At 39.0% G+C, this 72089-nt stretch overlaps 2 protein-coding genes across 7 annotated transcripts in view; both read right to left on the bottom strand.

Moving 5' to 3' along the window:
- gria2b (glutamate receptor, ionotropic, AMPA 2b) overlaps positions 1-9351 on the bottom strand; it is a 78324-nt gene extending 68973 nt beyond the window's left edge. For all 6 annotated transcript variants that reach the window (XR_014770628.1, XM_084719722.1, XM_084719723.1 and 3 more), the window contains exons 1-2: positions 8962-9351; positions 8692-8832 (exon numbers count right to left, since the gene is read on the bottom strand). Coding sequence is in view for 5 of the 6 variants with exons in the window: in XM_084719722.1 (XP_084575848.1) it covers positions 8692-8832; positions 8962-9046 (226 nt within the window). In the remaining variant the exon portion in view is untranslated. The remainder of the gene's footprint in view (positions 1-8691; positions 8833-8961) is intronic.
- Positions 9352-26456: 17105 nt separating this feature from the next.
- On the bottom strand, positions 26457-67806 carry glrbb (glycine receptor, beta b). Its single transcript, XM_084719721.1, has 9 exons — positions 67668-67806; positions 63336-63442; positions 59739-59806; positions 49933-50159; positions 47669-47751; positions 45428-45568; positions 40572-40724; positions 33469-33761; positions 26457-27676 (listed from the first exon to the last, which is right to left on the bottom strand). The coding sequence occupies exons 1-9, from the start codon at positions 67787-67789 to the stop codon at positions 27380-27382; spliced, it is 1491 nt and encodes a 496-aa protein (XP_084575847.1). The 5' UTR covers positions 67790-67806; the 3' UTR covers positions 26457-27379.
- Positions 67807-72089: the final 4283 nt, after the last annotated feature.

Genomic DNA, 72089 nt, shown 5'->3' with positions numbered 1-72089 from the left:
TGACGGCCTTTAGCATTTTCCTCATACTAAATATCAGTCTTGCATCAAATGGTGAATTCCACTTTATGCAGAACTGTCTTTCACATCTCTCCGTCAGTGACTATTGAACTGTGAGTATTAGAGTACAAGAGAGCTGCAAGCCTGCAAAGGTAGAGTTATTTAAAACTTTGAATAGGTTGATTATGTTCTAGAAGTGTGGTTAGAACAGTTGCGCAGGGTTTTCTGTGGTGGTGTGGTCCAATGTGATTTCTCTTCATGAGGCCCAAGCTCCCTGGAAGTCAACAATTCTTCTGTCAATTAGAGAAAATGGCCATTTTAGCTTTGCCTTATGTATCATTTATTACATTTGTATGTCTAAATTCAATAGTGTCGGTGACACTTTTGGTGAGTTTGGTACATTTTTGCCCTAAAACATATTTTTAAAGTGATTCAGCAAACCCTGGAGACTCTCTTAAAACCTGGAGAAAAACAAACACAAGCCACCAGTCAGATTCTCTGAAGTTAAGCGTCGTCTCATCCGTCTCTCTACTAAATAAGTCATTATTTTAGGTCCTGCTCAGGCTTTACCGTGTAGTCTGTGTAGCTAGAGAATTCTGAGATCTACTACCCACTTACAAAAAAGTTTGCTCCTTGCTCCTAGCTTAGGGCAAAACTGCATTTGAGCCACCTGCCTTGGAGGCATAGAGAAAACTAAGTCACTGGATGTGAGACAGGAGCCGCCTTCCAGCGGAGAGCCTTTGAATCATGTTGTAACTGATGCTGCTATCTCAGTCTTGTGTTTTTTTGGGGACAGAGTGATAAGGGCTTGGTTGGGGGCTGTATTCAGGGCAAGCAAAGATCCGTAGAGGGTTCTTTAGCCTCATTTTCTGACCGGCCAGCTCCCAGGCCTATTTAATATTTCACAGCTCCCTCTGAAATGGAGGAGAATGCGCTTAATTAAGTGTGAACAATAAATTGGCTATAACCAATGCTCTGCTGCGCATATATGGTCGATTTAGGCTTTTGATCATTCAGCGAGGTCCCTGAATGCATACGTCCCTGAGATACTATGTGCATGTAGATGCATGAAATTACAGTATGACGTGATTCAACCATGACAAACTAGAACTTTGAAGTGTTAAATCGCCGGCCGGCTGTCAGTGACCTCAAACTGCTCTGTTGCTCTCAGAGGAGGAAGAGAGGTTTGCTTTGAATGAGGTGGGCGTCAGGAATAAATGCATGGGAGGCTGCTATAGCAGAATATAAAGTTTAATGTGGCAGACACACACACATGCACACAGGCAGGTGAACAATATAATAGAAAATATTTCACCAAAGGAAAAGTCCATCCCCACTGTCAATAGGCTCACTGCTTATCATTAAGGCAGACGCTATTTGTACACAAGTTGGAATGATCAATATGGCTATTTGCACCTGAGTGTACTGTATATAGCCTAGCATGGAAGAGACAAGCACCCAGGTCTCCACAGCCAACAATGCTATTTGCACTTTGCAAAGACAAACCATGATTTTTCCGTGAACCTGACCAAGTAGTTTTGTTTCATAAGCTAATCAAGTACTTTTGTTCTATAGCCTAAGTAGTTTTGCTGCCTACTGTAAACCTTTTTGGCCTAAATCTAAGTGGCTTTGTTTTATAAGCTAACCATGTAGTTTTGTTGTCTAAGCCTAACCAAGTAGTTATATTTTATAAGCTTGCCAAGCTGTTTTGTTTTATAAGCTAACCAAGTAGTTTTGGTCCATAACTTAAGTAGTTTCATTGCCTACTGTAAACCTAACCAAGTAGTTTTGTTGCCTAAAAACAGGTACAACTGTCATGCAATTTCACACTACTGTCAAATTTTCCCCCCACCCTCCAGAGGAAAGCCTTGCACATACCCATTCATCCACCACAGCCTCTTTTCAGCAGTGAATTTATCACTCTTTATAGATAAAATAAGGGGGTTGGGTGTGTATAGCCAAATGGCTGCCGTGTGCCAAATAGACACTCCAAATCATTAATAGGTGCAAATAAGATAATGATTTGCAGTGTTACCCAGAATGCCTTTCACTTATCTTGTGCTGTAGTGGTGTAGGTGGTTTGTCCAATTATAAAAAAGAGTGAGTTGAGAGAGGACCATGGGGGAGGAGTGTGTCATATTTCACGCTGCTGATGACGCTGCAGCCGCACTGCATTCTGGGGACTGATTATTGCACATTCATGCATAATTTAGGTTTTAGAGAGGTTCGAAGCCATTTAGGCTTTTGACACCTTAATGCAAAACAATGTCTGCTTGTGACCCCTCATCACAGGGTGCCTGGCTATGAGTTATGTGCAGTTCAGTGTGCAGTGATTTTCCATTTTCAGACTCATTTGAATAATTTGAATCATAGTGTGAGGCCAGTATTTCATCTGCAAGAAGCAACGATTCAAGACAAGTCTGAGGAACAAGCATCAGTTTGTGTAGCAGAATTTTTGCTTATTATCAGCGCTGGTAATTATCTCACAATCCATCTTGTGAGCCCCTGGACCCCCACTATGGGACTGAAACTAAATCCTAATGTTTTACGTTGATGAGCTGAAATATTTAATCCAATTAAAAATGTTCTGCAGCTATTTAGGGTAGCACTTCTGTGTAGCTGGGGAATTGCAAAGGACACATTTAAATAGTGAATAGTCGAAATCAAAGCAGCAGAGGCCAAAATATCCCAACTCCACCTGGTCGTGCCAGTGAAATACTTGATCCTATATTTCCCATAATGCAACTTTAGTTAATTCCAGCATCTTTCCAAATGATCTACTTTTACATCCACCATAGACACCATACAACTGTTTTCAAAGGAGGAATTTGACCTCTCATGACAGGAAAATTGGTGGAGATTCCCTTTAATCTTAAGTGTAGCTGTGCAGGAAATATAACATAATGTAATCATAACACTTTCTAAGCTAGTGTTTCCTCTAGGTTGATTGATTTGGGGTTGCAGGGGGTGTAACTGACTGATGCAGGCCCTTAGCTGCAGCTGCATTGCATAGTGGCAGCTGTCTTGGCTAATATTATCCTGTGTTTCCCTCTGCCTGCCTCACAGTTTTTATATGTGAATGTCATTCATTCGCAAGCCACACAGCTTTTCAGGTTATTGAACAAGAGACCTACAGAAACAGACATCAACGTTAATGCTAACTGCTATCATCAATTAAGCTAACTCACTAGCTGGCTAGCTTTGGCTCGACTGTTTTGGGGTTGACATCAGTCCAATTTAATGAACTTCTCTTGTTGGAAAGCTTTTATTTCACTTCTGCACAGTAAAATAAGTTACTGTCTACTCTTCCCTCTGCTTTACTTTGTGTGTGGAGCCCCATCTTCTGTGAAGCACACAGAGCAGAGGAGAAAAACTCGACTGACTGCAAATTACAGCAGAACACAGTTGGGCAAAGGCAATGCTAAGGGAAACACAGTAAGGAACAGTTTATCTGGTACATTATTAATACTAAGAAAACAATTTATTGCTGCATTATAGATTGTAACCTGGCAATCCAAATGTTTCTCTTATTAATAAATGATTGCTGACCTATAAAGTACTAAAAGCTATTAGATAGGATTTCACTTGAAAATTTAAAAATGTACCAAATAATAACATGGTCCCAAACACCCAACATACAATATAAATATCTGTTTTTTTTAAAGCAGCAAAGTGTTTCAGGGCACATTAGTCATTAAACTATGTGGGGTCTCCGAGGCAGATATTCTAGGAACTTCGAACAAGAACCTTTGAAATTTATTGCTCTGGGTGGACAGCACACCAATATAACTGCACGTACATGCACACACACTCACAATCACAGTCACTCCCCTGGTCTTGGCAGCAGATGCAGGCCTGTCCAGATGAACTGTTATTGATGGAGGAATGTATCATCCTCCCTCCCACTGTCTCTGACACACTGCATTGATGAAGTATGCTGTTGCACAGGCCAAGTACAACCAGACTGTAATCTGTCTGTTGAATCCAGATCCATATGATCCGAGTCTTACTTCATGTTATTTAATAATGTCTTTACTGTATCATTTACAAGGGAACAAACATTTAATACACTGCATTTGACTGATAAAGTATACAATTAATTAAATGCACAATATGTCGTTTCTGGCGCTGAGGTTCTCTCCCCGTAGATGTATTATATGCAGCACACAAATATGACTCCTATTTAGTCCAAAAAGAATTGCCTGCCGGGCACATAACCAAATAGTTTTGGAGTTACTTCCATGGTATGTGGCTCTGAATATGGGCAGTAGTGTTTTCCATGCTTTCTCCCAGTGAGTTCCCATCCAAAACAGCACATTTTGCTGTTTAGACCGCTTCTCACTGTGTGGGAGTGGCAGATCACATTTGATTGACAGCTCTCTCAGGAGTAACAGGACAGAAGCTAGACAATGTTCTGCTGTGGATAGGGGCGGCAGAAACACATAGTTATTCATCTAAAACAACAACAAGTGTTCGCTACATTTAGAACATTTTCAACACTTTGCCTTGCTGTCAGAAAGCCTTTCTCCAACAGGCAACTGAAGCTACCCTCCAGCTCTCTTCAATGCCAACAGCCTCCTTGGACAAAATTTTACACTGCAGAAAACAAGAGTTGGCGGACCACCACCGCTTCGATCTGTTAGCTTGTTTGTGTTCTTGTGTGGTGTTTTAACACGTCTGTTTGGATCCGAACTAACATTACTTGCTGCAGATTGAGGCAGCAGTAGACCAGCCACTCCCGTGTCCTGCGAGGTAAAATTGGTGTTTTTTTCAATGGAGTCTGGTGGCTGTGCAGGGAGCATAGACAGCAGCTTCAGTTTTACCGTGGGACAAGGCTGACTGATGGCAAAGTTCAGTGCTTAAACTGATGTTTATTTATGCGAGGTAAAATTATTGTTTGTGTCAAAGGACTCTGGCGTGACATAACATAATTTTTTTATGATCCGTTTGTGTAATCAACTGCATAACTTCATAATAAATGTCCAACACACACAATTCAAAGCCAACAGGAAAGTGACCACAAACTTGAATAAACTTCAAAAATTTGGATTTAAATTAGTTTCTAACACTTTTTAGATGCTTACTATTATGTAGATGAGACTCTAAATGACATGACTATAGGAGGTTATTGTTCATTTGAGTTTCCAGAGGCATTAAATGTTGTCTATACTTTGTGCTACAGACACAGTTCAGACTCAGAAATACTGAGTTTCAGTACTTAGCCTAGCAGGTAAAAATATCAGCTCTTCCCCTATTTTAGTAACTTCCTGTAGTCCACTTCAATAAAATTGTATTTCGTTTCACATTCCCCCTCATGTTTGCCTCCGCATTAAAGGCAAATGTGCTTTTGCTGGATCCAAAATGAAAGCTCCCAGCAGCAGCTCCTTGGTAATGGAGTGTGTGAGGAGCTCAACAGAAAGCTTACAAGAACCTGCAGTTATAATGTTTTAGCTTTCAATATGCCGTGTCAGCTTCAATACGTCTCCTTTTATTCTCCACTGCGTGCTGTCTCATAAAGTGCACTTTAACAAAAGGCAGAGTGCTGGTTTTAATTACACATGGAGGTGGATTGTGAGGCAGACTGCCATCTACTGGCTTAAATACCACCACCATCACCACCTCACCTCGACCCAGCCCCCCTCCTACTCCTAACTCCCACTCAAGTAGTCGATTAGAGGAGGCAGACAGAGTTCATGCACACACATTTCGAAAACACCAAAGGTTCACAGCCTGCGTGCCGTGTTCAGGGGCAAAAAAAAAAAAAACCTCAGTCTATTAGCAGCCTTTTCAATTTTCCATGTGACAGTCATTCACTCAGCTCGACATCACAAATCCGCATTCACTTGTTCATTTTCCATATCCATTCATCCCCCACTCAGGTTCACTGGTAACTGTGTGCAGGTTTGAGTAATTTGCTGTTTAAATGTCAGCCCAACAATAACCGAACTGAAGCTGGGTTGTTGAAATGGACGATGAACCAGCCTCCCTCCACCAGCCTGAGTGTCAACTGCTTCACATAAAGCATCTCTATTCACTTCATTACATGCACACAAAATGCTATGCTTGACCAGAATGAAAGCACAAAGCATTTTACGAGGATTGCAGTGCATTTCACCAAAACTTGATTGGTTTAGTAATCAATTTCATTTCTAGAGCCTGCAGGAGCCAGCAGTCATAATTAGCAGCTAATCATAATTTGCAGTGTGATTAGGCATGTAAAAGATATGCATGTTAACTGAAAGTTTATTTGTTATTTATTTATTTAATTGTTTATGTGTTTGTTAAATCTCTTTTAAGTGAGTTTTTTTTCATAAGCCTGTCATAGAATTCTACCTCACCTGTACATGTATTTTATTTTTATTGACTTCTTCTCTGACCTCTGCCTGACCTTTTCTTGTTTAAAATGTGAAAATATAACATATAAATTATTTTTATGTTTTTAATTTCAATGTATCTGTTGAATACTTAATTATATTATTATTATTATTATTATTATTATTATTATTATTATTATCATGGAGAACTAAAGAAACCATAAAATATTCGTATTTAAAAAGCTTGACTCAAAAAATTTTAAAAATTACTCAAACTGATAATGGATTAACAAAAAAGTTGCTGTTAAAATCAATGCTGACAAATAATCGGTTAATCATTCCAGCTTTAGAAAATATAACATATAGCATAATCCGTGCCATAAATTAAGAAAGGGATAAAAAACACTTTGCTTATGTTGATTTCTAGTTTCAGAACCACTTCATGATGTTGTTACTTTATGAATTTTTGACTGGTTAAGTCTGAGCATGTGCACAATCACAGCACTTTAAAACATTCTAACTTTCCATTGTGATGGCATATATTACTATTTTATTGTGTGTTATTTAAACTTTATTATCTTATACATTCTGATTGAGCTTGTTTTACTACTATTTTAGTATTTTTATATGCACTCTAATATATATTACACTTTTATCTGTTTTATATGCCCCTTTAAATGGCCTTTTATTGCCACTCTATCTGCCGGATATGAGATCATATCTTATACTTGAAATTTATCTGTTTATCCTGTATGTGCTTATCTCCTTTATGTAATTTTTACATGTTTTTTTATGAACTTAGATCTTTTATTCAAACTTGACTTGTTGATATATGAACTTATTTCATATGTAGTAGTCCAGTTTTGATCATAATTGATTAAGATAACCAAGTCAGGTGGTTACAAACAACTGTTTGCAAAGGTTTGGATGTGATCCAGTCATAGTCAAATTTATGTAATTACACACACACTTGGGATAAAAGGAAGCAAGTTTGGGAAAATACACACACTCATACACTACATATGTATTTTTGAGTTGCTTATGTGACATACATCAGAAAAAAAGTCAATCAAACAATGATAAAAACAGCTCCATATTGAATGTGGAGTGGATTAAATTGCTGTCAACAGTAAAAGAGGAAAACAAACCCTTAAGTCTCAGCAAACACACGTCTTATTTCAGTGAGCCATACAATGTGTTGTCACAGCAAACAGGGGACAGTGTGATGTTTGCATGTTGCACATCGACAGGACTCTCGCTGTGATCTGTCGGACGCAAAGAGCCTCTCCAAGCAGGAAGCTTTTATATGGTAATGAAATCGATTGGACCGATGCGCGCACCAATCAGAGGCGTTTGATTTATGTGTAAGGGACTGTTGAGAGGAATAGTCGCCTGGCAACCGCCTAATGAAATGTTCGAGCCGTGGCTATTAAAAACAGCGACCTCGGAACCTTATTTGTTGCCTCTTGTTGCGGCCGTTTCAAAGAAATCAGTGAGCATCTTGGCTCTTTTGATTAAAGGAAAAGGGAGATTAAAACTGAAAAGTGTCCGCTGTCTGATCGAAAAGCGGTGGAGTTTGACGTGAGCCGTCTTTTGATTGAAGAGTCGTGATTTAGGTTTGGTCAAAAGCTGCGATCACCTGATGGCCTCGGCTGTCAGTAAATCCTATTCATTTATATCAGTTTGTGTTTACGCGTCTCCCAGCCACTACATGAGACGCTGTAGGCTGTCTTATAGGAGCCAACAATGGATGAACACCGCTCCTTCTGAGCTCAGAAAAGACGTGACAGCGGTTCACACTGCAAAAAATGTCCATCTCAGCAAGTCATTTATCATTTCTTCCACTCTTGAAACATGAATAGTTTGTTTCAAGTGCAGGTTTTCTTGTTTTTTTTTCAAGGATAAGGAAGAAAAAAAGTCAGATCTCTACACTGGCAGCCCACAGATTTGATTCAAGAAACAGGTTGATTCTCGCTGGAATCAAGCAGAATTATCTCGCTTTCCACTTGAGAAAGAATCGGGATGGATGAAAAGGCGTACTGGGATCGATATTTTTGCAGTGTAGTCTTGTTTGATCTCTGAATCTGAAGGAATGAAAATGGGATGGATGTGACTGACTGTTACTGTGGAAACCAACTTTCCCCTGCTGCCTACACGATGCTGTTCATCTTCAACTCCCCATCTCACCGCCTCGATATGTTTGCTGACAGAATATAGATTAGACAGCTCAGATGATTCCCATCTCCACGATAATAGCCGATACATTTATCCAAACTCGTCTCACCATAAAAAAAAAACGCACAATAATGGGCATCAACATATGATGGGTGACATGAAAACTTGCAAGAAAGATGGGGTAAATATGATTTTTGACACTTACAGCAGTTGGTAACAGCAAAACTGTTCGCCACTTCCAGATTGTCAATGTGAGGCGTCAATCTGAATTCTGAGGTGCCAAACTGAACCATTCCTATCCGAAACGCGCTGTACTCTTGATCCGCGCCCCTTGGAAAAAGTCCCCCTGAAACCGACACAAAATAACAGTTACACTTGCACATTTTTTTGTGTTTTAAGACACATTTTCCCATCATTTTACGCACAGATTCGTCAGCCAGTTCATTGTTTCTCATTTAAACTAATGGGTACCTACCAATTTGAACACTGGGCGAGCCTCCCAGCACGCATCCCCATAAAACCAGCAGAACTGAAACGGATAAATTCACTATCTTTTCCATGTCCACAGTTTAGGTGTCCACATCCACCGGGGGAGTCAGATATTCCTCGTTCCTCTCCGGAGATGTTAGATCCGACACATATTGGACACCTTCAGCCTTGGGGAGAAAACAACAACAAACAATCTGCAGGGGGAAAAGGACCGTTTTCTTGTTTTTTTTGTTTTTTTCTGCAGGTGTCTCAGCAGTTAAAGGACACCAGCAGTGAAGGAATGGTCGCCTGCGATGTAGGTCTGCTGTCTCTTCTTCCGCTCCTCCTCGTCGCTCCCCTCCTGCCGGCAGCTGATACCTCCTCCTCTAAACGCACAGGGACACTGCGCGTCTCCGCTCGGCGCGCCGGAGATCCTTTCAGCATCACACCCACAAGTGAGGAATGATAATGAGACGACGGACAGAAACGAAAAGAGCCGAGCGGCAAGCACTTGATGACAAGGGTGCACACTATGGTTACACTTTATTTTATAAAGCAACAAGCTGTACTTTGTATCAAATTATATATATATATATATATATATATATATATATATATATATATATATATATATATATATATATATACACATACATACATACATATATACATATATGTGTGTAGAGAGAGAGAGAGAAATAATGTGTTCTTTATTAGACAGTATCAGACCCTCTAAGTGTTTCTTAGAGGGTAATTTGGGACACATAACAACAGAGCTGTACTATAAAGTAAAGTGCACTATTTCCCACTGTTAGACCATCATTTTACTTCCTTATAGAAGGTAAGTTGGGAAACATTTCAACAGAACTGCACTTTAAAATGTATTATTTCCCACTGTTAGATTCTTATTACACTGCGTAATGGGACACATTACAGAACTGTACTGTAAACTAAAGTGTATTTTTTCCCACTGTTAGACCCATAACAAACCATATTAGAGGGTAATTAGGGACACACTACAACAGAACTGTACTGTAAACTTGAGCACATTGTTTGACAGTCTTAGACCATTATTTGACTTTCTTATACAGAACAAAGGACATTACAACAGAACTGTACTGTAAACTAAAGTGCATTGTTTCCAATGTTAGACCCATAATAAACCATATTAGAGGGTAATTAGAGACACACAGACGCACTGTATTTCTGACCACCTTCAGGTTGTTGTTAAACTTTCTTAGACGGCTTCTTGTGACGCATTATTACAGAACTGTACTGTAAACTTAAGTGCATTGTTTGACACTTTTAGACAATTAGTTGACAGGACAATTAGGGACATTATAACAAAACTGAACTATAAACTAAAGTATGTTGCAATAAACTGTATTAGAGGTTAATTGAGGACACATTACAACAGGAACTGTACTGTAAACTAAAGTGAAATCACATATCTGCTACTTCCACATTTAAAAAACAGCACATGAACCAGATCTACCGAGTAAAGGCCAAAGTTACAGAGGTGGAGGAATATTTTGTCTATGATCGAAGAAGCAGGCATTGGTCTTGGCTGCTCTGCCTGTTGTACAGGACCAGTCAAAAAAGGTGTGTTTCAAGTTGCAGATATGTGATTTCACTTTAGTTTACGATACAGTGCTGTTGTAATGTGTTCCTAATTACCATCTAAAAAACATGTTATTTCTAGTTTCTGCTTAATTTAATACAAATTACAACTGGTTTCATCTTATTAGTGTACTTTATTAGATGCGATCCACTCTATACATCCAGCTACAAAATGAATTAAACTTCTTATTTGTTACTTTGTTTTATAAGTGACAGTCTTTCACTGGAAGCATTAAGATATGAAAATGTTGAACACTGGTGATTCATAACATCATAGGGTCACTATACTGTATGTGTGCAGTTAGTTTATGTATTGCATGGTTGCCTATATGAAGCACATCCAGAACATTTCAACCTACAGAGTCCCAGTTTTTGAAAAGGTCAATCTGCTTTTTTGTCAAAGCTTGGTTGTCATAAAGATTACCAGCCAAACACCAACATCCTCATGTGGACTGACTTATCTTGTCATCCCTCCTACAGGCTTGTCTTAACTGTTCCTTACTTCCTTACTAAACCATTAGAACACTTAAAGGGATAGTTTACCCCAAAATTAAAAATGCATATTTTCCTCTGGCCTGTAGTGTGATTTATTCATCTAGATAGTTTTGATGTTAGTCGCTCAGATTTGGAGATATCGGCCATACAGATGTCTGTCTTCTCTTGAATATAATGGAACTCGATTGCATTTGCCAAAAATACATTGAAGAACTCAACAGCAATATGTCTTCCCAGATAATCCAGAGACTGTCATGAGCAGTTTGATGAAGGAACTATTTTCTTTCTATTAAATGTTTACACTTCAGCTACACAATATATCTTCTACTGTGTGTATCAGTCAATACACAAATAATTCAAAGATTTTGTAAACAGTTGCATGAACTTGACAGATAATCATATACAGTTTATCAGGGCTGCAACTAACAACTATTCTAATTATGGATTAATATTTTCTAAATGAATCAGAATCAGGGTTCTTGCCAAATAGGTTTACACATACAAGGATCTGCATTGGTGATTTTGCCGCACAATAAACACAGTAAGATATGAAGAGAGATAAAGTACTAAAAGTTATAAAATTACACAAATATGTTATTCTTATAAAAGAGCTGTAGAATTTTGCGCAGGAATTTTCAAATTATTTACAAGGGAATGTGCAAAAGTTCACAGGAAACAGTATAAGAAAGTTTGAAATGTTCAAGATGTAATATAAGAAACATGAAGTGCAAAAAGAATTTGCATGAATGTAACATTAAAATCTCAGAAAGTACAGAAAAATGTCAATCATGACTTGAGCTCAAGATGCACTCAAACAGCTTGATACATACAGTGTATTAAACAGAATGATGAAAGCATTAAATGAAGAAACTGGAATGAGAGAAACTTCTGGCATGTTTGCTTGAAAAAAAAAACACAGAAACAGTTGAGGGATAATCAAACTGTATTTTCTGTCGATCAACAAATCAATTAATGGTTTCAGCTCTGAAGTTCATAATGAGTGAGCAGGCAGATAAAGGTCGCTTGAGATCACTTCAAGAGGTCAAATGGATTGTGAACCTAATATGGCTCCTGCAGAGATCAGACTCATGACCTTAACACGGGGTGAAAGTGTCCTTTAACTAAGCTATATCAGGCACATGAAAAGATGCCTCAGACATATTTGGCCAAAAGTATCATTTCCACAACTACACTGAAGATTTACTTATACAGTTTATTCCAGAACAGTGATTTTAAAGGCATAATATGAAACATTTACACTTTAAAATGTCTAAAAAACCACTAGACATATGATGTTTTGTTGAGTTGTGTACTTGCGTTACTTCAAACCGAAAGAAATACCAATTTTATTTAACCTAATAGTACATTCAATTTGGTCGCCTGTCAACGGTGTTATATCCCCTTTACTCCATCTAGTTGCTACAACTTCTGGAAAAAACAGGAAACACCTGGGCCATGTTCCACGCCAACAAAATGTAGCAAAACATTTATCATTTCTATCATTTTAATATGGCGGTGTCGCTGCTGATCAGGTAACACGTCTAACGCGCACTCCAAATGAGAGAAAATGTACCTCAAAGCTCGTTGCACACAGTTGCACACTGTTTTAAGTCCGGAAACCGAAGAAAAATGGTACACACCTCTTTCAGACTGAATGTGCCCCAGATGACATGTAAGAGAGTCAGGAGGGAAGTCGGCGAACATGACTAATAAAAAATGTATGCATTGCTCTTCCATGAACAAGATTTCTGCCTGAGTCATGTCAGATAAGGTTCACTGGCATTGGCGCTTGTTTAACAATGAAGACAACAACTCCCACGCTCCTTCAGATGTCATCAGCGTTCATCTTTTGTTATTGTTTTAATTGATAGACCCCTAGCGGCAGAAAATACATACAGTGTCTTTAACCATTTAGAAGACATAATCCTTTCCCCCCCGAGAGTCTCTGAATGCACAATAGAATCTGCAACCATAAGAACTGTTGTTGACAAAATATCAAAGAGGCAATTTTGTGAAAATTTATACTGAATGGCCGATTTGAATTGAGACCTCCACATGTTTTTCAGCCACTTGAAAAACAAGTCTCCTCTAAACCATGTTAAAGGCCAACGTTTCATACTGTGAAAACTCATCAAGTGCATCAGCTGGAGGCCATCACTCATGCCCTCCAGGAATAACCATCAAATGAATCTCCTCTTTAACTTTGATCTAGCGCTTATTTCCACTCTCTGCATACAAATCCAAATGCAAATCTACGGCTGGCTGTAACTGCCATCTTGAGCAGGGTTAAATGGAGGAGAGCTGCCTCGCAAGCAACGGGAAATAAATGGCATGCCTGTCCCCTGGTTTTATGATAGGCATATCTCAGCCTGCACAGACAGATGTATATTAATCATTGGACAGTGTGAGATAGCAGTCTGGGAGCAAACTAATGAGGCTCAGAGTGTGTGGGAGCTGAGGGTGGAGGCGTTTAGAAGCAACAGTGTGTGTCAGATTTCAGCACCATGGACAGCACATCACGTGTAACACTGGGCTTCTTTACAAAGAGTTCCTCAGCTGCATGAGTAGAGGGGTGGATACTTTTTTTTTTTTTACAATTTGGGTCCTATTTTCTTGCTTTTGTCCATCACTTCTGTTGGATGTAAGACTGCAGTCACCATAGTAACTGCAGAGATCAGAAAACACGGCGACAATGTTGTGTGACAGCAAGAAACACAAGCATTCAGGTGGTCAGACAGGCTGCAAAAACAAGCCAGCAGATTCATCAGATTCCGCTTTATTTGGATACAATACTTGAAAAAGCGAGAACAACCTTCTGGGAAGTCGTCCGTAGAAACAGTTTGTAAAAGGGCAGGCACTTTCAAAAAAACTGCTGGCAGGCGATTGGATGAAACGGTGTGTTGTGTCTAACATGAGATAACTGCAACCAGTCAGATCAACGAACTGAAGCTGAAGCCAGCCGAAAGAAAAGCAAGAACATCTTTTCCATTAATAAAATCCTTAAGTTTTGTTCTTTGCTTGCCGTTTCCATGGACATTTCTCACTGTCGGTGCACGTAAAACCACGCCCATAGCTGCCAGTAGTACCTCCAAGAACCCTGATTGGCTCACACCACCTCTGATGTGGACAACAAACAGATAGCTTGGAGCCTGGCAACGTGGATTCTCGTGTGATCTTGTGATCTCGTAAATCCACCTGCCTCGCAAGGTAATAGGAACCATCCAAAAATCCAAAACACAAGACCCTATCTGTTGCACTCCAGAGTTTACTGACGCCATTCTCATTGGGCATGCTACTGGGCAGAGCAAACTGCATGTTCAGCTGTTTGTGTTTCACCCACTCACATATGTTGATCTGTCTGACCTTGTCTGGAGCTTCTGCCATGCATGGATTCACTCAGCTGGAGCTGGAATGAAATGTAATTTCAGTTTGATTATCTTACAGCGCATTCCGCAACGTACTGAATTTGCAGGCTGCGAGATAATTTAACTGTCACAACGCTGAAAAGCATTCTGATGAGTTTTCAGGAGTGAAATGAGAATAACTCATAATCAAATCATGAACCCGCTGCCTGCGTGAGTATGTTTACCTTTCAGCCAATTTACACAAATAAACCACACGAGTGAGACGGAAATTACGCATGCTAATGAAAACAACTGGTCTTCCCGAAGAATCTGACACTTTGCAGCAGGTAAAACCAAGTCAATGACCTTTCAGGTTTGTATGTCCCAAGAATTCTTGTGCGACCGCTTCCTAGGAAGCATTTACATTTCTGGCATTTAGTTGGTTCTCTTATCTACAGGGATTTACAACGAGTAGCACTTCAGCGTCTCAGTCAACGCTTCTGCAACAAGACGCTTAGCTTGTGATGGACAAACACTGGCTGTGGTTGTGGGGATCTGACACATGACCTTTTGATAACAGAATGCATATTTTAATGATTCCCTTGCTGTTGCTGTCATTAGCTGCAGGACACAGAGGCAACGGATAAATGTTTCTGCAAGTATTCTGTGGAAGTCCTTTAGGAGTCTAAAAGACAACCTGTTTTCTTAATTACTTTATTCTCATCTTTTATCAAATTCTATTTAAAGCATTTTTTACATTCAATTTGCTTTATATTACAAATTAAAAGTAATATTTTTATTTGATACAGCTTAAAATAATCAGTTTGTTCCAGCTTTCAAAAATGGTTTGTATGGAGTTAAAAAGAAAATCTGATTAAAGTGAATGGACTGTTTACATTAAGTCAATAAAGGCAAATCTTTTGATTTGAAACAACTTGAAATAATTTGTTTGCGCCACTTTCAGAAACTTGTTTGCATGGAGTTAAAAACAACACAGGTTAAATTCAATAAAACTGAGTGATATGTGTGATTGATTACTTATTTTTCAGGCTGATTTATTTATTTATTTCAGTGCAGTGTATGTTGTTCTGTTACACATCTTGGAATTATCCTCCATGATAAGACTAACCCTCAAAAATGGGTTTGATTTTCTGTCCTACATTTTTAAAAAAAAAAAATAAGCTGAAATGAGGTGGATGCTCAGTCGACTTCATGCAAGAAAACAGAAGCCCAAGAGATACAGCAGGTTCCATCTCAGATGTTGGTCAGACATTATTTGCAGGGGTGGAAGTTACAAATTACAATGACTCATGTTACTGTAGTTAAGTCATTAAGAGAATTCACTTCACTACTTTTAAGTAGGGCTAAGCTTGAATTAATATTGAAACTTTTGATCCAGTCAATAAAGCTATGTGATCACAAACTGGCCAGTGAAAGCCATGGCATACAGGTGTAAAAAAAAAAAAAAACAATGCTGCAGCTGGCACAGGTGTGGCGAGGTGAGGGTCGGGAGTAACGTAGACTGAAGACCTGGAAAACCAGAGACCACCTGACTTTGAGTTGACTGAATTTGAAAAGACAAGTTGAGGAAATTTTGCAATGATTCAAAAGAAATGAATATCAAACATGATATTAATTAATTAAACTAACAACTCTTCAGTCAATCGCCAAACTTAAAGTTAGAACAACGCATACAAGTTCTGAACTGCTCTTAAAATAAATGATAGAAATTTTGAGTTTAATTAACTTGAATAGATAAAACTTGTGTATGATGAGTTTTAACAGTGTGATATTTCAGTGATGTAACTTGTGCTTTAGTGCAGATTTTCTGTACTCCCTCCACCACTGATTATTTGAAAGACAGTGTAGCTGCATCATTAATTTTCTTTACTGTCTCCGTTCTTTTCAGGAAGTTCCACAAGGCTGGAGCTTGTCCTGGGATGCACTGAGCAGGCAGCGGGGAGGATAGTGTATTTCAGACACGCCTGCTCTTAAACACTATGCTAACACTCACACATACACACACGCACACACACAGGCACTCACATTCATAAATACATTTACCAACCAGCTGAGCGGTGTCTCCATCATGAGATGACCGTGTTAGCCACCAAACCACTGTGCAGCCCTCCAGGCTCTCACAAGTCAATGGAAACAATATTTTTGATCATCATGTCGCATTAAAAATTCAACAGTCACCAGACGACATAACTGAACAAAAGAATGAAAGATATGAATTATACCCCAGGAAATAATGGAAAGAATGTGATTAATACATTTGCATACTACTGTAATGCACATTTTCATCTTTTACATAATTGCACAATTACATTCTTATTTCCTCGGGCAAAAAACGGATGCCAAGTCCACCATGTTATTAAGCAGCTGAACATAAGAACACCCCCAAACAAAATACATTTAGAGGAGCATATTATGTCTCCTACAGCCACAACCAACTCCTGCTACACAGATCAACCACATGAGGATAAGAAGCATCAGTAAAGCATGGCTAATCATGGACATTAGCCATGTTCACAGGGATTTTTTTTTTTTTCTTTTTGAATAAAGAAGGATTTAGTGATAGTCACGCATTAGTAGCTAATTCTTGGAACTGCAGATGGAAGTTCTGAACAAAGAATAAAGTTTTAGGGAAACAAACACAGCACGGACAGCAAAAGAGCATTTAAACTAATCATTACACTCTACTTTGACAATGCTTTAGCGATAGAGTTGCCGTTGATAAGGGAAATTGAAAGGCGTGCGAGCTGTGACTTACAGCCGCTGCTGACGTGACAGTGTCTCAGAAGCTGTTTGAGCATACAGTAAAGATGTGATGTGAATACATAACGAGGCCTTTGGACACACAGAAGTTGCTAAGCCAAGCATATACCGCCATTAGAACAGTTCTGGGGAGTTAAACCTGCAGGGATCCGTCCCAAGGTCAGAGAAGAGTGCTGAGACTGGACACTTTGCCTACGTCAATAGCATTCAATCTGTACCGATGTTGCACTGAGCTCCTTTTACACTCGTCCTCGGAAAAACTCTTTCAGCCTCTTTCAGTTCTCTGCCTGCACAATGTCATGTTACGTAGGCTTATATTCACGAGCTGCACATGTTTTTACTTCCTGTAAATACTTACTTCTTAACTTTTCACAGTTAGCTTAGTACATATTGTTCATAGTATACACATTTCCATTTGTATGTTGTGTTTTATTTACATATCATCAGTACAGGTTTTATTTGGTTGCTTATATTTATGTTTTTATGTTTGTTCCAGTATATTGTGCATGTATTTTTATATATTTTAGTATTTAACTATTTGACCTGCTACTTGTGTGCTACTTGGTTACTCAGGTTGCTCACTGCCTGATTTTAAAGAGCCTTTTCCCTTCTTCCCTTTTAAAAATCCTACTTCCCTTTCCCCCTCCTCCACTCTTTCTCCCTGCGCTGTCGGCAGGATAGTGTTCAGTGAGCTCCTGTATTCACTGAGCAGGTTAGCGAACCATAATGATTCTTTGATATTTTGGTGGCTAAGGTTTAAAAGACCAGGTTTACACTTCTTTTGTGTACTTCCTATGGACCTAAAGCTGCAGGGACTGGCAACATAAAGAATGTTTGGGGGGTGTTTTTGCTCTTGTATATTGTTATCATTATATTACACGATTTTATATATTTTAGTATTTTGCCATTTTACCTCCTACAGGTCTTGTCTGTTACTCGGTTGTTCACAGCATCGTCATCTTCATTCAGATTTGACAGAGACAAAACAAAACTCACCAAAAATGTCCACTCTTTTCTCATATTAGAAAATGGCACTGTCAGCAGGGTTTGGTTCTGTGACCTCCTGTATTATCCAAAGAGGTTAGCTAACCATCATAATTTGTGGCCAAGATTTAAAAGACCAGGTTCACATTTTGTTTTTCTTTGCATTTTGATACCTTTTACGGAGCTCAAGCCAAACCACCAGTACATATGCTACAAATCGACTGATCTAATGTTCCAGGGCCTGGCAACAATAGAGATTGTATACATAGTATATATTTTAGTATTTTGCCTTTTTAACTGCTATGGGTCTTGTGTGCTACTTGGTTACTCAGGTTACTCACGACCAGTGGTGGCTGGTGAATTTTTCTCCAGGGGAGGCTATAGTGAAAAATAGACAGTATATTTTAATATATGTAAAGGGCCTTTATTTGTATTTCAATTTGTGCAAATCCTTTATAATAATTATATTTTATTTTACAATTTATGCTGAAAGACTAAAGAAAGCGAAATACCTCAATAAGTATAAAAGAAATCTGATACCACAAACCTTCAGACAATGAAAGAAAATTATAAACACACTAAAACATATTAGAAAATAACAAGATTTAAGACTACATAAATTAATTAAAAATTGCCATCTTGTGCTTTAAAATTTACTTTTTGTACATAAATTCTCTCAGAGATGTAAATGTCTCAGTGACTCTGTGGTTAAATGCCTTTGACAGGTTTATATAATAAACTATTTTAAGGTGTGTCGCCCACTTTTCTGCACAAAACAGCAACTATTTAAAAGTTTGAAAAGACCAACACCACATACTCAGCTTCTATCATCTGCAGTGGGGGAATGTAACTAAGTACATTTACTCAAGTACTTTACCTAAGTCCAGTTTCGAATTACATCCAATATAATATTACTTTATAGTTCCACTTCACTTTTTTCCTCCTCTACATTTACCTGACAGGTACTGTTACTACTTACTGACAGGGAATATTTTACTGTACAGTGGTTACTTTTACTTTTCATACTGATAACAGCTGATAATGTTTACTCAAGTAAGGTTATAAATGCAGGACTCTATTTGTAGTGGAGTATTTTCACAGTGTAGTATTAGCGTTTTAACTCACTAACGGATGTGAATAGTTGATCCAGCACAGCTCACCTGTCTGAAGATCACCTGGTCCCAGAGTGAGTTCCACTGTCACTATGTTCTCCTCAGAGAGTTTATCATCTTCCTCTCATTGTTGTTGCTTTATGATGTCAGCTGATCAGGTTCTTTAACTCTCAGCTTCTCTTCTAACATTCTCCTCTCAAAACACGTTGTTTATAGTGACGTCATGGATTCTCCATTCTAGCAGCTAATGCGCTAAACTCTTCCAACTAGCAACACATCTCACTCTGCTGTATTAATTATCAGGTGTAGATCGAGCCAGTCGCTCTCTGCTGCCACCCAGAGGTTGACGATGTGTAAACCAGCAGCATTCAGATGAATGGTGAGGGCGCAGGTTCTGCACACGCCACCAAACTCCTATGGCTTGTATGAGAGGATCGAACTGCGCATGTGCAACTTAAAGCCAGAGTAAATGGGCCAAAAAAAAATTGCATTCCAAACCGGAAACACTTGACTTATCTGTAACGTTGGACATCGTAAAACATTTTTAACAGCACATTTTAGTGCAGGTTATACATTTTACTAACTAACTACCCAATGTTGTTGTTGCTCATTTAAAGAAATATACAGCATATATTGTAAAGTAATTAAGTCTTCTTCACTTAAGTTTGGTGGCTCCCTCTATTGACCAGCTGCCACTGGTAGTGAAGCTTACTACCCTTTTAAAAATCCTGCTTCCCTTTTCCCTGCCTTTCCCCCTTCCTCATTACCTTTGAACATTTTTTCTTTGATAGGCCTCACCGTTAGCCGCAGTGTTAGCCCACAAGCTAGCTAGCATTGTATTCTTTATTCAAACTAGATATAAACAAAATAAAATTCACCAAAAACATCTTGGCTGGTCTTTCCACTCTTTCTCCATTACATTAGAAAATGACGCTGTCAGTAGGGTCTGGTTCGGTGAACATGATTAGACTAATATAAAGTTGTGCGGTGATGTCACATAGCAGACGTACAAATTTTAGTTGGTTGCTTATATTCATGATTTTATGTTTGCTTATTTTATATGGCAAGGTGAACTAGCTAGAGTAGCTTTGTCATCTTCATTCAAGGGCAACAAAAACAAAATAAAACTCACCCAAAAGGTCTTGGGTCTCCTGGGTTGGTCAAAATAGCCAGCAAAAAAGGGTAGAAGAGCTTGTTTTGACAGCATTATGAAGAAGATCCCACCAGAGACCTTTTTGTCAAAGAGTAAAATCCTTTTTGCTAAACCAGAACAGCAATTTTATCATCGTAACACACACTTCATTCAAGCTTGACAGAAACAAAATAAAAGTCACCAAAGAGGTCTTGTCTGGGGTTGAAATAAACCCTTAATTCACTGAGGCAGGTATGAAAATATTCCACATGCCATCTTTTCTGATGTCCAACCTCCCTTTAACTCCTCTCCTTTCCTTGCATTGACAGGATGTAAGCATTTTATTACACTGTCCAAGTAGAATATAACATGAAACCCATTTAATCCTTATGCAAAGTCATATAAAGGATATTATCAATGTTGATTTGCAGTTTTAAGACAGCAAATTTTTATTATTCCAACAACTATAATGGCATTTTTGAACTGATTCTTCCATTGAAAGGAGGGCGTGTAAATCCTGTTCCTCTATTAGTTCTGAGTCATATTTACCCATAAATTAACAGAAAGTCATGAGTCATATGTACTTATAAAACAGCAACAGTTGATCACATGTCATTTTGAAACATAGCATCATCCAGAAGAGTTTTTTTGTGCTAAAATCAGTCTCAGGTATAAAAGCATGCAACTATGCAAATGTGAATAGGTGTTCTGCTGTCGAACAGGAAAATGTGCGCTTATCAACAGGCGTAATAGTTTCCAGCTGTCTTCAGTCTGTATTTCATCTCTCACATCTATTTTTATTTCCCTCATTCTCGTACTAATGATGCATCGTCCTGAACCCTGCACTACTTGATGGTTTTCATTTTTCCAGCTGAGCGGTCTTTGGTTGAAGACCTTGTGATCATGAATACACATTAAAAATATGTTTCAAAACAGTAACAGATGAATATGAAGTAGGTAAATTATTTAAAATTTTTAATTAGAATTGAAGACACAACATTTTGAAAGAGTGACATTGTCTTCTATCGTTTCATTTTCTTTCTCCTGTTTCTTCACTATCAGGCTTTCCAGACTTGGTGTTAGTTCACCTTCACCGTTTCATCACCCCGTCTCTCTTCACTCTATCTTTTCTCTGTTTTGGGCAGAACTAACTGTAATGACTGGACCCACGGTCACAGCTATTTTTCAGATTGGTTCAGTCTAGCTGGAACCGAGCTTCTCCACCACCCTGACCCCTGACAGGAAATGGCATCCTCCACAGTCCACGCTCTCTAGGCTCCCGCATTTCGAGCTCTGCCAAAAAAAATCATCTGCCACCAAACAGCCACACTGCGCCTGGGACGGGATGTGGAAAATCGGGGCTGACCTGAAATCCACTGTGGCGTTCGGAAAATAGCCTATTATGTCTGAGGTTTCAGATAAAGCTGTGAAAATTCCCTCACGTCTTACAAATATGACAGCAAGTAAACAAACAAAACAGGAAACAGTCATACACAGATTGTAGACTGGACTGTAATGATAGTAGGTATGATGTGGCTTAAAAAGAATCATGATACTATTATGAAAGCCCTTGAATCTGTTCTATGATATGCATATTTGATAGAAAACGACAATAACATTACATTACATTTCTTTTGATAGGAAAATCAATGTTTACTCTGTATGTATTTATGTTTGAGGCTAGAATAAGGTTGTAAAAGTGCAACACTGATGTGTGAAAGCCTTGTTCACAGTAAATGAGCTTCCAATAAGCCCCGTGGCCTCTCCTCCCCCACTGTTCCTCCACTAATCATTGCCTGACTGTCATGGTGGTTTTCTTGGTGGCCTGGGTGGCAGCCTGGTGAGAGGTCATGTTGGATTAGAAAGCACCCTGTGTGATATAGGTTACTGCACTGAGCTACTGGCAGGGTGCTGGGGTGCGGGGGTGGTGCGTGCACAAACACACACACACACACACACACACACACACACACACACACACACACACACACACACACACACACACACGCACACACACACACGAAGACACAGAGAGACACATGAGTCACAGCAATGACAAGAGCTGTATTTGATACATCTACTGACCTGGTGCTGTGGATTGTTTCCTTGCATCATTAGTGATCTACTGGCTGATGCATACTGTCATGTTTGTTATGTTTGTTGCAGATAGCAGCCTAAGATAATAACCAAAAGTGTAAGATGACAGATTTTAAGGGAAAAAAGCAGCCACTGAAAAGCTTCATATCTTCTAAAGGTTTTTGATATTAATAATTTAATGCAGTTTCAACACTTAAAGCTACTAGAGGGAGTTTTGTTGATTTTGGAACAAGATAAATAGATAGATAAATATACAAACTTTGTTAACTTTTTGTTAAGGTAACAAAAGCTCAGCTAGAAAAGAAATGAGCACCCCTGAAAGCCTACTTTGTAAACATTAAGATCCCTTAAAACATAATAATAGGAGGAATATGTAAATGTAGTGTGTTTATTTGCTCATTTGTCTCCACTAATAAACACACGCTGTGTGTGTTGTGCTGTGGCAGACGCACTGTCCCTGGTTCTGAAACAGAGCAGAGGAGATTGATAGACAGGCAGCCAGACTCTGTTTGGCTTCTTAGTTCTGGTTGCTTTTTTGTGAGTTGTAAATAGAACTTTTGGTGCTAATTCCACAATCCACAGAAAAACAGAAATATTTGCATTAGTTCACATTCACAAAGATCAGATGATGATGTAAATACCTTATAATAAGCTCTGTAAAAGCCTAGAATGTAAAAGAGTAGAATGGTTTTTGTAGAAACACTGTAATTGACTGCACTTCCTTGTATGCGTGTGCATGTGATGATTAGTAGCGGTGCACAGCAGAAAATAGCACTCCCCTGAAATTCAAACCCTGGCTAAAACATTAACAAAAAGTTACATTATTTGCTAACTGGCAAAAAAGTTAGTCAGCCTCATGAAGGCCCAGCTGGGACGCTCTAATTTCTAAACTTGTTGGCTGAATTAAAGGAGCAATATGGCCAAATTAAAAATGAATGAATGAACTGAAATTTAAAAAATGCATAACAGTACAGTGAGGAAAAAAAGACACTACCTGGCAGCACCTAGCAGACTGTTTTAACAGATCGACTGGAGAGAAAGAAGAAAACATGTATCACGGGGACTCAACTGTGTGAGCTGTGCGTCTTAACTTTCTTTGAGGAATCTGATTGTTTTGATGAAATCCACCAAAAAAATGACAGGCATCTAAAAGTTTAAATTAAGAGTTTTGGTACAACAGAACTAAATTTATTAGGTTTACAGTAAAAACCAAACTGAAGTTCTTTCTCTGCTAATTTTCTTAATTTTACTACAGTTTAAAGGGTGCAACGTGATTTAAAATTAAACCATGATGTGAACTGGATTTGAACAGGGCTGGTATTGGTACTCGACTGAAATAACCCAGTATCAAGGATCTTAAAGACCATTTATATGGTTTTGTTTGCAGCCAACCACTGAAAACATTCTTCATCAAGAAGAACCTTCGAAACAAGGTATCAAGTGAAGTACTCTGTTGGTATATGTATCTTTAAGGGTATTGGTATTGGTCTGTCTGTATTGTATTTTTTTTTTATGATACCCAGTCCTAGATTTGAAAAATAATCTGTGATCGTATAAGCCAGCCAAAATATTTTCTAATGACCTTCTGGTGCATATTCCTGTTTGTTAAAATGCCTTGCCTTGTGGCATTGTCATACTTTACACACAGTCTGGCATTACATCTGTTTTTCTCCCAGGAGAGCATTTCATTTTTCACTTGGCCATTGGAGGGCACTGCGACGCAGAATCACTCTCATTTGAGATTCAGTCAGAGCTCCAGTGAGTCTTTCTAACAGTCAAAATGAACCACAAATAATTACATTTTCCATTAATCTGTGAAAGCTTCTCTTGATGATTCATGTTTCATTTACTGTTTTAGAAGTCTGGTTTCAGTCTGACTCCCATTGTGTGTCTCAGGCAGGTGTTTGTAGTGACAGACAAAAATTCATTCCCATGTCTGTAACCATGGCAGCCACAGAGGAGAGGGAGAGAAAAAAAAAAAAAGTCTTGTTTTCTGTTTTTGTGTGAACCAAAAAGAAAAAAAATGCCAGCAATGACAGCTTCTATCTCCTTTACATGAGAAATCCTGTGCCAATTTGTCTCAAACTTCATTAATATGACCCTGTTGTTGTGACATGAGGTCAGCATCTATCTTGCTTCATTAAGCCTGAGACAGATTTCATATGAGACGTCTCGCAATGATAGTCAGGGGTCATTTTCCACGCAGGTTTGCATGAATAATAAATGGCTGGTTTGGCAGATTAGGAGAGGTCAAGCCTCGGGTGGAGGAAGCAGATGTGATGTGTGCGATGCATGTCGGCAGAGCAGAGGGAAGACGCTGGAGACACACCTACTGCAAGTCACTCCAGGATCACATGAGATACATGGGTACCACTTATCAACAACACTACCCTCATAAATCATCTATAAATGGTTTATACCCTTTTATTTCCTGATCCAGTGACTGCTTACTACTAATTAATCTTACGAATGAGTTACTACCATTTATAACTGGCAAAATTGAGTTGTATTGTAAATGATTACATGGCTTAATTAAATACTTGATTCTGTTGTGTCACAGCATCCTTAGGTCTGTTATTTTTGTATAACAGACCATTGCTATGATTAACAGACTGCTGCTATGGATGCAGCTGTGATCATATCATACACTACAGAAGCAATAATATCATTTTTAAATTAATATTTTGTGTGAAATGGTTGTTTTTTTTTTTTTTTATAGAAAGTAGCCGTGTAAAATTTGTGTTGGGATTCTGCACCACCCTGTCGGGGTTTATTTCACGATAATGACTGACTCGCTGTACATTAAATACCTGATGAAGCTGACAGCTGTAAACGCTGATGCAGAGGAAAAGGTTAGCTGAGATCTGATGTTCTGTGACAAGCAACAAAGTACTGGTGCCCTTTGTATCTACTTTGTAACAGCTGATTAATGATTTATAAAGACTTATAAACTGTTTATATGGTAATTCAAAACCATTCTGTTTTATATATAATTTCATATAATTTTTATATTTCTAATTATATTTTTTAAAATAGAGTAATAAAACATTAATAATTCATTTATAAGGGCAATTCTATTGTAAAGTTGCACAATACATGTGACAAAACTGCAGGAATTTGAAAAATACAGCTGCACATGCACTAATTATTGTTGGGGATGCTCAGTTTTGGGGTTTTGATGATATCCAAAATGCAAATATTTTCCAGCTCATTTTGGCTGATTGCACCTGATGAGAGAACAGAGAACATCAAGTTTCTCCTGTGATGGAATTAAGCTATTGGTATGCCTCTTAATTATGACGCCCCACTGGCAGATGAAGACATAAAATAGAATGCTTATCAAAATGTACACGGGGCAAAATAAGATTTATTTATCCATTTATTTATTTATTTGCTGGTGCCTGTTTCTCATTGTTCTTCACAAATTCATCATAATGATCTGGATGACGGCTCTTAAGATGGATAATTACATTTGTAGTCTTGAAAGAATGTGATTGGGCTCCGCATTTCATGACCAACGCTGATCAATCACTGCAAATAGCAGCTTTGCTTTCCATTTTGGAAGTTTCAAAAAACCTCCATGCCACAGATGTACTTGTGGAAATCTGTCTCTGTCAGTTTGGTCCAATTTGTCAACATAGCAAACATGAAGAAACATTGGTACATCAGTTTATCAAGACTGGGATGTCTACATAACTATAAATTAATTGCTTTCAGAAAGTCTTGTGTTTGTATTGTAATACAGCAAACCCACTCTGGAAATTAACTGAAATTAAACTGGACTGAAGACAATAATGAAAAACAAAATAAAAATAACATTTTAGTAGTGAAAAATCTAAAACTATAATACTTCTGTATCAGCCACTACCAATGATGTGCCAATATATCTGTGCATCCCTAATTATGCTGATGAAAAATAACATACAGCGTTTAAGAATTCAAATATGTGTTCATCTTTATTCACAGCAACTGGTGAAAAGTCATTTGATCATTTATTTTCTTTTAAACTTTGCTTGTAAATTTCACAAACACATGGTCACAGCTCGCCGGTGACCCATTTACACACGCTACAGGTGGGAGATGTCAAACGATAACATTGTTCGAAGGAGTGGCAGTGTCACATGACCATCTGGACAGGAGCAGAGTGTTTCAAACATTACAGTTGTTGGAAGAGTGGCAGTGTCACGTGACCATCTGGACAGGAACATGGTGTTTCACATATCCACTCATCTCTTCAAGAGCAAATCATAAGAATAATAAAATTTAATAAATACTTTATATATGTATTTAGATTTTTATCTTCATATACATGCATTTTTTTTAAACATGCAAGGTAATTACAATGTTACACTTTGCATCGAAGCTGAAATAAAATGCTTGAACTTATTAAAGTCCGGGACAGACTCCCATTTGGCAAAAGCAAAAAAAAAAAAATCAAATAGCTATTTACAAATGCTCTTTTATAGATCTGTGCATCTTCTGCTCGGTCATTATGCAATCAATCTTTGTGGATTTGTTTACACACCATCCATCACAACAGTTCTATCTGCAGTCCTGTATTAGCCTCTCAAGTACCATTATCAATAAATAAAATATTCAATACAAGATGCTTTAATATCCATTTTAAGTAAATAAAGATTAACTTTTAATCATTTTAATACACAAATGATGATAGTTGGCTATTTTTATGTGAAGATAAATATAGTAGTAATACATTGTTTTATTTTCTCCTCAGCAATAATCTTCTATGGCTGAAATTCACATTTTCTCATTGTTCACTTTGGAATGAAACTTTTTGATCAATAAAGAACTCACTGGAGTGAAGTGGGGGCTTAATAATACAAGATCATTTCAAGATAATCACAAGTATATGGACCAATAAATCACATTAAAGAAGAGGAAGGAGAAAGGGAAGAGGGCTCGGGCGTACAGGTCGATCCTTTTGGCAGCCGAGGGGATGACCGGTTTTGGGGGAGGAGGTTTCTTGTTGTTCTTGGACTGGGATTTGCCGGCACCAGCGCCGGTATCGATTGGCTTCCCGTAGCAGTCAAAGTTCGACAGCTCAAAGTCCCGCGGGAGGGAGCCCACGATGCTGAAGTCGTTGGTCCGCAGGTCCGATTTAGAGGTGCACACCTTCTTGCAGCGGGTCTCCGCCACCTGGGCGCAAGAGAGCAACATGAGGGAAATCAGAATTAATTGTCAAATTCTGCAGCATTTTATTCTAAAAACGCATTTATCTATCTGAGACACGCAAACTGAGATGAGATTAAGAGTCTGAAAGAGCTGCTGGCAGCCCCTGAGGCGGTGTTACCACATCAGAGTGTTTAAAACTAAGCAGCAGACTGGGATTACTGTGTATACCATGCAGGCTGACTAGTGCTGCTACTAAAATACTAACAAACATTATTCCATCCAGCACACACAGTCACAACTGCCCCTCAGTCCCTCATTACTTACCCAGCATTTATCAGCTCTTTTCCCTGAATATTGTGTCCAGTAGCCTTAACATTTTAGCTGTTGTCCTGTTTATAACACCTCCATGTTTGGTTTAGTTTAGCAACTACTGATTATTTTCACTGGCGATTAATCTACTGATTATTTTCTGTTTGGTCTATAAAATGTCATAAAATACTGAAAAATGTTGATCAGTATTTTCTAAAGCCCAAGAAGACGTCCTCAAATGTTTTCTTTTGTCCACAACCCAAAGATATTCAGTTTACTGTCACAGAGGACGAAAGAAACCAGAAAATATTCACATTTGAGAAGCTGAAGGTTTTTTTTTTTCATTTAATAGCTAACAACTAATCAATTAATTAGTTTGCCTGATTTGTTATCTGTTATTGACCTTTGCTCCAAAACCTGACCCAGCAAACATTTATTTCATTGGAGTCCTCAAGGTATTATTTGATTTGATAGGATTTATTTTTAATGTAAAAAAATATAATATATATATATATATATGTAAATGAATAAATATTCAAAAGACTTTCAATGAGCAACATAAATAATATTTCATGTCTGAACAGGAGCAGGAAGCAAGACGCTTGTTTAGTGATACTCCTGTTATACTTCGTTATGTTATGTTATATTTTGTTATGCTAACTTTTGTTATGCTGTTATGTTATATTATGCTATGCTTTGTTTTGTTATGTTATATCATATTATGTTATGTTTTGTCTTACTGTTATATGTTACATTACTTTATGTTACATTACCTTATGTTATGCTATGCTATTGTTTTAGCCACTGATGGCAGCCATTGAATCTATTAGTCATTAAGGCATCACAACATGGTTTGCTAACCTGTCTGTTAAACTCCAACTCCAAAACATGATCAGAAGGGCTGGAAAAATAATTGGCATGCTGCCCCCATTATCCCTCCAGGAGATATTTGAGGAGACGGTTAGGAAACCCAGCCTTAAAATCACCCGTGACCCGAACCACATCCTTCACAAAGAGTGTGAGCTGATGCCCTCAAGCAGAAGGTACAGATTAGCTGCCTGTAAACTGAAGAGGTATAAACTGTGACGTCTGTAAATAAGAATGGATAGGAAGGGAAAAGATAGTGACACCTTTAGCCACAATACAAAAAATAATATTTTAATATTTTACCAGCACTCTGGCGTCTTCTTCAGGCTGTTGTAGAACCAAGCAGCAGAGGATAAGACACAGGACGGCTCCCTCATGAGTTGGAGCGTCCTCATCGACTAGTGGTACCAATAAAACACTAACAAAGATTAATTCCATCCTGTACCCACATTCGCACCTGATTCTCATTCCCTCATTATTGCCCCGTATATATCAGCCCCTCTTCCTGGTTTATTACACTCAGTAAGCTTAGTACTTTAGCCCCTGCCCTTGTTACCTCAATGAGTGTCCCTCATTGAGCTCAGTCCTCCTCGTGAGTAAGCACACCTGTGTTTTATCCTCTGTTCTGAGCTGCTTTGTCCTTCAATAACCTGAACAAGTCACGTTGAAAAGTCAGTGAAATATTAAAAGATTATTTTGCTAGCTTTTCCCACAACCTGTAAATAATAAACACTGGCATCTGTGCAACATTTTGGGGTAGGGCATTGTGCAATACTCTTGGTGTGTATGTTCTGGTGTTTATGGATCTAAGTGTGATACTGAAGGAGAGCAGTCCACAGCTAGAGTTACCAGCGCTTAACAGGGAGATGTTCTTCATCCTCTCAAAAGGCAGCGGTTGCAATCATGATTTAATTTAGTGTCTAAATAATTGCATTTGCTTAATAAATATGAATACTTTTTACCATCAGCCAGAGACGTTAAGACGTTCACGGTGCAGAGCAATGATCAGCTGTAACAAACGAGAGCGGCTGAATGACACACACCGCGGCATTAAACAACTTCAACCGACTGTGATGAAGAAAATAACTCTCTGCTCCCGTCTGTTTCACCGTAAAAACTCTGTACCTGCTCTGCATGTTGGACGGCGAGGTCTTTCCTCAGAGCTGCTCTCCACTGCAGGAGACACAACGTTAATAACACCACACACAGCGAAACACTATGCCTCCTCCTCTTTTTTTATTGTCATACAGGAAAGGGACTGTAAGATTCTTTCAAACTGATTAATTCATTAATTAATGCAGTTAACTTTCTTTTAAAATAAGAAGGCTGCAGACCATTTAATTGCCGGTTATATTTCACGGAAACTGGAGCAAGAGACTGAAAAATGTGCCCCCTTTTCTATTAATTCAGTCAAAAATAGATTCTGAATCAAATCAGACAAAATGTAACACACATATCATGTTGAGTTTTGTTGAGGATGATTGAACACGAGCAGCTGCAGATAAATACAACCATGGTTTTAAGTTTAAAATTTTGATGCATCGAGAATCGTTTTATCAATAAATCATAGACCTCTGAAATGTAACTGAATTGAATCTTGAGATACCCAGAGATTCCCACTCCTATTAGATATGCTACGCTATGTGTTGAAAAGAAAGCCACATTTTGAATATGGCTTAAAGATGTTGTAAAAGCAACATATATTAGCTAATGTTAGCAAAACGCTAGCTTACTAGCCAAGCTAGCTACATAACTAGTGTTTTTTTTCTAACATTAGCTTGCTAGTTAGCTAGCATTTTGCTTGCATTAGTTGATTTAAGATGTGACCCTGTGATACTTTACAGGAAAAGTCCAAGCTTGTTCAACTGTTGGAGCGTAGAGTAAAAAGGGGCGGGACTGCAGTTAGTGGTAACCCATTAACACTTAAATGCCATCTGACAGTCTATTTGTTATTAATCGGTTTTTCAGTTTAGCAGTTTGTCCTTGTTTGAGGATCAAACTGCACAAAATATACTATAGAAACATTCCTGAGTCTATAATCACACACTGGCAAAATAAACTGATGTTCTACTTTCTCTGACTACTGTTTGACAAAAAACTAGTGTGTGCGTAAAACAGTAGCAACAATGTCTCGCAGACGCCACATCCACGCCGCAGGCAGGCTTCATCTTAACAGTGAGGAACATTTAAATGAGGCTGTTCAGGACTGCTGGACTCGATTGAAAACAGACCAAACTTTGAAAAGCAAATAAAGGCGCTGTTTGATCCTGAAGCTTGGACAGAACTCACGCTGGTACAACAAAACCACTGTTATTTTAAGAGAAAAAAGAAAGATCTTTTGAGCCAGAATTAGATTTACTTTGTGCTCTACAATGTTGCCTAATATGGTTCTTCTCTCATCTGGGGTCTCGCAGACCCTCTGCGTCCCCTGCGTGCTTTTATATCGGACAAGCAGCGCTCATAAGAATCAGCTAAAGGATGTGGCTTAATGTCATCCAAAAAACCCCTTTCATCAATTTCCCTGAAGGCCTGTGGGGTGAACAGGATCTAATCAGACTATGGATGCTTACTCACTGAAGTCATTAAGCTCATTAAAGCTTCATTATTTTGATTTGGTTTTGACAAGAAAACCCATTAAACCTCAATGGAATAATGTAATCCTCTCAAACCAAATGTGGTCCGGACAAACGCAGAGCTAGAGGTAAATTAATTTCAATTAGGCGTACAATTGGAAGAGCCGCACAACATACTGCATGCCTGATGTGCATGTGAGTGTCAGACTTGAGTCCTGACTGAGCTGTGCTCACAGAAAGTCAGAGACAATGCCAGACTTTAATGATTGCATTTCCGTGTTTTGCATTTAAATTAGATCTCTATGCCTGAGGATGCTGGATCTGGAATATGCATTCGATCATTGTACTGTGGTTTACCGTAGGTGGGAGGTTACTTACAATCATATGCATAAATACAGACATACAAACACACACTGCAAACTTACACAAAGCAGCAAAAAAGCAACATCTCTGAAATGTTGTGGTGATTTACTACAGCATCAATACCTGAGGCTACCCAAGGGGACATTCTTTATTACTTTGATTATGGATATGAATGTAATGGATGCAATACATTACTTATAGAATAATATATAGTACAGTACAGTCCCATTAGGAAAAATGCAATCAGAGTCAAGTCAAGTCAGAATCTTCGGCATGATTTCACATTACATAGTAAGTCATGTAGAGGCACTACTGTTTGGGACACATGCACGAGGGATTAAGATCCCCTTGCCAAATTCTCAATTCTGGGAACAGAAGCTATCCCAGTGTATCTTGGGAAATGCACTTGTTTTTAATGCTTTTAACACATATCAGTAATTTCAAACATTATATCCTGTGCAAGGAGAAACAGGGGTTCCAACCCTGACAGTTTTAGTGTATTATCTGGTGGAATTAATAATAATTAAGGCAGAAGAACATAATTTCAATATTAATCAACATGATAATGCCTGACCTTCGCTACTGCTGCAAAGATGAAATGCCAAGTTCATTGTCTGTGATCTGCCAGTTTGTCTGAACAACCTCATGGAAGTAATATGCTATCTATCTATCTATCTATCTATCTATCTATCTATCTATCTATCTATCTATCTATCTATCTATCTATCATTCTTTCTTCAAGTCTTCTATTATGGGAACATTTCTATAAATGAGCCCTCCTGGGGCCGTTGCAATTTTATAGTGGATATACCTAAAAAAAAGTCTTTTTGACAATCATTAAGGCCCCAAAACATGATCAGCAGTAAAAATGCTTTGCACTGGCTGTCCCATTGTTTTCCTATGTCGGGAGCGGTGGCACCCGACTAAGTGCGACCACCACCAACAGCGTGGCATACAGCTTGGATCTGCTGCCGACCACTGCATTCAAAGTATTTGAACTTTGACCTTGTTTGCTGCTGACTTTTCAAAGCGCAACCAATGAGATAACAGCTGGATGTGATGATGCAGGCGGAAAGACCACAGATGTTTGGAAGTGATACAAGCAGAGGAGGGACAGACTGATGGTTGAGTCTTGAAGGGAACCCCAGACACATGCAAGATCTTGCAAAAGTGATAATTTTAACCTCACATTAAAAGAACAGCATACAGCAATCTCGTGAGAGTTTCGCAAATCAAGGGTTCCCTTCCAGACATGACCAAAGAAAAATGCTTCAGGGTTCCCCAAACTCTATAACGCAACATTAAAAAATACTGTCTCAAAAGTAAACGTGATGCATGATTAAATGTGAACAGTCAGGTCATTCTGTAAGATTTGTGAATCATATATTTTATAAAGTTAGCTACATCCAGAGCTAAAGGTAGCTCAGCCATCTGTTAACTGTTTACTGCTGTGCTTTGCCTCCCTGCGCCCAACCTTTCGGTGAGTCCAGGACAAATTTCTTATCATGTGAAGGACACTTCAGGCAAGATCTCAATTGGACTTTTGCTCTCAATGGATAAATAACTATAAACAGTTAATTCCACTGATTTCAGCTCTATGTGTAAGATGTGTGGTTTGAGTGTAAGGATTTATTACACTTGTAATCCATGAATAGTGACAAAGACACACACATACACTGCAGTTGTCAAACCAGATCCACTCACATGCAGGGTGCTGACATGAAGCGGCGTCCCTCCGGTCCCATTGACTGTGTTGTTTCTGGCAGCGGGGCTCTTTCCCGCAGCCTTCTCCTTGGATGCTATCTTGGCCTTTTCGGCCTCGATGCGCTTTGGGCTGTTGAGCATCACTTGAACCACGGCGTACTCCACCAGCGAGGCGAAACCAAACAGCAGGCAAGCGATGAGCCAGATGTCGATGGCCTTGACGTAGGACACTTTGGGCAGCTCCGAAGCCAGGGAGGTGCACTCAGAGGACAGAGAGAGCACCGAGAGGATGCCTGAAAGAAGAGGGAAGACAAGTAACCTTGTCAGTCAAAAAAGTGAGATGAAGTTGGATGTAAAAAATAAAATAAAACTCTAACTTCCTGATCTCTGATTAATATCTTCCACACTTTCTGTCAGATTTCAACAAAGCCCTTTGGTCATTTAAAGGTCCAATGTGTCAGATTTACAGCAATCTATTGGCAGAATATGCCAGAAATGGAATGCATGTTTTATTTATGGAGTATGTATAAAGTTTTCATTACTGTAAAATCATCTGAAAATAAGAACAATTGTGTTTTGTTTTGTCTTTTTTTAACCTTAGAATGAACTGTTTATACCATTTATTCAATGAGTACGTGACACACCCAACTTTATGCACATTACAAACAACTTTGGTAACACATTGGACACAAACCCTGGTCTCCTGGGTGAAAGTTGGTTTGTATTAGAGCTAATTAATTTCAATAATTAAATTATGGCTTAAATCTATGTATATTTATAGATATAAAGGGCTCATTCTAAGGTAACTGAAACACCACAGTTCTTATTTTCAGGTGATAAACTGATGAAAATGTACTTATGAATATTACACTTAATTTCTCCCATATTCTGCCAATTAACCTCCATAACTGACCCATCCTAAGTCCCGCCCCTTCCCATTTGTGCTCAATGACAGTTAAGCAAAGTTGGTACCTCCGTCAACTTTCTCTTTTTCCAGTAAAAATCACATATAGGGTCACATCTTAAATTAGCTAATGCTAGTGAATTCCTGGGTAACTAGCTAGCTTATGGATGATGTAGATTAACTAACTAGTTATCAAGTGTTTTGCTGACATTAGCTGACTTATGTTGTAAATATCTGTCACTTTTACAGGTCCTCCTGCAACATCTGTCAACCATCTTCAAAACTGGGTTTTCATTTCAACACAGAAGAGTCAAGCATATGTAAGTACAGGTATTCAATGTCAACTTTCAGTACTATAAAAAATACACCACTGTGATAAGGCAGTCCTACATGTTTGTTTCCACTGAGGTAAAACATTTGATTCACTGACTGCTGAGAGTAAAATCTGACGCATTTCCCCCTTAAAGTACAGAATACTGAACAGAAAATTAATCTTCCAACATGCACAAAAGCGGTATTAAAAGGCTCACATCCACACAGGGTTTCTGAGAACATGAACACAATTAGAAATTCATGACCCCTCCTTTACCTCCATTATTAGGACATTTCAAAGAGCTCAGACAACCTCTAATGATAGTTATTTCAAATTGTTTTTATCTCTGATGGCTGACAGGATTGCAGGTTAGAGATTCCTCCTGCACAGCGGCACTCTTTCAGGCTGCAGCACCAAGATACTTCAGAGGGTATTATAACAACCTATGATTGGCTCCCCTCTCCTGCCCATACTGTAATGATTCTTTAGAGAGATAATAAATACAACATGATGACCGATGGGTTTTGCCTCCAGGCCTCATTATGGTCCGTCATCAAGGTAGAGTTCGGAAAGGGTTCAGGGTTTCTAATCAAACTGCTCCTTCCTCAGTGGAACAAACTAAGCAATATATAACAACTGCGCTTCCAGAAATGAGTTCTGCAGTCCAAATGGCGAGTTGGAGCTGTAGAAGATATATTAAATAGGCTGGAACTCTATTTAATATACAATCTATGGTTAAAGCCAGTTGTTTCCCCTGCCCCCTATTCCCCAGACCAGAGGAGGCTCAGGCAGGCTGCAGGAACACTGCAGGAGGATAAGACGAGTGTAACATAATTTGACAATAGCAAGCAAGGACATTTCCTACACTGTAAGTTATCAGCTGCTTATCCATGTAAAGCTAAGCCTGAAAACAAAAGCCCACTGCTCTGAAAATACACACTGTGTAGTTGGAAGAGACTGCTTGTCTCACTGCCTGCCAGACTTCATTAATATATTGCTCAATTTAACTGTTATAAACATCTACTCCTAATGAAAGATTTCTTCTGCCTCATAAAGAGAAACTTACTCATTCAGCAAACATTCAGCATTAATTTGAACTCTAATTAATGTGAAACGGGTGAGCAAAACCAGTCATTCCAACCTGGAACAGAAATGTTAAAGAAGGACACCATGTCTGTATCATTGTTGGCAGAGTAGCCATTATTTCAATGTAACATATTTCCTTAAGATCTGATGACACATCACATTTATTTTATGATTTATTACAGTAAACATATTACAGATTTGTCCTTTAAAAAGAGCACTGGATGCTCACCTATTGTCTATGAGCAGAGAAAAACATGAAAGGTGACGATGCTAAAATAGCTTTGTTTGGCTTGTTTCCCAGTGACACACTCAGCTGCATGTACAGAATGAACCTGGCCTTTATATCAGACAGAAAAACATGAACAACATATTTCCGTGATGTAGCAGTAAACCAGTTTTTACGGTTTCATTTTCTTCTGTTACATAGACACATACAGCCCACACACATGTACATGAACACACAATCACACAGCTGAGAGCAATAAGAGAGTGAACCCACACCTGGGTGTTGACTGACCTGGACTGATCCCATTTAGAGAGAAGTCAGAGGAGGCTTCCAGGAGGAATTGGTGTGATGATGGGATGGAAGTGGTGATAAACAACTGGAGGGAGGATGGAGAAAAAGGAGGCGGTGGACGACTGGAGTGGGATAACAATGGATTATCTTATCCATGCAGCCCTGCACACACAGACATGCACCCTGTGATACTGTATGTGGGTGACACTGACATATAACACAGGGTGAATTATGGAGGTGGAGGAGGAAAAGGTAAGAAGTGGAATGGACACTTTTTCCAGCAAACGCTTGCTTTTGTGAATTGTTAATATTGTTTGTAAACCTTGTTCAGTGTTAGCCTGCTAGTATGGGAAGGAAGCATCAATATGTATAAAGCATAGCCACATATATTAAGAATAAAGTTTTTCCTGAGGACATTTTCTAACTATTATGGTGGATAATTACACACTAGGGCCTGCTAAAAATTTTGACAAATAGACATTAGTTTTTACTATTAACATTATTGTTTTGTTTGTATTTTTTAATTTTTCACAGTGTATTACCTTTGGCACATGCTTAAAAGTCTCATGTTTTCATGAGCATAGGAGGAGACGTTTAAATCTACAGCTAGTGCGGGTTTGACAGAGGCCACCATGTTGCACCACCATGCTTCTACAGTAGCCCTGAACGGACAAACTAACTAATGGCTTACAAGTTTGGCATGAGTTTTACAGCCACTGCCCATGATCCTACACCATGGGTTCCCAACCTGGGGTCCGAATGATATTTTTGAAACAGCAGATGTGTTCTTCTTTTGCTAAACAAGTGTGAAATGAGTTCTAGTAAAACTTTGGAGGGCATTATCTTTTTTTTCGAAACCAAAAACACAAACGCAAAAGTCAGAAATGGATTAAATAGTGTTTGTCTGCTTTTAACACAAACCGAAAAGTTTAGCATTCTTGGCTAACTAGCACACTGCCAACAGCTGTAACCACACCAAAGTCTATCATTAGCTAACCATATTATTTTGGGAGACTGCAGATTAAATTTCCTGTGGACCACCACGACACCTCACTTAGGAAAAAATGTTAGCATGATTGACCAAATTTGCCACCAGTGGAAAACTTTGAAAAAAATAATATTTTGATGCAAAGAACCTAAATAGTAATAGTGGTAATTGTTTTTTGGAATAGGGATTTTTTGGAATAAGGGCAAAAAACTTAATATTTTATACATGTAAACACAGTTACTCTCACATTGTTTTCACACTACATTGCTATACCTCCTTTAATGGTAACAACTCAGAATTTTATGATCTGTGGTTCAAGCTTTATTCAATACAGTCCACAGTTATATCACTTTGGGACATGGGCTTATTAATGTTTTTTAATGGCATCAAATACTTTGTCTTGTGACTTTCAAATGGAAATATTCAGGGCGACAGAAAGAAATGAAGAAAGTGGTGGAGAGTAAAATATGTAGTGAGAAGAGTGTGGTTTAATAAGATGAGGAAACTTTTGACACCTCATGTCTTGCAGTTTGGACCAAACAAAGCGTGTGAACCTTTTTTAAGAGTTTCTGTCCCTTTTCCATCACGCAGGGCTCAGTGAAACTAGGACTGTAAACTAGAGGGACACTAGAGATGTCTCATCTGTTCTTGCCTGTGATTTATTCAGAGCGTAAACAGAAACACAAAATAAATTGAGCACTACCAGTACTAAACCATTCTAGCATCCCTCCCCTGGGCTCAGTCGTGTAATCTATCTGGACCTTCTTCAGGCCAGACACACCGTGTGCTTCTCTGGTTTGGAAAAAAACAGGCCTGCTCCTCGTGCTCCTCAGCACGGCCCTTCATTAATTGGGTTAATAGGGATCAGGTGTTCCTCGTTGGCCAGCTGAGCGTCTTCTGGTTTTTCGCTGTTTCCTGAAAAACCCTCACTGCCCACACTGATTAACACAAGGATTCACCAGAAAACACAACAACATGTGCTCATTTCCTACCATTAGCTAAGCCACGTTCTGGCATATTTCAAACTTCAATAACCAGATTGTAATAAATGTGGTTCGGTTGTGGCAGTGGAAATGTGGCATTTGTTGTGCCTGAGTGTGTTGGCTTATCAGTGGCAAGTGTGGAAATCAAACCCACTGGCTATGGGTTAAATCTTGGTCTCCCTATGACTAAAAGAACTAATCACTTTTACATGGACCAACCAGCAAACGGTGCAGTTAGGGCACTGAATGAGATGGTTTAGATTATTTGAAGCTGACTTTTATGTATTAACCACAATAGATGGGTGGATGGATGGAGTCCACTTTGGAGAAGCAGGCAGGAGTACCAGCACAGAAGCTAAGCAGTGAACTGCTGTGGACCTACCACGCCATCAGACAGCATTTATCAGTGGAAAACTACTGTTGTATAAAGCAAAAATCACTCTCTATAAATTTTCAGTTATTTCACCCAGGATCAGTGACTTCTTTCTTGTGTGTGTCGTGTGTCTGATGCGCATTATTGTCAGCCTCACTTTTGATCATCTTGTTGCTTTAAGAGTTGATTATCAACCTAAGATGTAACATACAAAAAACTTCAAGCTTAACTTTAAGAGGATTTTTCACAGTTTTTTTTTTAGTCATCAACAGTTTATGAAGATAAACTTAGATTTTGGCTCCTTGTACTGCTGGAACAGCTGCAACCATGATTAGCACTAAATTTTCCTACAGATTTGCAAATAACTTTTTGCCTGATTGAAGATGAATTCTAATTGAAATCGACCATCTTAATATTAATAGAAAATATAATTAAATCAGAGGTGTGTTGGTAAATACAGAGGTGGGTAAACTGTTCCTCCCTCATTCACTGATACAGCTGATTTGAAAACAGGTGAGTAAACTCTAAGCCTCATTTCAAAGAGGTGGATAAACTGAGTTTAGATGGGTTTATTCCCCACTACAACCCTGAACTGAATAGTGCTAAAATATATTGACAAGATAAATTAAATTAGTTTTGTCCAACAACCCAAATATCTGAAGATGTGGAATCTGTATTCTGACATCTATCTGACAGTATCTTGCCCAAACGGACTTACAAGGCTAACAAACATCAAATACATTGATCTCATATTGTAAGCATGTATTATTCAGTATAGTTTTCCTAATTTGCCAAGCTTCAGAAATAAAACTATCCATGCAGTCCAACTTTTTTGTGTACTTAGAGCACAAGCTGATCACGAAGATGATCACAAAGTTCACCCATGATGCCTGCACTGCTACGTCCTGCAAAATCACACCCATCTGGGTGAAATACCAAGTTTTTAGGAAGTCCCCTCTCTAAAGCCATCAGGCTCCAGAAGGAGCTTGTAGCACACAGGAGTTGCCACTAACTGAAGTGGTAGTCCAGAATCTGCTGTGTTCTATGAGGAAAAAAATATATTTTTCTGTAAGGAGTGTCATTGCTTTGAAGGGAGCAATACTTAGCTTATCCTTGGAAAAGGCTGTGTGATGGCAAGGTAAAATGGTGAAAATCTTCCAAATATAGCATACACTTAAACTGATATTGATTTTTTTGGTGGCTAAAAATATATTTTTCATTGCTGATCTTCTGTGCTGGTACTCCTGTTTACTTCTCCAAACTGTGGCTGTGCTGACCTCCATCTATTATAGGTAATACACTGACTTCTTAAGTGCCTCATACAAGCAGACTTCAAATAACCCAGACTACTAACCCTTGAAACATGGGCTCAAATTCCCATGTATTTAGACCTACACTAGATAAGTGCTTTTGAAAAGCCCTCACTTATCTAAAGCACCCTGCTGTGGGTCCCATCCGTCAATTACAGCTATATTGAGTGATTTATCACACACAGAATAACACTGGACATGGCAGCATGCCTGATAGATAAAGTCCTTCATGGTGTCAGAGTGACTGATGATGTCATGATGGAGATGATTGGGGCCATAATGTCAGTGATCCGTAACAACTTACAAATACTACACAGGGATTTGTATTGATCCACCACTTTTCTGTATTGCTTTTTACACCCAATAGACCCTTTTCAGCCACATTAATATGAAATAGTAGGGTAAACACAGGAGTTACCTATAATACTAATTAAGATTCCATTCCATTTAGTGTAGCACAGCCTTTCCACCTGAATGGAATGGAACCTTAAGTACTAATAGCAGTGTTTACTATTTCAGGCTGCTGTGAATGTGGTCTGCTGCACTCAACTCCTGTTCAGAAGCACAAGGAATATTTACAGATCATGTGTATTGGTGGGAGGTGGTGGAATTGATTAAATAATCCATACCCAGAGGGACCCTGGCGGCACTCGCATCAGGGTTGATCCAGAAGGACAGCCAGGAGAGGACCACGATGAGCAGCGTGGGGGCGTAAACACCCATCATGTAGAAGCCAACCTGTCGCCTTAGGGTAAAGATGACCTCTACACATGTGTAGTACCCTGCATGAGGAAGGAAACAATGATCAAATACGATTATGTAAACTCACACACAGTTGGCATTATATACAAGGTAACTGTGTTCTAAAGAGAAACCAGACACAAACACAGCTAATGGCTCATTTTAAATTAACTAAATTAAATTAATAAGTGCCCATATTGAATTTTGTAGTTCTTTTCATCAAGTGGGAGGTGTAGTCACTGTTACAAATTACCAATATCTCCCACCCGGTATTCGAAGTTAGCCGACAGGAAAATCTTTTTCAACTCTGCTGCTCATAATCATGTAAATTGACTTTCTTTGTCAATTCAATTCAAATATGTTGTGTCATTATGACTTCTTTCGGTCTAGAAATGTGAGGATTGAATTGAAAACAGAGCAGGTGAGAGAAATGGCCCTGGACTATCTTGGTCTATTAAATCTCTATTAGGCATTTAGAGGTAATGGAGGAGCCAGGTTGAGTCGTGTATCTGATCTGCCTCATTTTGCCCAAGTGCAAAATAGAGCACAGCTGTGTACACAGTTAGTAATAGACAGGGTCTGAATTACACAACGCTTCAGGGGAGCCCTGTTTCCTGGTGTGCATCACTACTAAACATGTCACATGCACGTACATACATTGATGTGTGCAGCAGTGTGATCAGTCACAGTTATTGTGGGAAAAGTTCTATAGTTAATTACAGATAGTTGACACCCTCCTTAACATTTCATACACTTCATAGAGGCTGTAACAATAACATAAGGCTACTGTTTAATAGTCAAAGAATAGGCCTGATCAGAGTAGATAGAATTAAAAAAAAAAAAAATCAAAAATCACAAAATCATCAGAGGGACACAGGCAACGTTCTTCTGCTCTTCATACTCATCATTTTACGTATCACACATCTCACGATAAAAACAAAAAAAGCATTGTTACTGTTTGTCAAACACTGTTTAGCAAACTTGTGTTTTTAACTGCAGAGAAATAAAGAATTTATGGATGATGTTTCAGAGCTCCCTCTGAACAGCTCAAATTAGCTTTCAGGGGAGCTGAGCTCCTCTTAGCTCCCCTGTAATTGAAGCTATGGTAACAGAGAAAGTAAAAGAGAAGAAAAAGATAAAAGTCAATGGGTATAAGGACTTTAACATCATTTCAGCTAACTCTGTTAAAGGGATAGTTCATGGGATTTGATGTGGGGTTGTATGGTGTATTTATAGTCAGTGTATAACCTACACCAGATCCTGGCTGGCACACCCCTATTTTAGAGAAGCAAAGAGGAGCACCAGCATGGAAGCTAAGCAATGAACTGCTGTGGACAGGGTCAGCAACAAAAAGTACCTTAGCCATTTATTAAAGGCCCATCTGAAAAAATCTATAGCAGTTTGAGTATATGCAATATTTACTTTGTCATCATACACTTTTTTGAAATGAAATATAAAATATCAAATGATAATATCGTTCTTTCCAAAGCCACCAGACTCCATGGGCAAAATCAGTGATTTAACCTTGCAGAACACAGAAGCAGTTGGTTTACCACTGCCTCTGATCTGTTTGTTAGTTTGTGTGACTTCTGTGATGAAAGGAGAGTTTGCATTCACCAAAGTCACACAATAACGCAAACAAAGTTACAGATTGAGGCAGTGGTAAACCCAGCAACTCTCGTTCTGCGAGGTGAAATTAATGATTTTGTCCATGGAGTTTGGTTGGTTTAGAGAGAAGAATATTTGGCTTACATGTTTTTTTTTTCAGAAGGTTATCATTTTTAACAGTACATCTTACATTGCCATTCCTAAATGATCAATTTGAACATGGTATTCATTAGCTAGATGGAATAAGCATCTGCACACTTCAGACCTCCTACAGCAGTGTTGTGTTTCTGCTCTTTGAGGCTGCTCGGTGGGTCCAATGGGATGGTGGAGTGGATGGGCTGAAGTAATATTTAACTAGCCCAGGGATCTCTGGGCGAGCTTTATACAGCATATAAGGGCTGCCTGTGTCGCAGAGCAGGCTCGAACCAGCCGCACACAGAGGTGATCTCTGTGTCTGGCTGGGTTGCCATGGCAACCCGTTAAAAGGCTGACTCATTGCCAGCAGCGCGCCTCCCAAGTGCGAGAGCACTGAGGTCATACCAGCTCTGTTGGCTGATAGAGATTTTCCATTTTTACTGTGGATGTCGTTCGCATTGGTCTGAATACATGCATGGCACAGCACCAGGAGTACCTTTTGTAGTTTTTCATGTATTTCATTATATTCGTTCTAGCCCTGCCAGGATCCTGGGAAAAAAGGTCAGCGTGACATGTTGTACATTAGTCTCAGTATGTTCATCCCAACTACCTCCAATCGAAACATCTTGGAAATATCTAGGCCCGTGTAGCCGCACAAAACTGGGTTAAATTTTCAAATGCAAGTCAGATTTTCCAGCAAAAAGTGAAGCGAGTGCCTCCTCTCAATCCAAGAACAAGACACATTAAAGAAGTCACTAAAGAGCTGAGACAGACAGGTGAATACATTTGACTTCAACTACTCACTGATCCGTAAAGGGTGGTGGTTACAAAGACAAATAGCATTGTGTCAAGAGAGGCAGGGAGGAAGAAGACTTCTAGGACTTGGTATTTATTTTCTATTTTCTCTCACTATGTTCATTCTCTCACCAAAAACACTGAGATAAAGTCCTTGCATGTAAAACCCTACTTGGCAATGAATCAGATTCTGTTTCAAGCAAACATGAATGTAGGCAATGCATTATTTAAAACACTGAAAATAAGACTTTGCAAATGTTTTATGAGGGAAAAAAATGAATTCAACATCAAGAACACACTTCATGCTTTTTGGTGAGCAACACTGAATGTAATTGCTGAATATGTTCACAAGAAAACTCCACAGGACATCTTTAATTTCTCAACTTATGTTAACATTTAGAAAAAAAAAATCTTAATCTTGACCTTCTTCAAACTTCACCTTTAAAATAACCTTAATTCTAACCTGATACAACTGATACGGAGCTTTCGCAAAACAAACATTTGAACTTGTCAAACAGACAAGACTTTTTCAGTTACTTCTCTTCCGTTCTTTTGTGCTAGAGTCTGGGTTTTGGCTGTGCATGCTGGGTCGCTGACTCACCTGAATGGGATAATCACTGATGTTAGTTACACCCCTGGTTTTCCTGCTAGAATGAAGCCTCGGCTCAGACTGCAGGAAAATCAGATTTGTTTCTCAAATCAGATCTTTAAGGCAGATGTCCATGCCGTTATTGATTGGATTTGTGTGTCCTGACACCACCAGCGTTTCTGCATGGGTGGCTATGGTAACAACATAGGCATCGGTAACTACGTACGCTGGTGATGTGCGTGAGAATTGGAGTTATGCTAAAGACACTTTGAAATCATAGTCTAGTGGCCTGTTAGTCCTGACTAAGACATGTCTGTAAAAATAATTGCAATTCAAACTACCTCCAAATGTGGCTTGGATACAATTTGAAAAAAAAAGCATTTCATGTGTCATTTTGCTGTTCAGACTGCCGAAAACCAGTCTGACTTTGCCAAAAAACAGATTTGGGCTGGCAGGCTGAAAAAGGCCAAAATATCTGCCATGACAAACACCTGTACTTTCAGACTTTTATTACGTTCTGTGCTTTTTGTTCTGGCAATTATCAGTTCGGGAGCAGAGAGTAACATTTTTAGTACGCCTGTGGAAAGCTTCAAAATCTCTCCCAATAACTCGATAAAAGTCACATAAACGTGTTTCACTCTGTGATTTCAGTTGATGTATGCATGATCACACAGCAGTTCATACAGATCTTTGGTCTCTATCATAAAAGACGACAAATCTCCACAGGCTAAAATAACCCACAGTTCATCCTTACAATATTGTAGGTTATTGAGGTGTTAAAATTTAATTTCCTGGAACAAACGAAAGCAGGATGAGTGTGGTTTAATAATTTTCAGCCTTTAGCAGACAGACGGTCACACAGCATTAGCTTCAGCCAGATAAGAACATGCAATTGAAGCTTGCTCGTGGCTATAAGGATCTGATCTGCCAAGATTTCATCTTTTAATCAACTGCACCCGACTAATCTTACCTTAACAAAAAGACCCATCAACCTCTCCTGATTTCTTTGACGAGAAACCTGTGTATACACTGCCTTTGTGATGGCTACGACCAGAAGGAAAGAGAAGGGACGTACCAGACCAAGATCACAACAAAGTAAATAGTTGTAATTGGTTATTGTGATCAAGGCTACCTGCAGTTTTTGAGAAGTCAAGACATACAAAATAACCGTACTGGACACAAGTGAATACACAAACTTCTTGTAAGATCAAGAAGAGCAAGCACCAGGCACATGAACATGATTTTGGAGTTTGAATTTAAGAACAGCATAGCATCGGGCTTAACCAGAACAAAATATTCTAATTTCAGAGAGAATAATAAATCAGCAGATGAAAGGAAAGCTCAAAGATGAACGGCGCTGAGGTCAGAACCTTGTTAAGCTTAAAGTGGTTGATGGAAGTGCTGGGGAAAAAAAGTAAATTTACTGGTTCAAAATATTTCACTCTGCTGTTATCACCTTCTCTTGAGTGAGGGGTGCCAAATTCAAAAGCTACTTTTCTCTAAAAGGAGAATTTTAAATGATCAAATACCTACTTTTTCTTATTCAAAAGCATTGTATGTTGCTGTTTAAAAAGAAATGTCAGAAAAAAAGAAATGGATTCACGACAAGGACAGTACCTGTTCCTTCATAGAATTTGGTGCAGTTCCCATAATCAATATCTTCTTGTCTGATGTCAAACTGTGGCAGAGCGATAGCGTCCATTTGCACCGGGTCTCCTGTCTGCCACATGAACTGCAGGTCGTCTGTTGTGTAGCCAACTGGATGAAAGAGACACAAAGGCATGCAAAAAAGTGAGACACTCCTACACACAACCATTGCTGAAACCACATTAGTGTGTCCACAAATGCATGTGTACATATACAGTACTGAATACGCCCACAATATCCGCTTGTGTGTTAAACACACTCACAAACCAAAAACATACAATCAGAGTGCAGAAATACATTATGAATGCACACAGATTAGCAGACAGCTATAAGTCTCAGCTGTCGGGTTTGGCATTAGAGGGAAATGGCTTGAAGTTATTTGGCTTATTTGAGTCCAAACTGCTTTGTAAACAAGATGCAATAACCACAGTCGAGCTCAATTAGCTTCGAGACTTTCACAACAAGCCTAAAATATGATGATTTATTCCACTTCTCTAAGTGTTCGCTACTGAAATTGACTTCTAAACACAAGCAAAGAGCTCATTTACCCCAAAACAACTATTTTATAAAAACAACAAATATATTCCCAACTCATAAATACTGTATCTTACAAATACCAGCATGCAGATGTGTTCAAGTCCAACTGATATCACGTATATCATCCCTGTAAGTGATCCCTTGTAGTCAAAAAATAATGTCAGCATGTTTTCTTATATGTAAAGTTAATAGATTTTTGTTATTAAAAGGAAGAAAAAAGTCTTTGAGAAAATATCAGAAATGTTCTATTTCATCTGGAGGCTAGAGGGGCATGTTGGTGTCTGTGTTTGATTGACAGCAGCTGCCAGTCTGCCGGTGTTACGCTGAAAAGAATAAGAGAGTAGCTCACATGTGATGGGCAGAAAGCATTTTATCAGTGGTACTGAAGAGTAAGGCTCACACCTGCAGAGCTGGACCGAAGTGATATTTGCAGGTACGTTTATATGGTGTGCTCCAGTTAAGAAGTTAATTAGCCATGTAGCCTGCAAAGTGACATTAGGAACACGCTTTTATTGGTGAATGTTTGTAAGGTGGCTTGTTCAGCAAGCCAAGGTGCAGGACACGATGTGTGCTCGTGTCTGCATGTGAGATAAGAGGGAGGCCTTAGCAGGAAAGCTAATGTGTCATGGTTGTTGTTCAAAGTCTGTGGCTCTTGTGTGGTGCAGCAGCTGCTGTCTGATTCAGTGTGACCGTCTGCTCCGTCTATGATAGAACACTGATGGTACCGCTTTATATATTTTTATAATTTCAGCCTTCTGGGCTTTTTTCTTGATGGAGAACAAAGGGCAAGTGATTAACAGAGCAGATATGCATGCTGCATGCTGTCGCCACGAGCCCAGTTTGAAGAAGCAGAGAAGAGAACTGGTGTAGGAAGCTAAGCAATGTACTGCTGTGGACAAGGTCAGCAGCAAAATATATTTTAGCCCCCTAAAAAATCATATGTAAAATCATATGTGTATGTGTGTGTACACTATATTTAGAATATTTTTACTGTTCTACCTTACCGTTGGGTCTTTTTCTGACAGGTGACAACTGTTGTTGTATAAGACAAATATCTCATTCTCCAAAGCAACCAATGTCCTTAAGCAAAAACAGTCATTTTAGCTTGCAAAACAAAGGAATTGCTGGTCTACCACTGCCTCAATCTGTTAGTTAGTTTTATTGTGTGACTTTGGTGTTTTAAAAGGTTAGTTCAGATTCATCAAAGTCACACAATAACACAAACAAACTCCCTGTTCAAGGCAAGTAGAGCAGCAACTCTTGTGTTCTGCAAGGTAAAATTAGGAAATTTCGCCAAAAGAGTTTGGTTTGGAGAGAGCAATATTTGGCTTATATTTGGGGTGTTTCCCTTCAGAAACTGGTGGAAAAGTAAAGCAGTGAAAATATTTGTAATATAGAATACTCTTAAACTGTTTTTTTTTAGGTATACCTTTTTTTAAGTGGCTATAATATATTGTGCTGCTGATCCTGTCCACAGCAGTTCATTGCTTAGCATCTGTGCTGTTATTTCTCTCTGCTTCTCCAAGCATGCATATCAATCATTATCTACTATAGGTAATAGACTGATTAAGAGTACCCGATAGACCTACAACCTCACTTCAAATAATGCAAATTATCCCTTTAATTTCAGCTGGACTTGACCTGATGGTGTAGCTTCTGGTGATATAAACTTACAGCTTTCAAGTTGCATTTTACACCTCTGTGTGTCCATAGGGAATAATGTCAGATCCAGAGGACAAGAAAGGGTGATGGACAACCTGGAGGAGGATGAAGAAAATTAACATGTTCAGATAATAGATAACATACACTTACAATCACACCGAATCCTTGTTTGTATGATTGCCTTGAGATTCCACAGGATTTACCCTTATGTCTTTTTTGGAGAGGTGCATTTGCATGGGATACACAAAATGTAACACTCAGAATTACAGGCACATTCACAGCAGACTGTAGCTATAGCCCCAACAAGTTTACATTCAGCTCCTTGGAAGATCAAATATTTTTTCACAAAATGATTATGCATGTCAACAGCCTCATATCTTTTGAGATTTCACTCTTACAGCCTGTAGCCTCAGAAATTCTTGACCCAGAAAGGAAAAAAATAAAGAAAACCCAGGGAATCTTTTCAAATAAGAGAAAAAGCCTCCCCTAACTGATTGAGATGCATGCAGGACTAAAATAATCATTGCAGATTTGCAGGGCATGAAGAAGTTGCATTTTTCACATTAGCGTCTCCAGGTAGTAGTCTGTGAGTTTAGTGTTGTTAATACATGTATTCAAAACTACACTAGGCACATTTTGTACATTCATGTAGGTTAATAATGCTATTGAATTTTGTTTCACAGGGTGCTTCATTCATTCAGCCTGACATCATGTTTGTTTAGAGATGGGTTTAGTTTATTTTGTTTTGCCCTAACCAATCAGCAGCAAGTGGTGCGTCTCTTTTCATTAATGTAGATTTGTAGCATGCTATGTAGGATGATGACAGTCTTAAGAACACCAACTAAGGTCTGATTGATCGATTGGTCCTTCGCTAAACCCCACCTCCAAACAGCAACTGTCAAATCATAAGTTAGTAAATGTAACTAGAGCCGTCAAGCTTTTCATGTTGAAAGAAGAAAGAGCTCCGCAAGTCTAAATGGTGGCGTCTTTTTTGTAATCTCTCAAAACTTGAAACACAAGAGCACACATGTGGGGACTGGATTAAACTGTTCTAACATAAGCTACAAATGTTAGCATGTCTGGCTAATTTACACAAGCTTACTGGTTGCAGTAACTTTATCTCCAGACAAACTTGTTGGAGACCACTGCATCTGCATTTGTTATGTGGGGTCGATGATGATGATGCATCTCTCTCTGGTTCGCAGTCTCAGGTTTAAGTTGGGTTAGCTTAGCTCTTATTAGCGCTCTTCATAGACTGGATTGTCTGGCTGGGTGATCCATCTCAAGGTCCGTCTGGGTGCTTCCTATTCCCATATTAATGAGTGTATTTCTGTCATCTATCATGCAGATATTACTGCTGTATTTCACCACCAATGTTTGTTGAGATGTAAGCTAGCTTTAGCCTCAGTTTTTTAGCATTAATGTTATATAATATACACAGCTGCTAGGTAACTTTGCATATACAGTTTCATAGAGTTATGGTTTTAAAACATGTCAGATGGAAACATTAAAATGTCAGCTGGAGACTTCTAAGCTGGCTTACACCAGACAGCTACACTTATGAAATCTGCTTGTGACAAAATCCACAGGTGCCATCAGCTAGAAATGAAAAAGTGCTTTTGTTTACTGCTCTAAGGAATCACAGACCTTGTGTTTCAACAATTACCCCCAATTTCAATGTTAAATCTGCCACTGCTATCACAGTAAACTGCATAAATGCTGTGCAAGAATGGAAAGCTTGGCAGGCTTAGCAACAGTAACTAAGGAGGGCGGGGCTTAGTGATGAGTCAATTGTTTCTCTAACTCAAGGAAATAGTCATCAATGGGTTTAACACCAGCCTGTACACTGTACCAGTCTCCTGCCACTATTTATTATACAGTCTAAGGCAGAGACCTTTCTGTACCTAACAGTATTTTATTTGAGGTTCACTGTGAGATACATGATGAAAGGCAGCAATTATATGGCAAAGTTTTGAGATTTAGAGGGTTTTTTTTTAGAGTTTTTTTAATTACACAGGTTACATAAATGTACTCTGTGCAGGGTTTTCAAATAAAACCAGAAAATCTCAAAATGATGTGACATTTTCCTGGAACAATTACATAACTGCTCGAACATCAATAAGAGCAAATTTGATTAGGCTTTCAATTAACTGTGATATTTAAACATTTCATAAGAGCTGGACTAGTGCTATCTTCTGATGGCATTTTTCTTTATTGATTTATTAATTTTAACAGAGAAGACAGTGAAACAAAATATATTTTTTTAAATTAATTACCTCATACTGATGAGGACGTCTCCGTTACGGAAAATGAAGAGGAGAATGTTCTCCTGAGTGACGTCGTGAAAATTGGCACTCTTCTCGTTAGCGAAGAACAGGTCGGGCTTCCAGAGACATTTGAACATCTTGGGGTCGACGGTGAGAGAATCGGACTTGAAGTCCTGCGGTAGCTTCAGCCTCGGGTCGTTCCAGCGCTGCCGCAAGAAGATATTGACTCTATAATCCTGTTAGGTGCAACAACAGACAAGAACAAACATGGTTAGTGTCTTTATCATGTTAGTGCTCTTGGACACAAGTTGGGTGCTTTTAAGGGATTAATATGGTTGATTTTTTATCTTTTATTCACATTTTCCATTAAGCTTTACAGAGGAAAATGGACAGCAAAATGGCCACTTTTTATTTTCACCTGACCTTTGGGCTCTGTTAACATCTCTCCCCAGTAAAACTGTAAAAGGTGTCTCAAAAAGTCTAAGCAGTGCAATAAAAAGCATTCTTAGCCCTCCTACAGACATTTTAGATATTTCTCTCATAATAACTGTTTCATGTGCAGTTAAAGGGATAGTTCAGATTATTTGAAGTGGGGTGTATGAGATACCTACTGTTAATCAGTGTATTAGCTAGAGTAGATGCAAACGACATGCCCCCAATTAGAAAAAGCGGACAGGAGTGCCAGCACAGAATGAAGTGCTGTGGACAGGGTCAGCGGCAAAACATATATTAGCCACTTAAAAAAAGGCCTATCCAAAAGAAAAATCAATGCCAGTTAAAGGGTCAGTTACATTGCCCTCTCTCGCTGAACCAGACTCCAGTGGCAAAATCAGTCATTTTGCCTCACAGTTGTTGATCTACCACTGCCTCGATCAGTTAGGTAGCTGGTACAATTGTGTGACTTTAGTGTTCTAAAAGGTCAATTCAGATTCACCAAAATCACACAATAAGACAAACAAACTAACAGACTGAGGGCGTGTAAAATTATTGATTTTACCAATGGTTTGGTCTGGTTGAATGAGAGAGAGCAATGATGGGCTTATACAGCTGTGGTCTCCCACCCAAAAAGGCCATCTGGTGGTAAGGTAAAGCAGTGGAAATATTCTAAATATAGCATACACTTCTTGTTGCTGACCTTGTCCACAGCAGTACAGTGTTTATCTTCCATGCTGGTACTCCACTTTGCTTCTTTAAACTGGAAACATGCTGACCACCATCTACTCTAGGTAATACAATGACCATCAAAAAGTACCTCCTACAACCCCAGTTTACACAATCCAGACTATCTGTTTTCAACAATAAGTTAGAGTAGAAAAGAGTAATTTTTCCTATTAGTTGGCACCTTTCCTATCACTGTTCTGACCAACAAACCTCCACCTTGCTGACAGGTTACATTTTTCTACTTTTAAGATTTTTTGAACTCATTGACAAGCAGAATTTTCTCGCAGGAAACATCTCAACAGACCACTTTAACGTGCCGAGTGACGTTTTACAGCTGCAGCGAAAACACTCAGCGTCTACTTTTTTAAATCACTCAACACGCAGAAAAGTGTACAGTCCAAAAGGTCAAATGTTATCAATACAGCAACATATGATACAGCAAATACCTCATTAGAGGTCTTGTTAGTGAAATTTCCTGGTGGGAAAGCGTCTCTTAGTGAGGCTTTAGGACATTTTTTTTTCGTCCTTCTTTGATGGCGTGCCTCAAGCTGTTATGGGACCAGGTGTTAGGAAGGACTATTAATGCTGAGTGTGAAGATGGATGACATGTCAAATAAAGCCGCCAAAATACCAGCTGTATGTGGTTGTGTGTGTGTGTGTGTGTGTGTGTGTGTGTGTGTGCTCCTAGGTGAGAAATTAACTTCCACCTTCCTTCTATCCCTTCATTGTTCCCACTTTTTATAATAAAGATTGCCTTTCTTTTAATTTGGTTGATGCAGTAGCTCACAGAGTCTGCTAAAAGCCCACATCTGTCATTGCTTCATGCGCTCAGGTGTTTTCAGATTAAAAGAGGTGCATTTTTTTCTTATACTGAACAGGGCCCATAATGGACCATGATAACTTTGATATGTAAATATTTGACAACACAAAAACATTTCGCCAGGATGACATGAGAAAAAACTGGAGCTCAATGTTAAACAATGGAATAAACATTTGTAATGTGCTGTTTTTCCTTTGGAAAATCATTCTGGAGTCAAATTCAAGTCAATCAGCGCAAAGAAACTCATCCCTTCAAACCAAACATGTAGTAAATGTTGTATAAGGTATCCAAACATGGTTGTGTATTCATTCCAATGACATCTGCTCACCCAGGTCACTGACTCTGACCTACATGACTGTTAGACATGTACGTTGAGTACACAACTGCTGGTCCGGTGAATGATACGAAAATAATATATTAAAACAGCTTTGGTGGTCTTAAAAAAAACGAAACAATGGACCACATGGCTCAAACTGTTAGCAGGCTAAGATTTAAATTCATTTATCAGCTTTCTTCCGTCATGGATGCGTTTGGGACACATAACCTGCGACAGAAACCATCAAAAACCTCACTGGGGGTGTCTAGAGTGAGCAGCAGCCTGGGTGAACACACCAGAAGAATATCTTTACAACAATCTTTCTTAATCTAAGTCTCGTTCTTTCTCTGTAGACACAATTGGAACAACAACAGCGATGGAATTTCTAATAAATACTGTGGATGGACGGATTTTGATAATTCATCGTGTGGGGAGAACAGCAAAGAGAGAGGAGAGAAATTACGGCAAATACACATCTTGTGTCTACCCAGGATTACTTTAATATGTGTTTGAAGTTTGTCACACCACAGAAATGTGTGTTGTTAACCACCCAGCCATAACCGAATGATAAAAATTTTTTGCAGAGTACGTAAAGTAAAATTTGAGTTTGCGGGGCTTATGTAGTGTTAGGGAACCATGGCTCCATTGTATCACTGAGCCATAGTTCAGGTCTGCCCAAAAAACCCACAAATCGTCATAACTTGCCTACTAGTCTAAATCCATAATTAATTACTACATAGTTCTCAGTTTTTTGACATTTTCAGAATGTGCAAAAAGTCTGAATTTCCTTTACACAGACTTTCAAGCGAAAATTTGCCACCTTTTATGTTGATGTCCAGTAAGGGTTAATGGTATATGTAGTCAATTAAAGTGTGCTATACTGGCTGTGAAAGCTGAGTTCTCCTGCTGCAAAAGCTACCATTCTTCCGGTACCAGGGCCGGTATTTGACACATACAGTTATGTGGTTGTTGTGAAGGAAGAACTGCAGGCTATTTCAGCTCAGACTGCTCCAGCAGTCTCTGCCTCTGGGTATCTGGGGGCACACTGTACATGTAGGCACTGCCAGCACAGCTCCACAAACAGGAGTACTCAGCTTTCTCAGTCAATATAACACGCACTGAGGACTTTATTGCTTTAATTGACTACATATACCATTTACCCTAATTGGACATCCACATAAAAGGTGGAGAATTTTCCCATTAATCTTGTCCAACCCTTGTGGCAACAACAAGCTCCCTCTGTTGGATCGGATTCTGTCCATGACAACATATTGAGCCTCAGCCCAAGTTAAGTTTAACTTGGCTTGTCCGTCATTGTATGACGGGTCATTTTTGGCCTCTCGGGTGCTCTTCCATGTTTTCTTCTGCCTAGCGTCCATCACAGAGCAGCCTTTTGAGATGCCACCTGCCTCCATTCACAACACATGGCCCATCACAGTCACCAAGATGATCCTCACTTTGTGGCTATTATTTTTGGAGCAGCACAGGCTTATTTTTCTGACAACATATGGATAATGTGTTACTTAAGCCAGATTGAGTGAGCAGAACAGATTTTGGCATCTAATCTTTTTAAAGTTTTCTCTCACTTTTTGTAAATGTGTGTTAACTGTTTGAGCTGGCAAAATATTTTCCTTCTGCATGGAAACTATTTGAGCTACAGCCAAGTTTGACACTGAGAGACAGCCAAGTGACCTAAATGTGGTTTTATAGTGCATCTGTTCTTCATGAAAGTACATTATGTGATTTTTTTAAGTACAGTCAAGCATTCTGCTACACACTGGACTGGACTGACTGACTGTGTATTTATTAACATCTTTAATAATACTACAAACCGGTAGAGTTAGACTTGTTCTGTCCCTTTTTTCTTTTTGTTAAGCTAGAGGGACACTTTTTACACTGACCTTAGGAAGAAAACAACACAGACATTCTGCAACACAAACTTATTTTTCTACAGATGTTTGTGCTATCTATATACTCAAAAATTCTAAATGCAGGGACACCGAGGTTTATTCTCTAATAGAGATGAAACTGTATGAAACTTTTATATCACAATTATGGTGCAAAATTGTTTTTTCCAGTTCTGATCCAATTCTGATATTTGAATTTGGATACCTGCCGACACAGATGCTATAACAATGCAAGCGCTCTTTTTTTTCTTGATGTTTATGATCATTTATGTTTTATGAGTAGTAGTAGCAGTAGTAGTAGTAATAGTAGTAAGATTACATGGGCCTGAAACAGAACAGTCTGGAAAGCTTATGTAGTTTGTTTAATATCAGTGGTATAATGGCATCCTTCAACCATTTTGGCGGGCTGTAGGATTCTGGTTCATGAAATTCAGATGTGCAGCTGATAGGCTGAGAGACAGCCCTCATTTGCAAAATTTCCCATGGTGCATTTAAGTTCACATGGTGAGTTTAAGTTTGCTACTTCCAAAATGTCACTTTTTGTTAGTCTTTGTAATGTGTTTGTCATGTGTTTCTAATGTGGTGGTTTATGCTGATAACTGTCATTTTTGTGCTGCTGTATTGTTACACTGTGTGAGGTGGTGCATTTTTCCACTCCAGCTGTATCATAACCCTGTAATCTAGAATTTGTCTTCCTTATATTACATGCAAATGCAGAACATAAGTAACACTAATACTTAGCTCTCAGTTTGCACTGCTTTAGCATAGTGTGAAGTGCTTATAAATTTAAAACATTGCAAACGTGTGGTGTTGTGGAATTAAGGTGCGAATGCAGATCACATTTATAAGCCAATATCAGGCCCCGATAATGACTCTGGATCGGATTAGTCACATCTTTCATTGGTCACTCATCACGTCCTGTGGTATTGTAAAATGTTCTGAAAATGTTCAAAAAGTACTGATACACACACTGAAATCATTTTATTAATTTTTATATTGAGAAATTCTCAATGATTTGAAATGGCACCATGCCCTTTGCAATATCAATGTTTTAATTTACATCAAATAAACCCATGTTGTGCCTGGTTCTGGGAGATTGTTGCCAGCTTTGGTTGATGCTTGACAGTGTTTACCATTTGTTTTTCAAAGCGTGGTAATCAGACACAGTATTAATTTAAATTTATAACGGTATTACTAATGATCTGGAATTTTATTGTGGTTTATTGCGAAAACACAAATCGTTTCATCCCTATTCCCCAATAAATTGGTCCCAGCATTGTGCAGTTGTGACATATAAAGGCCCTTTCAGACCTACTTCATTGGGTCCAGACTTTCTGACTTTCCGCTTTGATCCAAACCAGAATTACAGGTCTGAAACCTTGCTCGGACCCTGACCCGGACCAAACAGCCAAACCCTGCTATGACCAAGAAATGGTTTGTTTCATTTCTTGTGTCAAAACATTTTTTGAAAGGTTCAGGCTTTCGTTACAGGAAGTTCGACTAGGCTATGTCCAGAACCAGGAAAAGGACAAACAACGCAACAAAACAAAATGAGCCACAGCAGCACATAGGGAGAGGAAGAGACCATTTGTTTAATGCGCATTTGGTCGAATGACTTTACCATGACCATGAACTTTGGTTCAGAACTTGGTTTGGACTTTTAGGTGTGTAGAGGCACCAAAATTCCCATGTAAAACTCAATATCATATTGTATACATCAGGACACACACAGAGATAACTTTCCTGGAACAGTGCAAAATCTATACATAATGATGCACAATGTTTATGAGGAGAGAAGAAGCCGCATGATATTTCCATCCTCTCTGTTGTACTATAATAGGCGGGAACTATTTCAAAAACTCAGCTAACACCATTCTATACACAGAGGTCTTAGGATGGTTTATAAATCCAGCAGTAACCCAGAATGTGCTTTATGTTCCTGCCAGTAAACATTTTTGGAAGGAACAGCGGCAGTCAAACTGTTGATGTTTCATTTTGGAAAGCAAGCCGTCATTTCCATACAGCCTAATTTTAGATTCCTGTGTCCAACTGGTCCTCGAGCAACAGCACGAATAGCTGCCGCTGGCTCTTCTCTGGCCAATTCCTACACCTTCGCCTTTTCTGAGAAGCAGACAAGGAAATATATCTTCCCTCTGGCTCACTATCAAGCTGCCAGTACCGCATTCGATTCTGGGGAGATTTAACACAACCACTGACTGTAATCAACGAGGAAAACCCAACCTGAGAAGCAGCAAAAAACACACACACACTCACACACAATTTATTTCATCTCACAACATCAAAGTAGTCATCGTCTCCTGATGAATACAATCATAAAGTGAAAGTAGACGTGTTAACCACAGTGGACGCGGGGCGTTGTTCGGCTGAGGGAGGTGTAAATGATGAGAGAGAGTTTCCTGAGATCAAATACCCCACAGAGTGATAAATTGAGGGGGAGAGGTGACCAGCTGTCCCCTCTGTCTCTTCCCGGATTCGTTTTGAACCTCCTTCACTTTCATTCTCTTTCTGTCTTTCGCCGGGCGTCCAGAGGGAAGAAGGGAAGAGATACCATCTGGGAGTCCGTCATCTCTCTTTCTCTGGCTTTGTCTTGATCCAATCTCTGTCCTTCTCCTGGCTTCTGTTTCTTTCAGTTCTCTCCTTTCTTGGTCCTTTTTCTTTTTCTCTGCTTTTCTCCTTCTTCTGAGTCTTTCACTTGATCTCATTTCTCCTCCCGTCCTCTATCTTATTCCTGTTCCTCCTTCATTCCCCTGTTGAATTTTCTCATCCCTGCCTTCCATCTCTGGTCCTCTCATTACAAGACACACCCTGGTTTATCATCAATTTTACTCTAAACAAGACTGTGATTGACTCTTCCTCAATCTCAAACAACTTTGTCCTATCCTGTTTCCTGTAGATACGCTATATGCTATGCTCCTTTGTATCCTGACCTCCCTTCCCACACCCTTGATATTTTGTAGTCTACCCCAACCTGTGCATCGCTAAGTGATTATGGGATTTGGGGGCAGCTGAGAACCGGTTGCTGGAGACTATGGCTGGAGAGGCAGTGTTAGGGGCTTTGGGTCAGGGTTATGGGGCTGAGGGCCCTGCCTGGGTCCACTGGAGCATGCTGGCATGAAAAGTTAGCTCATAAATTCAGAAAAACAAAGCAAATTCATTTTTTCACAAGTGAGTGAATGAGCTTTATGCCTATATGTTGAAAAGAAAAACAAATTTTGAAGATGGGTAAAAGATGCTGCTAGGGGAGCTGACATATACTGCAATACTGTGTATAGTCACATCTTAATTTAGCTAATGTTTGCCCAATGCTGGCTAACTAGCCAGCTGATAATTGATGTAGATTAGCTTGCTAATTAGCTAGTGTTTTAATGAAGCTAAGCATAAGTTCAATCAGGAACTCTTTATGCCTCATTCATCCCTAACTATCTTTCTCTCCCCCTCTCTCTTACCCACTTATTCTCAATCAGCTATCCATGGGCACTCTCTCACTCAACCAACCAGATTTAGCCACAATCTCCATCAGCCAATCATGTTGTGTCAAAACTTTAAATCTGTTTTCATCTCTGCTGCTTTCAGCTGTCATTTCTGCACAGAATTGTTGTGACCCTCTACAACCCCTTTCTCCTCCAGTTCTTCAGGTTGAGCTCATCAGAAATCCAGTCCTCATCTCATCCAGGTCTTCAGCCGTCCCCTCACCACCACCACCAGTGTCTAGACTCCATCGGGGGGCTTCCTTTACTAATCACGGCTTCACTACCCCCTTTATACATGTTGATGTCACGATGGAGGTTAACCACAAAAGACTTTTCTCTCAATAGTGCACATGTAAAATAAATATATTATATATAGTCCACTCAGAACAAAGTCTCTCCTGCTTGAACTAACATTAATAGATGTAACTACCTACCTAACAATTGATGAAGATTAGTTAGCTAGTTAGCTAGCGTTTTGTCAACATTGGTTTTATATGTTTTGTTTTGATGTTTTTATCAGACATTTTGCTCACATTATCTAACTTAAGATGCAATATATGTCGCTTTTACAGGCCCCTCACCAACATCTTTTAATCATGCGCAAAATTAGTTTTTCTTCTTGGATTAGATGAAAGTTGACCAAGGTTCTGCTGGATACCAAGCTTGCTCAACTGTTTGTTATTGGACCACAGAGTAAAAAAGGACCGGACTCACAAAATGAACATCGTGCTGTATTGAAGAACACTTGAAACTAGTGACTGAGACGATGAACTCAAAATGTTTACTGAGGTAATAAATCAGTTGAGAAGCAGGGTCATTTTCTCATTAGCTTAAATACAGTCAACCAGCAGAGTCGCCCCCTGCTGGCCATTATAAAGATAAAGAAAGCAGGTTAAAGGCATTTTCTTATCCTTCTTTCACTTAATGCATGCTGTCCAATCTTGTTTTTTCCACCTGCATTCTTCTGCTGTCTCCTCCTCCTCCCTCCTGCTTCCTTCTTTCCTTTGTCCTTTCCTTACTCCTTGATTTGTTTTTATCTTTTGTCTTCCTCTCTTTTTTGCTTCCTGCTTTTTCCTTCCCTCCCCCCCCTACATCGGTGCACGGCACTTGTATGCACTGAGGATTTTCCACTTTCTGCATGTATCACTCTAACTGGTCCATAATTGGTTCTGGTGTGAAACTCCCCACTGGAAGATTTGATACGTGAACACACTCTACTGATCTGCATCCAAAAGAAACATTTCCAGAGTAGATTTTCATGCAGTGCCAATTCCAGGATATATAGGATATAAGGCTTTGTTCAGAGTGTCAGTCCTCATAAACTAAAGTGGGAGAACATTTATTACTGCTTTGGACCGACACTCTGCCCAGACCTGAAACAAGGACTCTGGGAGCAAAGGTCGAAAGTCTAGTACTCTATATGTTCCAGTGAAGCTTGTATGCAATGTTATGATTTCAGATATTTTTGGAAAATTAAAGAAAAAAAAAAAAAAAAACTTGCTTGATGACCTACCTAGGAAGTACCTTTTCTAAGAAGTATGTGCATGGCTTGGTTTTCTTACTGAGCTTTCAATTATTTAGTGAGAATCTGGGTTTTCTTGGGAATGAAACTGCAGTACATGAAGGAGTTCATGTGACAGAATCAAGTCAAACTGTGAATCATGTCACTCTGCACTGCATTAATTTCAGCTTCCTTGCCACATGATTGAATACATTTACTGAGAGAGACACTTAATATTTACCGGCTCCTCCCAGCACCTTTAAATTAAAACGCAGCGGTAAGCTGGGCTTGTTAGAAACTTTCAGGAATTTTCCCTTTATTGTTTCCTAAGTGATCAAGAGTCGACCCAGCACCGTCCTTGAGCTTAATCTGTTCACTAGCATTCAAACAGCACTCCTTTATCAGCAATTAAGCCATCAGATAAATGAGGCATGAAAACCTCAGTCTTGGTAATGATTCACTGCTAAATGCTCTGATACCGTCTAGAAGACATGTTCATGCATTCCTCCTATAGCCTGTTGGATAAAGCAGTTTCCAGCTATCATCCACTGCCTCTGATTGGATGAGGTATTGATTATCAATACCATCAGGGTGAAGTGGGGTTGAAGTGAATTCTTACCATGGTCGTTTCTTGGATGGAGCCAAAACTGTTGATGAAAATGTTCACTCTGTCCTCCACGGGAATTCCTGGATTTAGAAAGAGGAAAGACAAGTTGAGGTAATTTTGTTATAATCAAAACAAATAAACTTTTCTAATCAAATAAATTTCCATATTAATTTAGTTGTACTTAACAAAACATGTTCAATAAGTTTAAGATTTTAAAGCTATAGAATAAACTTTCATATGGTGCTGATTTTGGAGGCCCCTGTGGACAAAAGCAGTAGTGTTTTCACCATAATAACTCCAAAATGACGTCAATAATATAATTAGCTAAATAAAAATCTCTTACTGCATATTGTTAACTGGCTACTGTATGACTTACTGTAACTGTGGCAGAGAAAATGTAAATACAGGGTCATTTCATCTGATTTCAAGAAAGAAGCCAATCCGGTAGCAGGCATTAAGAATAACTAGAGACAGTCTTGTTTTGATAATCAGTCAAAAACTCCTTGTGGGTAGTTTTAAACTGAACCAACAACTCTTCAATTGCACTGACGAATACTATAAAGTGAGCACTTGAATGACTTAGCATTCGCTATAAACACTGTGATACTTTCATCGGATGACTGTTTTTCAGCTTGTCTGTGCAGCTGCTCCCGCTGGAGTGATTTTGTTCCACGACTGGCATAAAGACAACATGTGAAATTGCTCCCAGTGAGTTTTATTAAAATTTAAGTGGAAGTGGGTAGAGACTGAATTCAATACTAACCTTCATCATGGTTCATAGTGTTTTCCTCATTGTGAAAACAAGCAACCATGACTTATCTTAAAGGTTTACAATGCAACATTTTTTCTAAAATGTTTAGACTCATATAATCATAATGTAATCATCACTTATAACCCACTAGAAGTATGTAAGGGTAGCTGTATCTGAAGAGACCCTGCCCTGCCTGTATCTTCTTTTTCCCTCATTCTTTTGCTGTGCTCTGGGCCCTTTACAAACCCAACATGTTGGTATTTGACGTCCTGGTATCTTTCTGGTGCGTTTATGAACAGCTTGAATCCTACTGATTGAAGTGTCAAACAGCAAGTTGTCATCATTTATGCTTTCTTCAAACTATAAAAAAGTTCTCAGAAGAGTTTTAACTCTCAGACAATGCATGCTGGGAAGTCTACAAATATGCTGATCATGTTTTTTTTTTTTTTTTCATTCATTCATTCATTCTTTCATTCATTATCCATAACCGTAACTTATCCTTGAAGGGTCACGGAGTGCTGGAGCCTATCCCAAATGACATTTGGTGGGAGGCAGGGTTCACCCTGGACAAGTCGCCAGTTCATCTCAGGGCTGACCCATACATTACAGACAACCATTCACACTCACGTTGGCCCTGTCCAGCCACAAACTCCCCAGCTCCCAGCCGGCTGGGTATTTCAAACTCAGGACCTTCTTGCTGCAAGGCAACAGTGTAACCACTGCACCACCGTATCACCCCATTATGTTTTTTTAAAGAAACTTAATTTAATGAGTTGTTAATGAGAACACTGTTCAGAACATTAATTCAGCTCATTTTTTCAAGTCAAAAGACTTCAAATTAGAAGTAAAATTAAAGTTTTCTATAAACAACAACTTGAAGTTGTAAAAATTGTATATTTCCATGACGTTAATGTGAAAAGTTTAGTTGATTCCACTAAAGTCCTGTGTGTGGTTTTTTTACAGTGAGCTGTCAGTATGCTTTGTAAAACCCTGTAAATCTTTATTTCTATATATTGTACCCCTCCCCATCCCCTCTGCTAAGCTAACACTGTGAACATATAAACTGTAATGTCTTTCTGCCTTTTGCATAAACTAATAAAATCCTTGGTGAGTGCAGTCTGCTAGCCCTGCTTTAAATAAATGATTTCCTTTGAGGTGTTTACTGGAGGCTCATGAGTTTTACAGGATAAATCAAATCAAGCAATTCACTAAATTAATGTGCATATTATGGAGGTGGCATACAGCTCACATCTTCCATGCATTAATGCAACCAAGCAAACTAATTAATATTCAAGAAACACTTGTGGTGTTCGCTTAAAATTCTCTATACGGTCTTTAAAGCAGCTAACCATTTTATAGGCCTGGGCAAAGTCCTTCACAAGGCACAGTTTAGGATGTAATTTGGGAGATTATGACACGGATGTTAATGGACGTTGAGTTTTCAGACCAGCCTAAAATCAAGAGCAGATGTCTGGCAGTTGGACCAGTCGTAAGGGAGCTGATTCTGCTCACAACCCATCAAACATCGAGTCCCACATACACCTCCTGCTGCCAACACCCAGAGGATGGAAACTAACTGAGGATCCACCTGAAGACTGGTAAGACCATCAGTCAGACGGAGAGGTCGCCAATCAATCCTTTAATATGTTTTTTAGCTGTTTCTGTGAGACTGAGGTCTGGTACTCCCTACAGTCTGGCATTTGTACTACACTGTAAACACTATAAAGATGGATTGGTGGTGGTAAGTAAGGCATGAAAAAAAATCAGTAACAGATTTTAGAGGGAGAGAGAAGCTTTTTTGTTTCTGTAGAATTTCAGTGTTTCTCATTATAAAACAGCTAGTTCCCACCAAGTAATTAGATTAGAAAAGAGTCTGAGAGAATGTGTTTTAATACCTGTTACACTAAACGTTACAGTGTCTGACGGGTAGAGACCACAGAGACAGAACAAAAAAGAGGCGTCTCACGCGCTCTAATCTGATAAAGTACATGGAGTTTAATAAAAGAACAGCTTTTGACCTAACAATCAGGAGTTTGCGTGAAAGTGGATCGACACCACCTTTTCCAAACTAGTTTTTTGGTCTGCACCAGGGTGAGTGTCACAAATATAAATTTTGACTTTTAGTCTGTTAAAAAGGCTGAGCTTAATGCAGTCTTGAGGCAGATTTATCGATGTATCTGGACAACTAAAGTAACTTGTGGTGGACTAATGTTAGCGGACAGGACAATGTTTATGTGTTGCTCGGTAACAGTCAAGTCCCAGTCCAGTAGCAAATTTGTGTTAGCAGAGTAAAAACAAAGGATTAAAATAAACAAACTAATTCTAATCTGTTGTCTCTTATTTCTGGTAAGTAATAAATACCACATGTAGAACTATTGTATAAAAGCAAAATCACAGTCGAGGTCGTACTGTCGTACCGTAAATCAGCACGGCTATGATTTAGGTCACAGGCATTCCCTCTTATGAAATACTGCCTCATTAACATCAAGAAATAATGTAAACTGAATGTGAATTAACAGTAGTTGCACCAAAAAGTCAAAATTCACACTAAATGTTGTTTCTAAAGATCTGAGTTTTAAGTCACAGCCTGTGTGTCTCAATAAGCACCATGCTGAATTATCTATTCGATTAGCAACTGTGTTATAGAACATGTTACATATGTAAGCTATGCATAACAGGAAATGAATTTGCATCATGCATCATTTATGCAAAATCCCATTCCTGCACCAAGTTTATGAAAGAAATGTGGAGGTATGTATTCATATATGCGTTTTCTTTTAATTAGCATGACAGCACTACTGCAGCAAAAATGTAAATTACAAATAGACAGAGACAGATGAAGAGGAAAAGAGACTAACCTTTGAAGTTGGGCCTTATTCTGGGATCATAGCTGATCAGTAACCTGTTCAAGATGTTACTGGTTGAATTTGCAGGGACCCGGGCCAGATCCTCAGATGACAGCTGTCTGCAAACAAAAAAGACAGAGAGGAAACTGTAGGCACGATAGCAGGTCACATTCCTGGCAGATGAGCAGCGCAGATGCACAGTACACACTCTTCTACTCTGTATACATTTTGATTAAACTATAACCTGACAGAGCTCCCAGTTAGGGAATGAATTAGCCTTTTACCATTTAGAACAAGCAGGGGGAAGTTGACATGATCCATGGCAGATAGAGGACAATTTTCTAGGACAAACACCCTTTGACTAAAAATCAGCATAAATATATTATGATTTAATCTACAGCCATGTTAGCAACTCTGATAGGCTGTGGTAGCTGCATTGAGCAAGATGCTATCAGTGACAATGCTAACATGCTGATGTTAGGTAGCCCAGTATTTATCGGGTGTTATCCCTATGCTAAGGGTGGGAATCTCTACCTCAAGATTCAATTAGATTATAGTTCAGAGGGCTATGATTCCATGATAAAACAATTCTCAAAGCATCAAAATTTTAAACATTCAAGCCATGGTTATATTTATCTGCAGCTGCTCATGTTTCGTTTAACTGAATTAATAGAAAAGGGGGCACAATTTTCAATCTCTTGCTCCAGTTTCCCTGAAATACAATATGAAACATAACCGGCAATTAAATGGTCTGCAGCCTTCTTATTTAAAAAGAAAGGTTAACTGCATTAATTAATGAATTAATCAGTTTGAAAGAATCTTACAGTCCCCTGCCTGTATGACAATAAAAAAAGAGGAGGAGGCGTAGTGTTTCACTGTGTGTGGTGTTATTAACATTGTGTCTCCTGCAGTGGAGAGCAGCTCTGAGGAAAGACCTCGCCGTCCAACATGCAGAGCAGGTACAGAGTTTTTACGATGAAACAGACGGGAGCAGAGAGTTATTTTCTTCATCACAGAGTTAGTTGAAGTTGTTTAATGCCGCGGTGTGTGTCGCTCAGCCGCTCTCGTTTGTTACAGCTGGTCGCTGCTCCAGCTGGCATTAGCTAACTGAAAATGTGACTATATAGTATATGTCACTTTTACAGGTTCCCCACCAACATCTTCACACCAAAGTTTGGTTTCTCTATTCAACATAGCTGAGCCTTGCACACAGAATATCTACAGAAAAAACAATAAACTGGACTGAGGTTCCAGAGAAAAAAGGGGTGGGACATAGGAAGGGTCAACAGCAGCACCCTGACTCTGTTTGACCTGTATGGACCAGAACCTTAATTGTTTGTAAGCCCGGTGTTTACCCTATGAAAGAAGTTCTATTAGCACTAAACATAGTACAGCTAAGGTTTACATTGACTAAGAATATTAGAAGATGTAGGTGTCAAATGGTTGATACATAGACCTTTTTCAAAGCAGCCATTAAGGGTAAACACAGGTGTTACCAGTGATACTAATTAAGGTCCCATTCCATTCAGGTCAAACATAGTCAGAGTGCTGCTATTGTGTATTTTTCTCACTGGAAAGGCTCAAATACACTGAATTGAACAGGACCTTAATTAGTTTGTTCATAACACCTGTGTTTACCCTACTACTTCATATCAATATGGCTGTCATGAAAAAGGTCTTTACAGTAACATATTTGAATTCTATTATTATATATTAAAATTTGCAAAGTAAACAATTAAAAACTAATAACTATTTTTTTCTAGATTCACTTTTAGCTGCCTTGAGAAAAATCCATCCAAGAAATTGAGTCAATTAATCTGCCATGTGGGTGGCAAAGAGTATAACTGACTTGTCAAGAAAAACAATCTGTTTCTTTGCAGGGTCGATCACTTTTTATTGAACCCAAAGTGAAAATTTCTCTTTGAACTATCCTGCAAACTAGCAAAAAACATCTGTCTACTGAAAATTACCACCATAGCATAAAGCGGTGACTTTCAAAGATGTTCAGCCAAACATCATTTGTTTCTGAAGCTGACTGTTGAAAAAAACAATGGGACAAAGAGTGGGAAAGGGGGAGAACAGGATCTGGCAGCAGAGAAAGGAGAAACAGAAAGCCTCCTCGTGGGTGGCAATGATTTCTCCTGCCAAAGAATTTCCCCTTCTCAAAGCACTTTACATATCATTATGTAAACCTTATCATGCACTGAGGATGAGTTAAAGTGCTCCACAGGAATGCTACGCAGTGTGTGTACGTTCTGCGGTTCCCCTGATCAAAGTGAAACACATAATTCCTATCCGCTAAACCTCGTTTTTTTTTTCCCCCTCTTTTAACAGACCCTTCTGACAACCTCAAGCACAACAGCTAAACTGGAACCAAGTGGTTCCCTTGATCCACAAAGGCATCCGCAGCACTAAACACGAAATATGTCATACAGCTTACACTTGCCAATACTGGGACTACATCAAACGCTTTCTCCCTCATTTCAGGAAGTTTCATTGTCGAGCCATTTGTTACCATTTAAGGAAGCAGAGGCAGCTCTCCACTGCATCGAGACAATGGACAGTCCAAAGACGTAGTAGGAAATATTGATGTTCGTTCCATTATGACACACATGCAGAATTTACCTTACGAACTTCCCCACTTACTTAAGACTCCCTTGCACAGTTGCACAATGTTAGACAGCTGCAGACAGCTGGCAAAGAGTACATAAGAGAGTGAAAGGAGTGGCCAGTGTAGCAATCACATGCTTTTGTTGGATTTGGTGTTGATTTCTGGAAAGTCTATTGTTCCTAATTGACTTTGTTACAGTCTCCTGTCAGACTTGAGTAACTCTGCAGTGAACCAGCTGATGAGATCTGGTTAGCGTATCCGTATTTTCAAATTCCCAACGCGTGACCATTCATAGGCCCACTGTATGCATAAGTGCATGCACACATGTATGCACTTAGGCATGCACCACAGAAGCATTTTCATCAGGATGGGGGATTTCAGTGCTCACCTACCGAGCACACCTTTCAGCACCATGAACACAGCATTTTCGCTGCAAAGGAAGGAGTAAAGGCTTGCCGCTGGGTTCTCTTTGACACGATAGCTGACTGTCAGAAAGAGCCGCAAGCGTAATTGCCTATGACACTTGACTATGAGTCATAGTAGCAACAGTCCTGACAATGACACATTGACTGACACATACAGACAAATCAGAGCTAAATTTTGACATGTAGTGGTGCATTGTTTGTTTTTTATATTGGATTTGGGAACTATAAGTGGGACAGAAAATGATAAATAACTATGTAACAGCTGGAAACAAGTATAATATTAGGATTACTATTATTTTAATTGTGTTGAAATCTGTAACAATTTGTAGTGAATGCTGAAGTTGGGTTAATGCTTGCAGTCTTTTATAGAGTCCCGTCCTCACACCCTGCATGCTGTCATTGTCTCTATTGGACCCAGAAGTCCCGAACACAGTAAAATAAGAAAACGCAGGTAGATTTTCTACAGATACAGACATCAGTCAATTTATTGTTTTTTTTAGAAACGTCCAATTTAAAAACAAAAAACACGTTAAAGGAGAAGCCCACTGATTTCACACACACACGCTGGTTTACCAGTCACTGGGAGTACCACTGCCAATGAACAACATAAAGTCCATGTTACCAACTGGTGTCATGGAGGCAAGGGTGGATTATGGGAAATGTAGGATCCAGCAATTTTGGAGCGTGATACTGAGGACTAAAAGTCAGGTCTGCTGCAATGATTTTAAGATTTTTTTAAATCTATGTCACATTAATATATATGTATAAAAACATATTTCAGAAGTCTTTTGAGCAGATAGCAACATTTAAACCATAAAGTTTAAGTTACTGAAAGGCGATGAATTGATACATTTTTAAAGGTCAATATAATAACAATAGTTTGGAGCGGGAAAAAGCTGGTAGCTGATTAACTGACCAAACATCTATAACAAATCAACCTTAAAAATCAAGCTGGGAGTGTTTTTAGCTATTATTTTCCCTCAAAGTCAGGCATTCCAGTTGAGAAGCCTGACATTACAATAGAGGATACAAAGCCTGTCTGCATTCTCTCCAGATAGATGGCTCCTCTGCTTATCATAGTCTCCGTGCAAAATGGTGGTGTACATCCCCACATGACGAGTGGAGGCTGCGCAGCCATCAGCCACCATCAAAATCACGTTCCACCAATACCCGTGGTTTGTAAAATGTATCTGTGCCTCTAGACACTACTGTGCTTTATATTTGCAATAAATGCCACACGCAGTCTGGATTTCATGTTGTTTTTTACACCGTATGACAGCACAAGGTGTTGTTTGTCTCATTACTTACGATGGACAGTAAACCTGCTTCCCTTTTTTCTTTCCCTTCTTTGTTCCTTTTTCTTTGGCTGATCCTCCCTCCAGACAAAGAGAGACGACCAGGAGAATGATGGCGAGCTTCTTAATGCCCATTCTGCTGTGAGTTGAGCCTGTGGAGACAAAAAAAAAACAAACTGTTTAAAATAAAGACAAGATTCTACAGCTTTAAAACTTACTCAAGCTCGGCGGTGTGCAAATCAATAACCTAAACTGAACTGTTTTCTCTGCACATTCAACAAATCATTAATTTGCAGGTGAAGACAGAAACTACTTATTTTATTTACTTATTGCAAACTGAGACCTTCCCTCTTGCTTTCCTGGCGTGATTCATCCCCGTTTGCTCTGGATGCGTGTCACATACAGCAAATGTCCGAAATGTAAATGAATCAGTCTGACATGGTTTAATCAAGTACTTCAAGTTCGAATCATAAATCCAATCACTGGAGCAACGCACCTGAATAAAGATGGTCACTCAGGGCTCGTCAGGTGAATGTGACCTCTAAAGGAAGGCATAAAATGAATATTACCTGAAATATCCTCTGCTTCAGTCTACAACTTGCAGCTGCACACAGCTGTAGATTCTCCACAGCTGTTTAGTATGATCTTTATAAACTATATCATTTGGTTTGATCTATGATAGCAGTTGTGTTATAGTTCAATCCTTTTCTTACACCACAAATGCTAAAATGTGAGAGATAATATGGTCTGGGGTGTTTACCATAAATCTCTTTGTTAGAGAGTCCAAAGCCAGGTCTAACCGTAACACAGCTGTACATAAACAAATGCACACTTCTACGTAAAGGCGAGGCATTTTTGCATTTCTTGATAGCCTCCATTAATCAGCTAGCAGCCATAGTACCTGTGTGATTCATTCCCCATCTAGGAAAGTGCTGCCCTTTCATTGCATAGGGACACTGAGACTAACAGCAAAGCCAACAGCCTCACACTCCTCCCCACCACCACCGCCGCCGCCGCCACCCTCCGCCCTGCCAGCCAGCACAACTGTATATTAACTGAAGCAGTTTATTGTCTAGACAGAGACGCTCTCTCCCTCTTTCTCGCTGCCTTGGCCCACTAACTCCCCGACTGCTCCCGGCCTGCGCATTGATCATCATCCTCTTCACTGGAAATCATTCCCAGCGCTCCGCTCAGCACCTTCCTTCTCATTGCGAGCACCTTGTCTCACCCCGAGCTAAGCCAACATTGTTTTATCAGTTTGGATGATTCCTGTAAAATGGGAGAAGTGTTGGAGTTCCCATCGCGGAGGTGAAAATGTCCAGCACACGTCAACACTGACCCGCACGGATCAGATGGCAGCAGCTGGAGCGGTGGGGAATGTTTAACTTGGCAAGCGAACACATTTCTTGGAAATCATTCCTTGTCTGGCCTACAAATCCTGCATCTTCTTTCTAGAATTTTGCTATATGATAGGGTTGTCACAATATCAGCTTTCACTACATGATTATTGATAAATGATATTGTCATGCTATCCATAGAAAACTTGGAAAAAATGCTTTCAGTCACATTATTGTTTAACTGTGTTATTTTGCGTGTTGTCTCTTTATTAATTACACTTAAAATACAAGTACAGACAGGTGGAGAGAATCTGCAACCATATCTGTAACTAATTTAAAATCAGACAGTAACTTTAAGAGGCACTGAATTATTTACACAATATTATGTGTATCAGTAAAGTCATATCAATACATACTTGCCTTCCGATTTTCCCGGCAGACTCCATGTTTTCATTGCTCTATCCTGGTTTCCTCTCAGGGTCACGATTCTCCCATATTTGTCCTGATTCATGACATAAGTTAACTTTTCGTAGAGAATGTTAAATACTGTGGTCCCATTATGTTTTCCATATTATAATTGTCATTTTAAGTCATCTGTTCACAGAAAATATGTATGTTACTTATTATTGTGTTATTTTCATACTTTAAAAGCCACCAGAATGCAAGAAACAACGTCTATGACCCCTAGACTCCCGAGATTGGCAAGTATGCATCAGTATTTCCTTTTTTAAAAATCGCTGTTATCATCAGTACCAGAATATCACAACACCCTACTTTTCCTACATTACGTCTCCCACCTCAGACCATGTACTTCTCTCAGGAGAGTGAAAGAGCACAGACTGGATTCATAACTAGTGCACACACCACTGAAGAGATAAAATAAGTTAGGTTGCAAAATAAGTCATAGTCTCCATATTGCCATTCTCTGGCATAAACATACAGCAGATTATAACACTGTTTCCTGGCCCTTTTGGCTCTGACCTTAAATATGAGCAGATTAACCAAAGAGTGTCGATCCCTACCCAGATTTTTAATTTTTTAACAGTTCTTAGAGCCCTAAAGAGGTGAAACTCTTAATTATTTCATGAGAAAAAAAACTTACATAGCACAGTGTTTGGGCATAAACACTGAACATAGGTTTTGAATCATTGTCTACCCTTAAGATTTGTCCTGTGATGCAGCCCCTTGCAGGGTGATGTTTTGTCCTTGGATTTTTCAATTTTAAGAGTTTTTTGACTCCTGAAGAGGTAAAACTCCCTATTTTACAAGAGGAATAACAGCAAAGTCATAAATAACCATAGTTTTGTGAAATGGAAATGTATTATTGGCTTCAAGCAGTTGTAGTAATATAAGAAATGGATTGGCAATTTTTTTTCATTCATAAAATATTAAAAATATTTGCACAGTTCAGCTCCACTAAATTATGGTTTATTACCCAAATTTAAACCTCAATCAAGCTGTTATCATAAGCTGTTTTTTGTGATCACTTGTGTCATGGTGCACAATGTATTTAGTGTATTGTATATCTGTATTTGTATTTGGACTACAGATGTAAATTTTTGCTAAAATCAGGTCTGTTCTCATCATGTATTTTTATACTGATGTTCACTAACGTGCTGTCCTTATCAAATAAATAAATAAAGTCAAGTAAAGTTTTTGGGGTGACAAATGTGTGGCATATTGGAGCAGATCTGAGTGACCTGTTTGATTTTGCGGATCTTGTGTTGAAGCTGACGCAGGTCTGCAGGTTGCTGTGGGTACAGTCACAAAAATCATATAAATCTGAAGAGATAACAAGGACGCCCAGGCTAAACGGAGCCCTTTGGAGAGAAATGTGGGCTCAGCTGAGAACGAGTCCATAAATTGACCTTGGCACTGCCTGAGTCAACCCTGTGCCACCACTGTGGAACACTGCCTCCGCTGTGTTTTACTACTGGCAATGTTAAAACTGCAGAGGCTTTGTCATACAGTGGCTGACAGTGACTCAAGCAGCCTTACATGGCATGCCCCGTGGGACCAAGGTCAATCAGCACTTCTGCTCTGCTGACATGACTTCCTCAGGCGGTGCATTTATTTTCTCATCATATTTACTATCATTTTAGCTTCTTGGTTGTAAAACATGACATTCTATAAAAAAATAATTCCTATGGGTGAATAAGTGATCATTATGTATGAGAAATTAATATTAACAGTGTTACAATAAAGCAGGTTCTCCCATTTGTAACCTCAGTACAATGTAAAATAAATAATCCCATCTAACATGTGGACCTCATTTCCCATCATGCTTGCATGAAGTAGTCTGTTAGGTTAGCTATTTTATATTGCAAAATGCAAATGTTTGTGTCTGCTCAGAATATGGTGGTTTTCTGTTGACAATTATTTTGTGCTAGTTCATAGTTTTAATTATATGCAATGCAATATTTGCATATTTTTGAGTGGTTGTCCCTTACTGCTTGTGTCCACTGGGCACAGCTGCACCATGTTAGCATTCTACACAACCCTTCAAAGACATGCGGAGTTTATTTTTGATGGACTATCTGCACAGAGCAGATTGAGACAGCAAAGAGAATCCGGCCAATTTTCAAAATAAAAACACCCCGTGCTGACCTGCGATCATAAAAACAGACAAAAAAGAAGCTACGTAGCCTAATTATCTATGGTGATTGCACAAAAGGCAAGGAAAGAGGACCTAATCGACAAAATCTGAGCAAGAAAACATAATCAGGCAGGACAAGCACTCCACTGCTGGTGGGACACGCAGCCATTTGGAGGACGGATCAAAACTGTGGTGCGGACGTGCAGCGCCCAGTGGAATGAACGGGGTATGGTGAATGTTTTTAAGGAGCTGACACTGCTAAGACCTGCTTCCTGGCTCCACAACCATGTGGCGACCCCCAGAAATGATCTTGCGACCACATTGGGGGTCCCAACCCCCAGGTTGAGAACCACTGCAATAAAGCAATATGATTTAGTGTAAATTATATTTAATGCTCACTTTTGTTAGTAGAGTATAATACACCTCAGTGGAGTGTGTGGTGTTCTTGTCTAACTGTAAAATGCTGAGAAGGCCTGTGCCATGATTATATCAAAATATTGAT

The sequence above is a fragment of the Lutjanus erythropterus genome, chromosome 5 (assembly GCF_056507025.1).
Source record: "Lutjanus erythropterus isolate fLutEry1 chromosome 5, fLutEry1.hap2, whole genome shotgun sequence".
Taxonomy (NCBI): Eukaryota; Metazoa; Chordata; class Actinopteri; order Lutjaniformes; family Lutjanidae; genus Lutjanus; species Lutjanus erythropterus.
The sequence above is the reverse complement of the archived record's forward strand: the minus strand, read 5'-3'. Positions and strand labels throughout refer to the sequence as shown.

Coding starts and splice junctions, on each gene's coding strand:
- glrbb (XM_084719721.1), bottom strand. CDS start 67,789: ATGGGCATTAAGAAGCTCGCCATCATTCTCCTGGTCGTCTCTCTTTGT. Junction 47,752..49,932: donor GACGTCCTCATCAGTATGAG/GTAATTAATTTA, acceptor ATCCTCCTCCAG/GTTGTCCATCACCCTTTCTT. Junction 40,725..45,427: donor CAAATTCTATGAAGGAACAG/GTACTGTCCTTG, acceptor TTCCTCATGCAG/GGTACTACACATGTGTAGAG.